Genomic DNA, 61,131 nt, shown 5'->3' on the forward strand with positions numbered 1-61,131 from the left:
CATTTGGCACTGCGCCTGTGGATTCAAATTTTTCCACTAGATGCCCAGTTGTTAGATTTGATTCCATTGACTTCGAATTTCGGTAGTAAATTCATAAGAAAATTTAAGACTATAGTCTCTCTCTCTAATAATGAATTTTATGATACCCCACAGCTCGGTGTATTAAATGAGCGTCWCTATTCATCAGACCAATGTGAGAACATATTCAGTTCAACAACCTAAACACGTCGGGCAGTTATATTATACAGTATGCTGAAATGCAGAAATTCAAATGAGTATAAGCCTAAATCTTCATTTTTCGATACACAGAGTTCGTCAAAGCTTAGTATAATTCAATGACTCAATCCGGTTCACGTATCACTCCGGTTTTGTCTTTACTTTCCTTTCGCATTAATATGACATCAATGCAAACTCAAGCACAGCCTCGTGTGTCTTAACCACAAATACGCCTCTTAAGCGGCAAGAACACATTGTGCTTAGGTGCACCTCTTCAAAAAGCGTTGTATGTTTGTGTGCGTATGTTTTTCTGCCTCATATGTGTGCTTCATAGATAACTTATTCATTGAAGCCAATATCCACTTCCGATTGCAATTTACTTTTAATACTTCCAAATTATTTTGTGGCCGGATTTGTTGCGTTGAACACACGAGCAAAAATGATGCACACACACCTGTAAGCAAAGAATGCCGCACAAAGCATTGCTGGAGGATCTAACCTACTTTCGACATATTGGTATGGTAGAAAAAGTTGGGAAAAAAGCTAACGAGCACTCATTTGATAGGTTTGTGTGTGAAGCATAAGTCCGGTGTATGTGTGTGTGTGTGCGTATGTGCCTGCCTGCTGCACTGCCAATACAATTGCCACAGCAACCGAGCTCAATTTGAGTGCTTGTATTGTGGAAATGGAAACTTGTCGGCAAAAAGAAAACCGCAAAATAAATCAATTATAAATCCCAAACGAGTGAATTGTACAAAGCTTGTAAGATGGCCTAAGCGTGCGGCAGGTGGGCCGACGTCGAGCAGCCAGCCAGGCAGCAGCAGCAAAAGACAATTCTGCTTGTAGAAAAGGAGAAAAAATAAATCACTGCACAATGAGTAAAACAATTCCCAGCCGTAAGTCACACCGCGGCGTTGTGGAGCTGAGAAGGTAACCGTGCAACCACAACGAAAAAAGAGCAACAATAAGCCACCTGCTAATGGCCACACTGATTGCCGTTGAAAGAAATTTCRTATGCAAACCCAAAATTTAAGCCAACATCAAAAGTGTGCAGGAAAAAGCTAGTAAAGTAGAGAATTACTAAGCGAAACTAGCAGAGTGTACAAAGTAGTGTATCATTGCCAAAATCATGGAGACGAAACAAAAAAGCCACTTAAGTGCTTAAGTACAAATATTGGTATCAGTGAGGATTTTAGGCAAGAACAGTAAGAATACACAGCCCACAGCTGCGTTTWGCTGAGTAATGCGTGTAATTACAGCTACAATTGAATGCGCATATTAGGGTGACACTAAAAACCTAAAAAAACCTAAAAATGAATGCTGCCAAAGGGATTGAAAAACAAAGAAGAAACATTTGCCTCGGTTGYTCTGAAGCTATTACATGAACTTRATTTYGATCGGTTAGYTTGTATGGCAGCTATAYGCCATAGTGTTTCGATCAGAAAAAAATTCTTCGGAGATTACACCATTACCTTGGGCAATAGCCCATGCCGAATTTGATGAAGATATCGCTTCAAACGAAAAAAATTGCATACAAGAACCTGATTCCGATTGYTTAGCTTGCAWATGGCAGCTATAGTGAACCAATATCTCAGAAACTGAGGGAAATTTTTGCTCYATTTCTCGTTCGTAGTACAACCCTAATATTCACATATGTATGACAAACTAAAGTGGCTGCAAATACACAAGCTAGGGCAAGCAAAATCTTACAGCTACAAAGAGTTTGAAATTTAAACACACACATACATATATACTTGCWTATACATACTTACAAATATACAACTGCATATGCTCAGAACTACAAGTGCCATGTGCATACGTGATGACAATTCAAACGTTTCCATTACTAAACCGTAACACACACACACACAAACGCAAGTGTGCTTTATAGTCGAGCATAGCGTTATTGCTGCTGCTTGTTTGGCTAAACCTACAGCTTGTTTGTTTTGCCAGCGCTGAGTGATTGATTGAAATATTGATGAATAGTGGCGCATCAGGCTCTAGCAAAGCCAACAAGAGCAGCATAATAACAACATCAACAACAATGGTAATGAAAAGCAAGCAGACATATGTAGGCGAGCATGTATTAATATCAAATGTTTCCAGGGAAAATCATTTCGATTTGATTAGTTGTGGCAGCAGCAAGTGGCGTCTCGCCCCTAACCGTCTGGTCACACACACACACACACACACGCATGTATATAAGCTGTAGCTTTATATATAGTATATAGTAGCATATGAAGTTATAAATATGTGTGGCGCACGGAAATAATATCAGGCAATTTGATTTGTTAAACTCATTGAGGTAAGTGGGTTTTAAGGATTTATTGCCAATGCACTACACTGCGTATGAGTAACCGGCGCATATAAAAGCTTAAATGGGACATAAATTGTGCTAGTTTAAGCGTTTAGTTGCCGATTGAAAAGGTTGATTTTGGAATATTGCCTATTGRAAGAATATGAGGAAGAGCTGGAAGTGTGTTTCCACAAATTCTTCATTTCATTTAATACCAGACAGACTATGGCCTACTACTATGCGCAAAAAATAGTAAGGCTTTGTTCGTAATTTTAAAATTCTTAATCTATTCTACAAAATCCTTAACAGTTCGGCCGGTGCAAAGGAGTTCGAAGTGCAGCACACATCGATAATTGAAGAACTCTAAACGTACCCTTGGTTTATAAAAAAATACTTCAAAATACGCTCATATGTCTGAAAGTATTTTTGAGAGCAACTTAAAATTACTGGAAAAAAGTCTAAAATATTTTGAATATAAATCGATATACTTACATATATATATGACAGMAATCGAGTCATCGAATTTGAAATTCACAGTTGGATGCAAACCCTTAAATCAAAAGAAGGAGCAAATTATTCCATAAGATATATAMGTTTTCGTGAGAACAACAAATGACAAATACACCAAAAACCGTATTACTTTACTTTACCTGAGTGACAGCTCTAGCCGCTCACAGAAAGCTTTTCATGACTACTTCCTGCTTTATTTTTAAATGCAGAAATTCTTTTGCCGCTTACTTACACTCAGCTTCACAGTAGCATTTCTCGAGAGTCGCTMTGCTGATGCTTTCAAGTGATTTTAAGCTATAAGGCGACCGATGCGTCACTGGTGCGCCGCAAATATCCCAAAGCATTTATGTCGGCTGCGCATGCGAGTGTGAGCTCAGCGTTGTCTGCCGTAAGACAAAGGACTAAAGTGGGGTATTTCGCATTTCGCATTTCGAATTCCGTTAATGTGTGTTTGTGTGTGTGCTCGTTTGGCATTGTGCATGCACTTTGTGTTCTTGTGTTGCAAAATAACGTGCAACAACAAGGAAAGCATATTTTTATTGCTGTCARCAGTTGACTGTAACTGTTATGGCTTTGTTCCTTTTTATCGGCTTCATTCGACACATGAGAATACACAGGTAATTGACATCCGAGTCGTCAAAGAGAATCGGAAGTGTTAATATACTTGTTTTGCATGTGTGTTTGTATGGTAAATGTAAAATTATAAGCAGAAGTGTATGCAATGAACGCCAATGTGAACTGAGCATTTGGCTGATGACGGCACATTAAGTCGTTTTCGTTTTCGATTTTTATTGTAAATAATTTTGTTTTCAGACTCAAGTGTTCTGGAAAAAATCTCGAAAAGTTCACTGGATCGCAGTTATACCTCATTTACTGTTTACTGGATTTACTCTTCGGATCTCTCTTTCAACTCCGGCTTCAGATTTCCTGACTATAGCAGCGTCTTCCTAGCTGAGGTTGCAGTCATTACTGCTCCGGAGTGCAGCCTGCTGCATCGAAATAACAGAGCGTCGATGCCAGCCTTGAACACATTTACAGCGGGTTTATGGTTGGTGGAGGAGCGCCTGGCCTCACTATAACTGGCATAGAGTTTTTGATAAGACTGCGCGCCAAAGCGGATTCGCAGGAAATTGTAAAGCTATCTAACATGAAAAGGTACCCCAGAACCGTTATCGGTAGAATGGAGTGGGTCGGTTCTCCCGTATCCTCTTTTGTTATCCAACTAGATATCTGGGCTTCGCGAAAGCTTGGCCAGCGCTGGGCCGTCTTCAGTATTTGCGACTTTTGGCCCAATATTGATCGTAGGAGATCTAGTGATCTCTTTGCTCTCAGAAATGCTAGCCTCTCCCTAGTTGTGGGGCTTCTAATAGACCCTTTTCCTTTAGAGTCCATGCTATAAAGCTGGGAATCTTACCAGACGCCTTTTGCAGTAGCGGTATGGAAAAAGATAAGATTGAATCTCAACACTTCCTTCTTTACTGTCCCACGTTTGGAAGGTCAAGACTTAAACACTTGGGAGTGCATACCTTCAGGCATCCCACCGAACTGACGGGAGTTGAAATTAAGCGCTGTTGCAAAGTTGTATTGGTTACTAAGCKTTKTGCCAATYTGTTAGTCCGAACACAGGAGTTCTTATTTTTTATGGCTTTACAAAGGACTACATATATACATACAGTAATTTATAGAAAGTAGTCAAAAAGCCGAAAGATTAATGCGAATTCCAAGACAGCTATAATATCATTTACAAAAACACAAAAAAAAATATTGTGTGGCAGAACTGAAGTATGAACAATCCTTGGGAGATTGCACTATTGCCTTACTGCCGAAGACCAATTTCATGTAAATACTCGTATCTTGTGAAATGAAAAAGCTTTTACATCAGCTCTTGGTTTGGATCGTTCAGTTTGTATGTCAGGTATTTGTACGATATAGTAGAACAATATCGGCAGCACCGACAAATGAGCAGCAGGGGAGAAAACAACATAAGCGAGCATTTTGGTTCAGCATCTCAGCTTTGCGTGGGCTACTGCTGGTACTGGTGCTCGGGCGGACGACCAAACATTGCAAAATAAATTACATTTGTTAAAGCACAATAAAATCAATATTTCTCTTAACGGAAGTACACAAAAAAATTCTTAATTTTAGTTGCGTTTTATTGCCCAACTTGGGGCATACAAGCGTCTTATTGGTATTAGAACAAGCAAATTATAATGTGGCACTTTGAAAGTATGTTTTAGGAATAAAAAGTGCACACAAATCAMATGGCGACAGAAGCCACATGTGCGCGAAGGCCATTCGCCCGTTGCGCTGAGAAAATTTTCCGCTTTACGGCCAGCAACGCCAAAGCGAATGTCAACTCCGCCATTGACCAGCCCAGGCTCAATGCCGAGGACCGAGCAAAGAACGCCACAGTCCGACCACCAGCACAAAGGAGCGTTTATTTTCATTTACGCCAAACTAATTGGCAGCAGATTATGTTGCCAGGCAGCAAGTGGCAAGTGGCTAGCAAAAAGTCGCMGGCGACAAAAGCAAGTTGCGCAACTGAAGCAATTGCAAGAACACAAGTCAGAAGTCACTGAACCGCAGAGTGTGTGGCGCTGCCAAAATTTGCAGTGCAACCAAGCGCGCAAGAGTGCGGCGACGTGACCAACGGACTGACACGCAGTGAACGTAGCCGCAACGAACGAAGGTGGAAAGCTTGAAGCGTTTGTCCACCAAAAGGCTATGTGTGAGTGTGCGCGCTTGGAAGTGGCAGCACGCAAAAGCACTTAGACCGAGTGCTAAGTAAGTTAAGCCTAAACGAGTACGGAGCGCGCAAATTACAGAGCAGCGTAGCCGAAGGCGCTTACGGCTCAGTGGTAGTGGCAGAACGCCAGTGTGGCACGCAGCGTCCCAGTTGGGGTATTCGGAGTAGTTGCAAGGCAAATACATACATTGTTGTGTTTTAATTTTCGCCTACTTTGTAATCACTACTTTGCATAGTTCGGAAATTTGTTGAGAGGCCCGCGGCCAGCCACCAGGCGCCAGAAGCCAACAGTCAAAGTTGCAACAGCAGCAGCAGCAGAACCAGCTGCAGCTAGACATAAGATGGCAATGGCGAAATAGAGAGCGTAAAAAGTGGATTAGTAAATACAAAGAAGCAAGAAGCTGGTAATAACTTGCAACATTGTCGCACGTGGTTGCATGCTCAGTGTAGAAGTTGTAGCAGTTGCTGTGGCTTCCAGGGGCGGTTTGTGGAAGGAGCGTTGTCTGCGTTGAGTAGGGACATGCCCGCTGCGAGGTCCTTGTGGGCATGTTCGCTGTTGGTGGCAGCGCAAAATGTTGTTCAACCGACGCCACGGTCGGTGGCAGCAACGACAGTTGCCATAGTTCTTGCGGGTGGAAAAATGTTGCCAGCATGAATGAAAAAAATAAAAATAAAAAAATACTAAATAAAGTGTGTACGTCGCTTTGACAACCCTCACGTGATGGTGTGTGTGTGTGTGCGCCGCTTGTCGTCTCGCCTTCCAGGTGTGCTTCGCCAACGTTTCCTCTTTGCTTACTCGTGCCAGTCATGCAACGCGTGGCATGTCTCATAGTTGCATGCCACTTTTGATGTTGGCAACTCAAAGCCAGGCACACGCACACATACACCAGTACATATGCATTTTTATGCGCTTAACGGCTCTCCTGCGTCTCTGGCGTCGCTGCTGTTTCAACTCCTTCGCAATTTCATTTTCATTTCCTTTTATTTTTGCTGAAATTCGTGTGCTTTTATTGCCATTGCTTGCTTGAGAATGCAACAAAAGCGCAACAACAACAACAACACACTTGCTTTGCATAGTTGCAAGTATATTTTGCGTATTTGGCTTTGTGTTGCATAGTTTTGTAATTAATTTGCGAATAATGCAACACATTTRCACACTCTCTCCCCCTCCTGCCCTCACTTTTGTTGTTTGGCACGTTTTTGGTAGCCTCCTAATAATGTTGTGCGTTTTTAGTTATTTTACTTACTGTGATTACTGTCATCACACTTGGCGCTTATGCTGTTATGCTGGCATTCTGCTGATTGCTTTGTGTGGGGAAACTGCTTTTGTACAGAGAATCAAGCAAGCGAGGAGTGAGCGGTAGAACGTKTTTGTTTTCATTGGTACGGTGCTAGAATCTTTCATCATAGGAACATTTGACGCCATGTTTGGATTTTTGCGTAAGTAATTATTGACTAAAAGTGAAGTTGGGTCTTCTAGAAATAAGTATGATTAGATAGAACGTGATATTTTATATAGAAATTTTTCTCTGAAAGTCATTTCAAATGTTTTGAGTATAGGCCCCAGGATGTTATCTGAGCCGAGAATCATCATTCTGGTGACTTGTAGATTTTGGTCTTTGTTTGTCGAGACAAGACTCTACTTCTCAATTGCCTACTCAGTCCAAAGTAGCTTCTTTTGGCAACAGTTAAGCTTTGTTGCATTTCGAGGCTGACGTTGTTGTTGGTGTTGTTGCTGGTTCCAAGATACACGAAATTATCTACGACTTCAAAGTTATGACTCTCCGCAGTGACGTGTGTGTCTAGACACGASGGCGACGACTGTTTCTTTGGTGACAGGAGATATTTCGTCTTGCCTTTGTTAACTACCAGACCCAGCAGCTTCGCTTCCTTATCCAGTCTGGAAAAAGCAGAACTAAACTGTGAGCTTGAATCTGTCACATAATATCTCTATCCCGTATTTGAATAGTTCAATCGGAAAACCATCAGTCCCCGCCGCTTTGTTGTTGTTCAGACGAATATTTGCTATTCGAACTTCTTCATGGTCGGGCAATGGAAAGTATTCTCCCTCGTCATCGCTTGGGGAATTGGGTTCATCATCTCCTGGCGTTATGCTTTGACTGTCATTTAACATTTTTYGTAAACATTTCTAATATTGGCCCTGCTGGCCAGCTTGTCAAGCTTTTCATACTCATGCATTTCGACCTCTCACTTTTTTGTCTACAAATTCGTTTTGTTACCCTCTTAAGCTCTCGGTATCTATCCCATCCCGCACAAGTTGCGGTCGATTACGAGGTAAGCAATCTGTTTTCTCCCCGTTGCGGCACTCCTCTTAGAACTAGCTGTTTTTTGCCTTTTACGTAAAACAAAGGCTTCGTTAGCAGCTGTACGTATACCGAATCGCTGATAAGTGTTTTCAGAAAGCAGAATTGCAATCGAAGGGAAAATCGTTCGGCTGYCTGTTGGGATTGCAGCTTTTCGACGTCGAACCTTCCTTGTGTTTATTRACGKGCATTTTTTGCTAYACRAAGTGCAGAGGMTGCGAATCTTGGCTGCAACAGATAGTGAYCCGAGTCAATGTTAGGACCTCGGAGCATTTGCACGCCTCAACCACTGSAGACSTGTCGTGCGTCTATCACAACATKATCGATCTTTTTGGAGATCTAGAGACAGYCAGGTACCTTGATGTATTTTCTTATGCTGGTTTCTAGTATGACAGATAATCATATTTCGGGCCCCGGCTTAATCTTGGAGGCTGAATTTACCGACTGTTGGGCCAAAGATACCTTCCCTGCCCACCCTGGCGTTTAAGTCGCCAAGTACGATTTAACATAATAGATATTTGAATTTCGAGTACAGAAATAATGTAGAAGACTCCCCAAAAAATAGTGTGAAACAAAAACTTATACTCAAGTAATATTTATTTTTTTGTTAACTTTTCACAATTTTTACGTGACAACTTAAACTTACCTTCATGTATTTCCTATCAAATTTTGTGTATCGCAAGCTGTCAGGTATATCGAATATAAATGCATTTTACTATCGCTATGCAGCAAGTTTTCATATTAAATAACTAAATATTTTCCCTCTCACATCGCACCGGGCCGACCAAAATGCACAGCGCTTTATTGACAACGGCAATGATGCAACAACAATAGACATATCAATAGATTGGTCGGCTGCACAGGCATTGCAGAAACTAAAATAATTGTGAAAGCAATAGAAAACCTAAGACTGCAGTCATTTTTCATGGTCTCAACCGCAAAAATCTCTATTGTTGTGTGCGGTCAAGTCTTTGCCGCTGTGAGTGTGTGTGTGTGCACCGGAAATGACCTGTCACATTGACAATGGCTAAAATAAAATGCTCTGCACAGTTCATATATACCACTCTGTGGGATATAAGCAATCAATTTTGTTTGAGTTTGCCGCTTATGCGTGTGAGTGCTGCTGCTGGTATTGTAGTACACACTGCAATCGAAATTGATGGGGCGTATGAGTAACATTAAATTCCGGCCGTAATGTAGTTCGTTATAAATGTAAGCCAAGAAACGATGTTGTTTTGGCATGCTCTGCTCAACTTATTCATTACTCTAGTGGCATGTCCACACACATACAAACATWCATATGTATTTAGTTGTTGTGGAAAAATATATATTTTCAATACGGACAGGTGTTCTTGCAGCATATTGGACGTTAAGCTGACAGCGTCTGTGTTGCTAGCCAATTAGGTATTGTGAAGGGATATTAGTGCGTATAAATGACTTTTCAGAAATACTCTGGGGTGTTGTATCGCATATATTGTATACTGAATGTAAAGGGAATAAATTAATGTTATATAAAACTTGATTGGCTTGCATRCATTTATTGGAAGGGTGGAGGCAAAGGCCTTTGATGTGAGGAGTTTTTTGTAGAGTATACTGCTTGCCTTAAAATACTCACAACCTTGTTGGAATTTCTCTAAAAATTTACACTTTTAAATTTCTCAAAATGCACAAATAGTTTCGTGCGAATTGGATAATAAGCTAATATGTATGTTACTCCAGATCTGTGGTCTTAGGTGGAAATTTATTAGTTATTTAGCTGATCCCAGTAATAGGTTCGGGTATACCGCCTGGAAATGTTGCGCGGTCGGGATCAGCTATATAGTCACTTGAAGCTTTAAATGCGTTTTACTCGGAACTGTGCTTTCAAAGCCGGTTTGGCAAGATATTTCACGAACTACTTAACCGATTTTACTGGGATTTCGCTTTGATATTCGAGACATCATTTACAAGGCCTTGAACGAACGATAATTTTTGTCCAATTACATCAAAAAATACTGAGAAAAAATGTATACCATTCAAAATGGAATGATACTATTTTAAAGTTCTATTGTAACTGTAACAATTCTATAAAAAACAATTTTTTTCTAACGGTAGTTTTCCTACTATTGAATGTAGTAAGCGAAATGCACTGAAAGCAGTGTTTCCTTGCTAAAAAGTCAGTCCTTCTACAACGAAAATAGGAAATAAACAAAGAGTCCTTTTCTCTTAATAATTTATTGTGTTTCCAGTAATATTAWTAAGTGTAAATATTCGATGTGACATTGAGTTGGTTTAATGAGAAAGTATTTCTGGGGTTAATAAAGCCCATGTATCTAAAATAGTTGTTTTCAGCTCAGAAATGGTATTAAATTGACGATAACCTTCGTAAATCTTTCTTAATATCCATTAATAGATGTTTTCAATAGGACTTTCATCAGAAGAATAAGCTGGCCATTTCAAAGTGTCGATATTTTTACGTTGAAGCCACATTTCGTTGACCTGCTCGTATGGACTCTTGCGTTGTCTTGTTGACAAGAGGAACATTCTTGCGGATGGCTCTGTGTATAGGGTAGGAGATGTGATGCCAATACTTGCTGGTCGTCGGAACTATTAATTCGAMAAGAASRGAATGCCAACGGTACTGTCCCAGAATTTGAAAATGCGCCCCATACCATAAGAGAATATCGCGGTTCTTTTCATAAATCTCTCCAGTATTCCAAGAACCAATAGTAAAGTTTTTTGTAAGCGCATTGTCTCCCTTGCGCAACCTTACAATTAAAATTTTTATTTTTCTTAATCATACATGATGCCAATAATTGCTCATGTGATTTCGTGCAAAACTGAGACGAAGGATGGTATGGTATGGTTTTGGTGTAGTTTCMAGAGAGGCGCTTTCTGTATTTGCGTACATACAATAGTAGAGTTTCGTTTTACCGCACGCCAAATAGTTAAAACAGATGCAGATATTTAGTTTTCACTTTCCAATGACGTCGTTTTATTTGCCTACTCTCGACAAATTTCTCTTTCCTGCCGCGTGTTAATATTTTTTTTAAATTATGAGTTCCAATTCCATGCAAAGGCGAATTATTTAAATAAATTTATCTTTACCTCAATTCATATGGCACCCGATTCCGCTGATTTTGAATGTATTAGGGTGCTTTAAATGTTTTAAATTGCGAGCTCTTTTCATATGTGGCAACAATATTTGTCAAATAAAGCTTCCAATTCCTCATGGTGCAGCGTTTTTGTCAGTCCAGGACTTTCTGCGTCTTCCAAGGTAAATCTCTACTTGTAAATCTTGCTAACAGATAGAGCGYGTTCACCATWAACTTCCACCAAGACATTTACACTGGCAACCATTTGAAATGATAGTGATATGGTATGCCCCCCAATTTATTAGTYCAAATGCTGTTTTGCACTAACAAACACATTTTCTTTAAGTTACTTATAATTTTTATGACTACCTTCGCTTATGGGCGCCGACGTCATTAACATATAAATAAGCACARTATTTAATCAAGTTTCTATATGTTCTATTTCATTGTCAACCAAGTCGATCTATATAAACATATAGTCACTGYAATCACAATTTGTCTTTTGTTGTTGCACCGCCCCACACACACGCAARGAAATAAATGATTTTATGCTACGGCTGTGACGCTTATTTTTCATAACTCGCTGCCATGTGAAAAGCGAAAAAGCAACTGAGAGCAGCAAAAAATCCAAAAAAAATCCAAAAAAACAAAAAAAAAAAACAACTTATGCTTCACATGTAAATACTAGGCACAAGCTGAAGCAAAAAATACACAGACGCTCTCGAAATCGTTGGAGTGTATAAAAGTCAGCGAGTGGAGTGGAAGTAAATGACTGATTACGTAATATAAAATTCAACAAAGCACATAAATCACACATTTTTCTGCTGGCAAGCTGAGCACGTAGAGAAAGTGAGGCGCAGAGAGGGTGCGCATGAAAGTCGCATGGCGAAGTCGAAAACTTCAAGCCACAGAAGTGCAGAAAAAGGACGCAAACTCGCTTGTTKGATATTGACTACAGTCGCCGGCGCAGTTGTTGGCCTGCTTGCCGCATCGCCATAACCCTTTTTGGCGCGTATTTGCTTACACAAAAATATGTAATTGTATTTATTGAAATCGCCCACGCGAACCAAATTCGCTGCCCCTCAACAACACGCTGCTGCCATTAACTCCTTCGCAGGCGAAATTAACACATCTTTTTTGTTGCTTCTTCGCCCAAATTTGCGCCTTTTCACTGCCTTAACTCGACCGCCGTACTAAACGCAAGCAAATAAGCAAGAAAGTTGAAAAGAATAAGCGCGTTTGGTGGCAAAAGTACGCATAAAGAGAAAAAAAAAAAAAATGAAAAGGCGTATGCCACGGCGTATACGTAATCAGGGCAAACTTTTTCCTATAAATTCATGGCGCAGATAATTGACTAAAATTTTCAATTATACCAATGAAAAATGACAGCTACTTGCATTAAAAAGGGTATATGCAAATAATTATGATGCAAGCGCAGGGAAAAAGTGCCAAAGCAAGCAATAACAACAGTAAGTAATTCAAACAAAAGCAAAGTTATAAAGTTCAATTTCAATGTCTGCACTCAAAAAGGCGCAGAAAGTCTAAAAGTGTGTAGCCGAAATTAATATATCGACAACTCAACAAAGGAATCCGTGAAAATTAGYAAACGCGTGTGGCAACTTGTCTCGACTTTGGTTGAGATTTGTGTGTACAATTCGTAACTTTTGTTGTTTGTGGGGGGGGTGTTTATTTTTGTCGGATTTCGAATTCATTTCAGTGTAAAATAAGTAAACAGCAGCATGTTATAAAGACAGTAAAAACAAAACAAACAAACTGGTGTTCGAAAGTGCAGAGAGTCGGTGGTTAGAGTTCAAAAAACAAGTTTCTTTCCAGTGATTGCTGACGTAAACAACGAGTTTACGAAGAGTAAAGAAAAATACTCATTAAACAACGGGATTATAAAAAATAAGGAAATATATCATATACATTTATTATAAATTTTTATCTATATACAGGGTTTTCCAATAAGAGTAATATGATTTCTTAAAAAAATACTAGTTGTTGAGTAAGTTCTAATGTTTTTATTTAATGGGAAGTGCAATCAATACAATTAAGTTCTGAACATAACATCAATCCAATGGACTTCGCTACTTTTTTTGCAGTAACGAGCAGTTTTCGAGTACTTTTTTCATTAAATCAAGTCGCATGTTATGAATGGCAAGTTCAACATTGCTTTTTAGAGTATGATGGATTCTAGTTTATTGCCAAAGAYCGATGACTTCAAATAACCCCTAGAGAAATAGACTAATTGTGTTAAATCACAGCTTCTTGAAGGCCACTTACAGTCAAAATTTCTTTGAAATAATCGAATTCTTACAATTCTAACAATTGCATTGTTGCACGTGTTGTGTGGCGCTAAATGATGTGAAGATCAACTTCTTCAACTGTGGCCACAAAGAGTTGGTTATTAGCGATCCATACAGCTTTCCATTGATCGTAACCATGTCAAAGACAGATTTACGGAGCGACGATTCTACCACACAAAAACCTACACCAAACTCTATTTAGGTGAGTTTGATGTTAGTTAATAAATAATTGGTGGATTTTGTTTGCACCAGAGAGACAGTTCCGTTAATTTACTGCAACAATTCASATGAAAGTTAGCCTGAGCGCAGAAAAATCGTTAAACCAAAACAGAAAATTAACGACGTGTACGGTGATCCGATGGCAACAATATTATATTTTCATTACTTCGAGCATTGTTTTGTCTTCACCTCCCAACCTACCTTTCTGATCTACTCGTTAGTCACTGTAATGTATACACAAATGTGTGGATATGGCCTGTCTTGTGGCACAATTCCTCTTCTATTTAGCAAAACTGGCAGTTTCTGAGTGACTGCTTCYTTCAGACGTTTCAATTGTATATATATAAAATGTTATATTTATATACATACGTATAAATAAAAAAAAAAAAATAAATTGAGCTTATTTAGAAATACGAAAATACTTTTTCGACTACTTTATATTTTTGTTTTATTGGTAACCTCTAACGTTTAGGAAATTTTTAAATTACACTGCTCTCGCTCTCTGAGAGGCAGACCTGGGAACACACTTTCACACACTGAACTTCATTCTATGTAGCTAAATTTTTCGACAATTATTTTCACAATGGCTTGTGTTGATGAAATGCATTTTATTGAAAGAACTTGATTGTTACACAAATCCTCAACTCTCAAAACAAGTGCGAAACCCTATTAGAAAAGAAAAAACTAMGTGAAAAAATTTTTGTGAATAGTTCGTGCCTTTTCTTAGGTCCTTTACATTAAATATGTGTACAAACGAATACGGGCCGAATTTACACAAGTAATAAACAGGATTTTTAATTATCATTTCCGACTCACACCACGGCGCTGTGGTAGGCACATACATGTAAAGTAACTGAAAAAATTGTCAAAAATTAAAGGCGTCGTAATTTTTTCTTACTTCTGCTATCTTTCTTATTTACCAATTTCGCTKTCATTTCTTGTGTCACACAGCCTCGTATKAACACAAGCAAAATGCTGTTCAAATTTTCCCTTGATGGCTATGTGTTTGGAATATTTAATTTTGTAACTTACTTTCTGCCTGAACCAGGAACGAAACGCCCAACATTTTTCGTGTGTACACAAATGCAGGCACGGACAGTCGCTTGCAGGACAACAGCTCAATATAGACGCCTCGGAGAAATAGCGTGGGAGGTAGAGCGACCCGTCGTTAAGAGCGGATGGAACACACCGCAATGCCTAACAGCACGAAAATTGACTTAATTTCCGCTATGGCCACAATACGCGGTCTGTCGATTTTCGTATGCGTAGTTGGCAACGCAAGCGCCCGCTGCCGGCCAACAGCCATCTACGAACTGCGACGCTACAAACACTTAGCGTGTCCACTAAACAAGGGGACGCAGAGCACAGTAGACGGCGAAAAAGTTAAGCGACTTGGTCAACTGGGCGCTAGAATTGAATTGAGTGGCGCGAAGTTTCTAAAAAGGTAGAGTTCAGGAACTGATTTCGAGCAGGAGTCCGCATTCGTAATTGAACTTTAAAGGAAAGGGAAGAAATACAACAGAATGAAAGACTAAAGAATATGGAGGCAAGTCAGAAACAAATGTAAACTTACCAGCGAGGGGCGGACGAGGCGAGTGCAGGCTGCCGAAGTTGTCTACATTCTGTTTACTGTTGGTGAACGACAGCAAACTATTTGAATTTTTTATTGTTTTTGTGCAGCGCGTGCCCTTAGCGGGCACTCTAATGCTGTTCGTAAAGTTTTTATTTCATAAATTATTTTCTATAATTGTTKGACTGTGCACCCAAAATTTTGCAGGAGGGGCTATTTTCATGTGCGCTTGCAATGTTTCCTTTTTTAAGTCCCCTTTTCTATGTCTTTTCACGCTGACTGACTGAAATTAAGTTTTTTCTGTTGGGGCTTTGCTGGCGGAAAATTGGGCGATAAGTGCCTTTAAATACTAAAATAACGCTTGAAAAAGTAAAATAAGAAAATTCACTCAAATTAGGAATTCAAATAAAATAAGATAACTTCCACTACGCCGATGTTATGATATCCTTTGCCGATGCATTCCTTATAGCAACTGTTTGTAGTTCTTATTGTAGCATTGATTGATATAAACAACCTTTAAGTCTGTCGGTTATAATACCCAGAACTGCTAGGTGTGTATCAAAAGACCGTCTCTTGTCAACAAAGTGTTAAAACCTGCCAAAAATTTATTGAAGCGGCCAATCAATTACAGGCGCTTTGAATGGTTCGTAGAAACTCAGTTGGTTCGAACTTAGTCTGAAATTTCACCACCTAATTTTTTTTTGTAGCAAATTTTTACAAGTTGTGACTTCCAAAATCTTTAGCCGATCATCCCGGTGGTGTGAAGCAGGGGTACGCTTGCAGAAAGCCAGACGCTGAACCCAATTTTTGTTGGTTTTCATGCATAAATCGTCACAAGTTCACTCAAATTTCAACAAATCGATKGTGRCATTCGCTGTWTARCTTGTGTCGCCGTCCTTTTTGGAACCACAAGTCTATACCATCCAATTCTTGGCAAAAATATTCAGTTATCAGTGAGCGGTGGCGATTCACATTCATAGTAACGTGCTGGTCTTGATCTTTACTGAAGAAGTACGGTTGATGACTCCGCCGACCTATAAACCGAACCAAACMKGATTTCGGAATGCAATGGTGATTCATAGAGTACGTGTGGATTGCTGCTTGACCAATAACGCATATTTTACTTATTGACGCAGCCATACAACCAGAAATGAGCCTTAATGCTGAAGATGATTTTYCGATGAAAATCCGGATTATTTTCAAGTTGTTGCTCAGCCCAGTTCAGTTTCTTGCGTMAATTTGATCTTGTAAGGATATAGGCCAAAATCTTTCCGTAAAATTCGCTACAACGCCGCCAAAGAGATGTTCAAGGCTTGAGAATGACGTGTATGAGATTAATTTGGGTCTCTCGCAATTGATCCGCTAATATTTTCGACATATGGAGACTTCTTTGTCTCACTGGCACAGCATTGTGCCTGTGAATTGAAGTTTTTCCTCTAGAAGCTCAATTGTTGATCTGATAGGACGATTATGACGACCATAAATTCGATGTAGCGCTCTTAAAGTGGAGTCCACTGACACCGAATTTTGGTWGTGAATTTTMACATTTTTGCCTCGTTTTYKGATYGTATATCTTACCATGATGAAATAGCAAATCTTACTCAAGATTTATGTTAAAAGGGTGGGTAAAAATATAGTGTCGTTTACTCTTCTTTCTTCGTCTTTGTCGGAAAAAACCCGCCAGCTAGTGCTTTGGTATCGGAGGTTTCGACAAATTAACAGCTACTTGGGAAAAAGGGTCTCAAATTTGAAATCGATAACTCAAATCTAAGCGACTAATTTGCGTGTATACAGACAGGCAGATGCAAATGATTAAATGGACTCACTTTGCCAAGCTGATCGGGAAAGAAATTTGTATAACCTCGCAAATAAATCTAAATTATTCTGCTACTGTTATCTTTTTTGTAACTTGGAGAAGATCTAATGTAGTTCACTGCCCTAAATATAGTCGCGAAACTGCAAAAGCTAGAACTAAAAACACTGAGAAATTTCGTTTTTTTGTCGCTCCAGTAGAGCTTTTATATACAGTTTTTGTTCTTTTTTTGCTATTACAATAAATATTAAATATTAAAACTATGCAAAGCAATGTTACAGAGTGAGAAAATTAACATATATAGTATACACAAAGATATAAAATAATCTGTATACATAAATCCTATTTACATCAATTAATTAAAAGAAAAACCCAAATCCCTGTGAATAAATTAAATAAATAAAATAAATGAAATATATACATATATTACAAAATTCGTGACTAAGGAGCCACGCCGTCTTTCAGTTCTTGCTCCTGCTTAATTCAATTCACTCAGTGGCTTTCGGCGGCTGACTGAGACGTCTCAATTTCTTTGTGCTATCCGCACATTTAGTGGTGATGATGGTGCGAACATTCTTCTCAGACAAATTTGTGTTCTTTCTAACACAATATATGATATCTGAAACCTTGTCCGGATCTAATTGTCCCTTAAGAGGACGTTGACGGTCCTTAAATGCTGGTGAGGGCTTGCCGCTGAGTGTATTTTTGGCCAGAACCTTTTCCGAGAAGACCAAACAAAGCAGGCTGCGCGTGGCCGTGGACGGAACCTTAAATGATATGTCTTTGAACTGTTTGCTGGATACTGTTGTGCCATTCGGACCAAGCACTGTGTAATTGCAGTCGTCAGTAGGGGGCAAATTTTGTGCTTGCATAGGCGTTGAACTTGCAGCGGGTCGTGGGAGGTTAAATATTGGTGTACTAGTGCTGGTAACGCGATCATTCTCTGCGRAATTCAAAACCCGGATACTATTGTGCACGATCGGCATTTGCATAGTGGTAGAACTTATCTCGGGTTGAGACAAGGCAAGCGCTGCTGTATTGCTGCTGGCAGTGCGATTCATGGCATTAGAAATGCCGATGCCGCTTCCAGTACATGTAGCAACAGTTTCATATGCAGCTACTGATCCTATGGTTTCAATGGTATTAGTCGATTGCACCGCGTGTTCATTGTTTATTGAATGCCTGATGTTATTACTGTCAACAATATTGTATGTGTTGTTTTCAGAGGACATTGAATTTGTCATGACTTGTGTTGACGTGCTGGTGCTGGAAGGGCGATTATACTCCACGCTGTTCCTACTGTGTATATTATTGGTCAAGATTGGTATTTGCATGGTTGTTGAACTTGTCACGAGAGATGTTCCGGAACTTGTAGCAACAGTTTCATATGCAGCAATAGATTGTATGCCATCCATGCCGCTGTTCGGTTGGGCTTCCACGTCGTTAATTACTACATTTTTTATGGTGCYGTTGTTAGTGCTGTAACTGCCATTATAAATGATGCGAGGCGCCGTGTGCTGCCCTCCGTTTGAACCAACAGGGATTGCAATGACACTGGATCTACTTCTAATTGGTGCAGCATGCCGCGCATAAGGGTTGCTCGCAGAGACAGTTAATTGACGCTGTTCTAATAACACTTTTCGTACTGACATATTTCTTTGGTGCTCCATGATTCGTCTACATATTCTTGCAAGTTTAATCATTTTGTCCGTATATGTAAATCTAATTTTAATAATTTCTTGCGCTTCCTGGTCAAGTACGTTTCCAGGCTTTAATGCCGGTAGATACATTTCCAACCATCTGTTTAGCAACTTGTCTACTTCGTCCGGATCTGTAGCCCTATCAAACAAATCGACTTCGGCTTCGAACTCCTCCTCAGAAATAGCCGGTAGCTGTTGGAACTCCATACTTTTTATTACTATTTTGTTCAATTTTTTTGTAGTTTCTCCGTTTAGTTTGCTGTCAAGCTCGAGTGACTGTGACCATAGTTGGCCGTGTCACCAGCCTTTATAGGCCGGCTGGTTCACAGGTAGAATGTTGCACCTGAGGTCGTGCTGTTCAGGTAGTCGCGTATTCAGCTCAAATAATCTTAAATTTGAAAGTTGCTACACTGAAATGTCTTTTGTATATCCCTTATCTTTTATCCTGTGACACACCCATGGTATTTAACACATAACTCCATTTTCTATACAGAAAAAAAAAAATAAATACGACACTTAATTAGTTATTCTACACACCTATTTTGTTAACATATCCAAATATTTTTAGCATAATAATATTATTGCATTATTTAAATGCGTTCAAGGTAAGGAATTATAGCAACTGAATAACCCTAGCAATTCGTCGAAAGAAACAACTAAGGTCCTTTTGAGAGCGACCTAGAGCGATACATTCTTTGTATATTGCAAACCCTAGTTGTATCAAAGTATGACTTTAAATTTCTATAAACAGCTATTAAAAAGAAATCGAATAGTGTAGATGACTTTATTAATTCATATCTCGGGTTGTATAAGTGTGATATGGTAACACGATATGGCATTAAAAAGATGTGATTTCCTGCTAAAAATACATCTCTAACAGTTCTATGATTGCTTGACTGGAAACTTTTGCTATGCGTTTGGTAAGATCGGTAGGAAATCATCTACTAAGAGTTGCTTCTCTACTAATTCAGTAGTGTCAACATCTGAATCGTCTGAATGCAGAATTGTGCTCCATCAGAACAACAAAAGACTGCACACATCAATAGTGGCGTGCCAGAGGCTCCGAAAGTTTTATTGAGAGGTTCTTAAGCATCCACCTTATAGTCCGTACCTCGAACCATGTGGTCAATACTTGTTCTGTGTCTGGCAAAGGATTTTGCTGAGAAATTGAGAAAAGCTTGTGAAAATAGACAGTGAATAGTTTTTGTAAATATGGACGGAATTTTATATGAGAGTTGCGTTAAGAAATTGACTTCAAAATGTAATCAAATAAAACAATGCTTGTCTGACTAAAAAAAAAATTAAAAAAGTTAAAAAAAAAAAGTTTTTTTTTTTATTTCTGTAACTAAATTACATATTAAAGTCAAACAATAATTACAAATTATAATACTTAACTGTRGAACAAGTAAACTAAACATTAATATATAAATTATCTACAATAACATGGTATGATTAGATAATATTTCCTTAAAATATGAGCTCATAACTTATTTGTCTTAAAAGTATTTCCTTTGTGTTTCATCTCAACTTGTCCTTACACCCACAAGTTTTTTTAAACGTATTAAAATTATTAATTATACAAGTATATAATAAAAATGTATAGAAAAACTTATAAATTACGTAAAATACTTACAAATACAGCAATAAACATAAATCATACAAGGCAGGACTATGGAACATAAACGTGCTTGCAACTAATCCGCCCTGAAAGTGAGTATCCTTCTCTCCCCGTTATTCTTATTCGTTTTCCTTACTCCTTGTCATTGTTGCAATAGATTAAATTATGAAATCACTAATTATAAACAATATAATTATTGAAAAAGAAAATTTTAAATAAATATAATATATAATTTACCATATATGAAATATCTTATCCATAGACAAATCAAAGATCACTTGTCGCAACTTATCAATCAACTAATTATATATACATATATGTTTGTACATAAACCATCTTTAGATAACATAAAATAAAATATAAAACCAAATTGAACATATAATTTGTGGCTKCCGAGTCACCGTGGCTTCTATTCTTGCTTCTKTTTCAGTTTCTTTAACTTCTTTGTGCTATCCGAACATTTTGTGGTGATTATGGTGCGAACATTCCTTTCAGTGAAATCTGTGCGCGAKGTAATACAATGTATGATATCCGAAACTTTGTCCAGATTTAGTTGTCCCTTAAGAGGACGTTCACGACCCTTAAATGCTGGTGAGGGTTTACCGCTGAGTGTATTTCTCGCCAAGACCTCTTCCGTGAAAACCAAACAAAGCAAACTGCGCGTGGCCACGGCCGGCGCCTTAAAGGATATATCTTGGAAATCTCTGGTGCATACTGTTGTGCCATTSGGACCAATCACTGTGTACTTACAGTCGTCAGTAGGGGACAAATTTGGTATTCGCATAGGCAATGAACTTGCCGCAGGTGATGGGGGGGTAAATGTTGGTGTACCTGTGCTGTGTACTGAGGGTGCTGYAACGCTAAAACTACTTGTACTTGATCCAGCATGCGTCGTGTATGCGTCGCTTGCAGAGACATTTAATTGATTGGTAGAGCTTTTTTGGTGTTTCATAAAACTTCTATATATTCTTGAAAGCTTAGTTATTTTCTCCGTATGTGTAACTCTGCATTTAATAATATCTAGGGCATTCTGCGTGAGTTCACCAGGCTTCAATATGGGTAGATATAGTCTCAACCATCTCTTTATCACATTGTCTACTTCATCCGGATCTCTGGCCTTATCAAACAATTCGACTTCAGCTCTGTATTCCTCYTCAGACAGAATCGGTAGCAGGTGGTCCATACTATGTAATAATAATTTATTCAATACTTTGTGAAAATACAGTTTCTCTGTAACTTAGGAGTTTAGAAAAATTAGTTCTGTAGTCCACAGGTAGATTGTTATACCTGTGATGCCGTGCTATTCAGTATCAGGTATCCATCTCAAGCGCTGCAAATATAAAGAAAATAGTAAATTTGTTTTTGTAGCTCCGACAAACTTAAATTCGAAAGTTGCTACATCAGATGTCTTTTGCATATCTTTTACCATTTACATTGTGACACACCTATGATATTTAACACAGGTTTGTAATAACTCTTTTTTGCAATTACTCTCCGCCTTTCTTTTTGAGTAGTTGTGAAATTACCCAATCTTTCTATTGAGAAAGAATAACAAAAAAGAAGGACGGCACTTAGAYAGTTATCCCTTGAGCGAARTAGAATGTTACGGAAACAAYTACTTTGACYTGTCCAAATATTATTAGYATAATAATATTATTGCATTTTTCGAATGCGTTCAAGGTGAGGAATTTAGCAACTGCATAACCCTAGCATTACGTCGAATAAAACAGTTGAGGCGTTTTTTGAGGAGTTTGTTGTTTAATGACCYTGCTGACAAGAGGTGGTGCTTAAGTTCATAGAAATTGCATTYATTCCGCAGTATTGTGTATATTTATGTAAACCTTTTGTTGCAGCACATAYGAGAAAGGATTACGGCATAACCAATGCTTAAAAGAACTATATCTGTTTAGTTAAGAATGCCATTTCAGATGGGGTGGGTTCTAATATACTGAAATAGGGAGAATCGCACAGAATATATTCAAGTGTTTTGTAATAATAGCAATTCCTAGTACTAACTATCCCACAMTAAACTGCTGATGGATTACCCAATGCACTTCCATTTTATTAGTCGGCTGACCGTCACTATGCTTTGCTAAAATGAGACACCTACGACTCAAAATCTTACTATAGATTTGCATATGTAAATATGAAATAGCTGGATGCTTTAGTACTGGCATTACTGACAGTYATATGAACAGTACAATTACTGTCAATGTATACAGTTTTTCTAACAGTCACCAAAAAAAGATAGCACACATATCCATAGGAGTTTGGAGAAGTTGTCAAATACCTTTGTAGTTTTATATCTTGTCATAAACCAAAAGTTTTGCATGACTCTATGAAAGAACGAATTGAGATTTGAGCTACAAATATACTCGTATTATATATTTTTATGAAAGAGAGCATTTTTCAACTAAAATATACGTAAGTTATAAAATTTTCAAATAAAAATACATGGTTTGTAAATTTTCGTTGTTATTTAAGCATTTTTGAATTATGAAATGTCCACGAATCCAAAAAAGTGGCAGGCAGCGATCGAGAAAGTTTTTTCGTAATTGATTTAATTAAAACTTATAAATTTATTAAAAAATAAAACTTTGGTTATCTACTGCGCAAAATAATTTTTCWGTCGTGATAAATTTATAGTCGTAACTGAGATGCTTGATAGCTTTTCAGTCATTACGWATAAATTTCAGAATTAATGTAGTTATGGTTAGCAGTGACTAATTAAAAAGCAGTAAGCAACATAGTTATATAGTGAACCAAGTCCGAATGCCCTCAACACATGGGAGATGTAAAGTCATACACATAAGCTCGTTTACATCAGTGTTTGCATAAGGCGCTTACTGTTAGGTGGGTTTGAAAATTAAAAAAAAAAAAAAAATTGATTTATTGTTTATGTCTTATTAAATAGTATAATGTGTGTAAAATATGCTCRCAAAATATTAAGTAAAATTCTAAGAGAGTTTAGCGCACCAACTTTAATTGCATTTTTTGTTTTTCAAAACTCTATTTTTATATTCGGTGGACACGATTTCTCGAAAAATTATGGACCGATCTAGATCGAATTGTGTACACATCTTCAAAATGACGAAGGATTCCTTTCATTTCAACTTATTTTTTAAGCCATTAAATGGGGAAAAATTTACTAAAAAATGAGATTTTTTGTTCAATGTTTGAGGAAATATGAACATTTTAATTTGTTTTTGTTTTTTTTTTCATTCCAAAATGAGATTTCTATATGTACTAACGGCATATTTTTGGTTTTTATTTAAGATGAACCAAGAATAAGTTATGCTGTCCACGGCGAGAGCACTTTTTTTGTGAGAAACTCAGGGAGATGAGGTCACAACGGCTGGATTTTCAACGTTTTTATATAAACATTTCAGGAAACATTGTTCAAATTTGTACCTTTCATATGGCATATTATATTTTTGAAATATATGTACGACTCTTTATATTAGAAAAAATTTTAAAAATACCATTTTTTTGTAACTCTGAAACCTACATACCTAAACCCTTAACAAAATTATAGAAAGTTTGTTCCGCGCGCTAGCAAATTTTTTTCAGTTGTGACTGTCAAATCGCTGACCAGATTACATACACCGTCTTGTAGGGGATTAACGACTGTTAAAAAAATMTAATATTTTTGTGGTATGTGGCTTTATTAAGTTGTTGTTAAGTCTGGTTATGTAAGTGCAATATCGTTACACTATATGGTGTTTATTACTTAAAAAATTTATGAATCTTTGCATAATTTCCTTGAGGTATCATTTCAAATAAAAAAGCTTACACGTTCTCGGGCTTAGTGTAACAGTAAGAAGGCAAATATATTTACTTTTTTCCTCCGGCAGAGCATTTTTTTATTTCTCTTTATTGAATCAAATATTAAGGACAATCAATAATTACACATAACATGAATATGGAGAAAGAAAATTAAACATAAATTTATAAATTATGTGAAATACTACCTTTATACAGTATACTTAGATCATATTTGATTCATATCTAATAATATAAATCGAGCTCATAACAAATTTTCCTTAACATTTTTTATTTTTTTCTTAACTTTTTTTCGTACTCACAATTTTGTTTCACTAAAGTACGTATTAAAATCATTAATAATAAAATTTATAAATATATAGACACATAAATAGAAGAAATCATAAATTACATAAAATACTCTTACCAATACAATAATAAACATAAATCATATATAATTCACATATAAGAATGTGGAATGTAATCGAGCTCGCTGCGGTATCCTCCTCTGTATGTTATTCTTCTTCGTTTTCCTCTCTCCTTTCCATTTTTGTATTAAAGTAAATTGTAAAATCTCTAATTATAAATAATATTATTATCGAGTAAGAAAATTTTACATAAATATAGAAATTATCATATATATTATAAAATATCATATCGTATACAAATCTTATATAACTCACAAGTCATAATGTATAAGTCAAGTGCACAACTAATATTCCTTAAGAGTATACTCTTCATCATGGCTTTCCTCATTTCGTTTAATGAATTACTTCATTAATTATACATAATATAATTATAGCTTAAACCTTTACTTGAGTAATAAATCTTCCTCATCTAATAAATAAAAATAATAAAACAGCAATCAATTTCACAACTAAAGTAGGTAGTTTCCTGCTTCTTCTTCATTTCTCCGAATTTTGCGATTCAGGAATTTTACTGAGTCGTCTAAACTTCTTTGCGCTGTCTGCGCATTTTGTGGTGATTGTGCAGCGAACGTCGTGTTCGGTGAAATTTGTGCGCGATGTAATACACTGTATGACATCCGCAACCTTGTGCGGATTCAATAGACCTTTAGGAGGACGTCCACGTTTCCTAATTGCTGACGAGGGCTTGCCGTTGAGTGTATTTTTCGCCAGATCCTCTTCCGAGAATACCAAACAGAGCAAGTTGCGTGTGGCCATGGTCGGCGAACTGAATGATATGGTATTGAATTCTTTAGTTAGTACTATTGTACCATTCGGGCCAATCACAGTATAGCCATTATTGTTGGCAGCATGGGGCAAGGCTGGAACTCGCATGGGTGTTGAAGTTGCTGCCTGTAGTGAGCAGGTGAAATCTGGTAAACGCGCATGGGGAGTACGATGACTATTCGTTATTACACCACTTCTGGTAGCAACGCTATCATTAATAAGGCGACGCGACACCATTTTTTTGCTATTTGACCAACGTGTGGGTGTTGCTGGGTAAGCTGGATTACTTGCAATTGGCCTAATTGGACTGGTTGATCCAGCACTGCTTGCCATGCGCAACGGTGTTGTGGAAGCGAGACTGCTTGGAGAAGCGGAGTAACCGCTGTCGGTTGTTGAAGATACATCATCATTATCAAAATTTATTTCCGGGTTCAAGAGCTCATACTGATTTAAAACAGCAGCCAGTTTCTCCACTATCTCATATTTTGCTATAACAGCCGTCTGAACTTCTGCACTGAGTTTTCCAAGTTCTAACTTGGGATAATCCTCCATCCATTTGCTTATCAATCCCCTCATTTGTCTGGGATCGCTGACATGTCTCATCATCTCGTTTTCAGCTGCTATTGTAGCCTTAGAAATAATCGGGAGCATGACTTTATATTAGTATTTTCTTGGTATCTATTGAGTTCTCTCTATRGTGTATTTGCTGTCAATCTCTCGTGAATATGAAACTTTTTTAAGTCGTACTAAAGATGAGTCAATTGATGTTGTGCCGTTCGCCTCAAGCGCTGTAATTCCAAAGAAAATTGTGCATTAATTGTGTGAGCTTGAAACCAATGTATTCGAATCGGTTTGTTGTATACAGAAATGTCTTTAGTTGTCAAATACATACTTCGTTAAATTTAGTATTTATAAAGCTGCCCCATTCRGGAGTTGTTGAAATTGATCGAACAATGGCAAAAGCAATAGTAAATTTTTGTTTCTGTTATTTAAACMACTACTTAGCTTAGTTGTCGAAAAAAAAATATTCGATTGAAAGGWATGTTTGATTGTTGTTATTGTTTAATCTCCAATTATAGAATGACGAGCTTACAGTGATTTTTGGCTATGACATCTACCTAGGCAATTGCTTACTTCTCTTTCGTGTGTTGTTGTACAACTATTACGACATTTCGAAATCTAAAATTTTTTCCAATTTGAGCTGACCTACCATAATAAGAATAAAAACTCCCTATATCTTTATCTTTATCTTTATCTTTATCTTTATCTTTAACTTTATCTTTATCTTTATCTTTATCTTTATCTTTATCTTTATCTTTAACTTCATCTTTATCTTTATCTTTATCTTTATACATTTATCTTTATTTTTGTTTTTTCTTTATCTTTATCTTTGACAAACGAAATCCATACATTTTTTGTCGGGTTAACAATGATGTCTTTTGCATAATTTATTTAAGGATTTAAGGAAATTTACATTTTCTAGAAAGCAGAGCACGAAACTCGCTTTTGTTTAAAATACATAGTATATTTATAATAATAGAGTAAAAGAGTTTATATATAATACATTTTCTTTATAARTAATGTTACAACTTAAAAATTAGAAAAAGTTTGTCATATGCCATTCTTCATTCTTCGTTTCGATCATTAGGTCGTGGAGCCTTATTGAGGTGCCTATACTTCTTTGAGACATCCGAACATTTAGTGGTGATTACGTTGCGTACTACATATTTGGACGAATGTATGCGGGACAAAACACAATATTCGATGTCCGCAACTTTTTCCGGATTCAATGGATCCTTAGGAGGCCGTTCACGGCCCACAAATGCTGGTGATGGCTTGCCACTAAGTGTACTTTTCSCCAGGATCTCATCCGGGAAAACCAAACTTAGCAACTTACGTGTGGTAATACCTGCTGCTGTAAAAGATAGGGCTTTAAATTTTTTGGTGGGTACTCTTGTGCCATTCGGACCGATTACTGTGTAGATATCGCCGTTGGCAATAGTCGGCAAGTCGGCYTTTCTTCGTATAGGCATTGATATGCCCCGTTGTCCTGTGTTAGTTTCTCCACTCACTTCTATTAGCACACGCTTTTGTGGATTCCCAACACGAGGTGACGTGCACCTTCTGCTTGACCGACGAAGAGGTGTTGTTGAGTAGCTGGAACTGGTTTTACTTGGCTCAACATGCGTTGTGTGTGAGTCATTCGTAGAAGCGGAGACACTTGGGTTCCGTGAAGAGAAGTTTGCTTTATTTGCCTTATTGTTTTCATAAAATATTTCCTCCAGTAAATTATTTCGTTTTTCCACGTTGCTGATAACACTGAAGGCTTTCTCCACAAATACCTTAAGCTCTCGTCTCTCTTCATTTTGTTTAACATTAGAATTTATACTATGTCGCGTATTTGGCCGCTCTGGTGTTTCGGGGAAGTCGGCAAGATTTSTATTCAGTTTAGGATTTGGCAGTCCTTGTTTTCGCCTGATGGCACGTTCCTTTAATGTTTCATGCATTTTTCTAGCTAAAATATATTTAGATCTAAGCGCCTCTTGAGTTGCCGGGTTGAATTTGGCAAGTTCTGATTTCGTCAGATTCTGATACTCTACCAACCATCTGTTTATTAGTGGTTTGAGTTCTTCGGGTTCTTCCGCATTCATAATCATCTCATTTTCGTATTTAATTTGCGCTTTAGAAAGTATCGGGTGCGTATCTATACCTGGTAAACTTCGCTCAGGGTTTGTTCTAGTTATCCAGTTCAAAAGGTCTTCCATTTAAATAAGTTCAGAGGGTGTTCCCCTGATAGAGTGTTTGTTAAGAGGTCACGTATTCACCTCAGTCGCTGTAATTTCAAAGAAAACAGTTCATCAATAGCTTTAATCCAAAGGCTTGATAATCGAGGGTGTATTAAGTTTCCCACAAAACTTTCTTATGAAATTTGTATGTAAATGGACAATGTAACGATTTTAGTCGATTAGGCATCTGCGTCTATCTGTCCGTTAGTCTGACTGTGTATCCTGTGTCCTTTTCTTCCCAAGAAGCTGGTTATTTGGCGGATTYGCTTATATGGCACTAAATGTGGCCGTACACACTGATCGTTGAGAAAAAAGTCGTTGTAAGAAAACTTTTTTAGTTTACAGGATAGCTTCACAAAATTTGATATAGGTTATTATACAAGGCAACGCTTTAATCTCCGAACTAACACTTTTTCTCCACTGATATCACTTTTATATTAATTTAAGGGAACTTTCGAGTTTCATAGCAGTTTTTTGCTGTATGATAAGAATTCCAGTAAAATTTGATTTCCTGAAATTTTCTTCAAGCCACCGTTCTGGAAATGAGAAAAATGCACGAAGCTCTGGTCGATCTATAGTTGAAAAAGTCTATGAAATTATGGAAAATATTGACCAGGACCGTCACATAAGCAGCCATGACTTCGCTAAGGAACTTAGCATTCATTATCAAACGAATTTGAACCATTTAAAAAAAGCTGGCTAAGCTGTCGCTGAGAGCGTGTAGTTCTAGTGTTATTCGTCGCATCGGGTCATGCTATACTTTTTTGGAAAGCTCATTTCACGCGCTAACACGTGTTTGATTGAKTGTCGTTTCTTTHAAGTCGTTCGCGAGTAAAATAAAGAGAAAATACKGCATATTTTACAGTACTACTACRATAAAGGCAAAAATGCATCTCAAGCCGCCAATAAAATTTGTGCAGTTTATGGAGTCGAAACAGTTTCCATTTCCACCGCACAACGATGGTTTCTACGTTTTCGTTCTGGCGTAGAGGTGGTCGAAGATGCGCCACACTCTAGAAGGCCTGTCATCGAAAATTGCGATAAAATCGCTGAATTGGTCGAGAGAGACCGGCATAGTAGCAGCCGTAGCATCAGTATGTTGGGCTGGGCATGAGTCATCAAAAAAAAAAAAAAAAAAAATGTTATGAACAATTGAAAATTCAATACCGCAAAAATACCACAAGACTTTTTTGAAAACCTATTATTTGCTTCATTAAAGGTAAGRTAATGACTTAAAAATTCGAATATTCTTAAAAATTACAAACAACACACTTCTGTGCTTAATACCATGGTTATATGCTATTAAATGTCATTAACACAAACAAATAATATAAAACATTGGCGTATTCCCTTAGCTTTGAGCAACTGTACAGACCCCATTCCGTTAGGAGGAGCTGCCGTCACACAAGCACTTAAGCATTTAACGTTATGCCATTAGAAACACACACCGCCATTACAAGACCGTTTATAGCGKACTGCGTGCATATGTTTAGCTATCTACATTGGAAGCCAGTTGTCAGTTTGTATGTAAGCTGGAGCTTTTTATGCTATTTTGCAAATAAAAACCCAACACAGTCCATTAAAATTTCCTTCAACTGTCTCTGCCACTGTGGAAGCTTCTACTTGCCTGCATTGCTGACGACGCACGACGCGGCGGCGAGGGCGGCAGCGCTTTTATTTGATTTCATATAAAAGCATAAACGGATGGCATAAAAGAAACAAATATGTGTTAGTATGTATGCAGAAATACYGCCGCGATTGCATTGCCAGCGCTCTTTGTAAGTCAGAATATATATAAATATCAGAAACGCGATGAGATAACCTTACAAACACACTAATTTAAAAATATTGCGAATACTGGTCCACTTTCGCATTGACAATATCTTCTATATACTTATATATTTACATTCAGGTATATATATACAGTTACAGTAAGTAGCAACACACACATGCATTCGTAAATCCATCATGCCTATGCATTTTGCAATTTATTTGTGTTGTTGATATTATTGCAATTGCTGGCTTCCACTCCAGCTCAATCCAAACTAAGCCCAACATAATGTTGGTTGCTGCGCTGCCTTTCAGCTTGACATTTATGAATGCGCGTCTCTGTTGTTCGTCGCTGAGTTCTCGCAGTCGAGCAGGCGCACAGACAAATGTTCGTGCAGGTGTATGCGAGATTTGTTTTCAATGCCTGCGCATATGTAGTTCCTTCTAAACGCAATAAAAGCTTCAAAGCTATTTGTGTCTACAGACGCACTGGGAGACTTTAAGCTTCTGCTTGAAAGTTTACTGCGAATTCTTTTATAAGAAAAATGTGCTGTTATTTTTCATGTAATAAAAAGTTCATTAAGTCTTATTCGAACGTGTATRCAGAAACTTTAAGTCACGTTCTTATGAAAAGTACCCTTTTAGAAGCCACTTAAGTCTTGTAATGTCATCTGATCTGTTTAAAAGCTCAAATTTACAGTCGATTGTTTAAAGTTGACAAAAAAAGTTTATTTTATCTTTAATTAAGAATTAYCTATTTTATTTTGTGTAGTTTCTCGTTGAAGATTTAGCTCTAGATAAGATTKTACTACAGTCGTAAATAGCAAATTTTATTCCTTTTAAGCAAGCATTTAAGGCATTTATTGYAGAAATCTTCAACTATAGGATTTAGATTTAGTGCCACATCTTTTCATTCTTCTTCATAGAAAACTCCTGCAATCCTATAAAAGCTTACAATAAGTCGTTCATGTTTAGAGCTTTACTGAGAGCTGTATTCATCGCTGATTCGCCGATTCAATGAAAATCTTACTGAGCAGTCAATATTATATAATATTATTAGGGATATCAAGATAATCAAGAGTGGGAGAGATACTTGACCTATTTATCATTGCATGGAAAGTTGCTTGAAATAATCACAAAAGTATGTACATATGTCAAAGGCTTTGGACAATTAAGCGATGCCCATGTTGCCTGAAAACATGCCCCATAGAAAAAATTATAACCATCATGAGCCCACATTTTTGTTGGCTATTGGACTCTTTACTACTATATTAGATTCACAAATTGCCCTCAAACTTTTACCGAAGAGGAAGCCATACACATGTCTCAACCATATTATTCTCCAGACTCGAGATAATTTTCMCTATATCTTGGATTATACCTTCTGCGCGTTTGTTGTTATTTGTCGATTGAATTTCTAGAATTTTAAGTTCATAATATAAAGTAAATCCAATACATTTTCTACTTAGTGTTGCGACCATAGTGTATGAAACACTTATTCTCTGCTWCCAACTACTATTTATGAGTATCATTGAAAACTGGCGCTGATCTAATGCCGGGGTAGCTTCTCATTTAAGTCGTGAGGTGATTCCTGTATTCAGTAATATAATTGTAGATTTTATCTCTGGAATGGATAATGACATACCTATTCAGATACTAGGGCTGCCCAAACTGACTGACTTGCTGGTGGGAAATCCAGTAATTGAAGGTGTGACAAGTTCAAAATCTAGGACACACTTTATTGTAAATCGGAAAGTTATTTCCGTTGATATTCTTCGAGTTCTCTATAAATTAGTAGATATTGATACAAATTTTTTAGGCGTACTCTATAACATTCAGACAAAATGAAARGATTTGAGGAAATTCACATCGATGAATGTGAACGAGTATGTCCGGGTTTGACATTTATTGTTTTCAAAATCTTCACTTGACATCTGAATGATTTAGCAAAAACTGCTTACCAAGATATTTTGATTCTACCCACCATAGTACAAACTTTTTGTGGGGTTATTTGAAAAACAAAGTCTACAACCGGGATTGTTGGATTACTGTTGAACACAAGGCAAATTTGCATGGTGAAATCGGTCCGTTATTTCACTAGTATTCGAAAATTGTCAAAAGATWAGGTCTAATAAAAAGAAATCTTCCTTTTTTCTAATGATGGCTTTAGTTAATTGTAAACTGCTCTGAATGATTGCGATAGGGTTGTTACGCTTCATGGCGTTAGAAAGATCAGATCAGCTACCAATCAGAAGGTTTTGTGATTTTTTGAATCAGTAGTGTAATTTTGCGGAAAGTATTGATTAAATAATGGAAAGCATATTATAAATGTATACAAATTKTTGGTCAAGTTTATTGCACTTGGGTATACATAAAAGTAAGTAACGATATATTTTATTGAAAGTAAAGCTGCGAATTCAAAAAATTTAAATTTTGGCTGTGATTTCAAAGAAGAGATCGCTCGAAATTTCTTAATCAATGCATTACATACAAACTTAGCTAACTAAACGCCATCACCAAAATTTTGCAGAATAGTACAGTCAACTATTAACAACAATTAGCACATTAAGAAAAGACTGTTCGAAGTTACAAAAAACAAAAAAAAAAAAAAAAAAAATAGTCTTTAGAATTCTGACAAGAAAGGGAGAAGAGAAAATATATTTTATTGTTATTTGAATTTAATTTTGTAGAAGGCAGACTACAATTTTCTAACAGTATTGAATATATGAACACACACAAAATGAAAACTTTAAACCTTAGCTGGCTATATTACAACATCTATGAGTCTTTCATAGTTAAAATCTAACATTTTTACTTTTTTTCTTTTAAATACTACTATTTTCATTTTTTTTTTTGGTTTTGTGCTTTTAATCAGAATTTCGTTTCGCCTTTCTCGAATACACATACAAATACTATACTTATATATTTATATGAATTATCCAAGCCTGAAAAGTTGCATTTGGAATGCTCTAAGTTTTCCATGGAAAGTATTTATCTGTGAATTTTTGTTTCACTTGTTTGAACAACAACTATTGCAAATTTTTAATTTTCTTTATTATTTTGGTATTCCAGGCTATTGGCGTTTACTGTTATAGTTTATCTATGTCATTGGTTTTATTATATAATTGTAATTGATAATTTCGGAATTAGACATTTATGTAGGTCAAGCATTTTCGCCAAATAAAATTTTTACTAATTCTTCAAATGAGTTAAGCTTTAAAATATACTGAGAGGTTGCCTTATTTATGTACGTATCATTATAACTGCAAATTCGGCATATTAGAAAAATACTGTGACGGGTACAGTTGTAGCAGTTAAATAAAAAATACCGGTGCTTAATGTACTGAATAGCGGACTGCAAAATTTTCAATTACAAGAAAAGTTATGTTAGTGGTTTTTAGCATAATTTTATAATATCTGCATAAGACCTTAAAAAATGTTTACCGGATTATAAATTCGCGCTCACAGCATTTAATGTCATTTTCATACTCAAATACAAATAATCTCTCAACACACTTTTGTGAAAGAAAGGCGAAAGTATTTTCAGATATTGCTATTGTTTTAGATGATTGTTAGCCAAATAATCTCTGTATGTACAGAGCTGTTACTTCCCATGCTATTTGATATGACTAACTCATATTCAAATTTTAGCTAATAAATTCTATCATAACCCTACAGACATTACAAACAAAGGAAAATAAAACTAAAATTATTGATTTGTTGTTTTGGCAAACTATATAACTGCACAAGCGGTGTCTACGCGAATCAAGAAGAAGAATTTTTAGCAAGCTTATGGTTTAGTTACTATTTTGGTGACGCACTTACCTTAATAAGCTCCTTTTTAAATTATTTTTATTGATTTTTTTTATTTTTTTTAATAATTAGTTTTTAATATTTTTATAATAAATTTAATTAATATTGTTTTTCATTAAAAACACATAAACAACAGTGAAATTAAAAGTCGTAAAGTTTTTGACGAAAATTTTCACAAATACATAATTAAACGTGGACAGATGGTGGGTGTGGTAATGTTAACCGATCACGAGAGACTGCACATGACAAAGCTAAAGTTTAGCGCAGGAAAACATGGGAAGAGGAAAAAATGAAGTGCAAGAATTGTAAAAGTGCATAAAAAACGGTTGCTCCTAAACAACAAAAACAATGCGAACATATAAATTGAACAAATGCTGATAGAACAGTGTTGGCAGACGAAATATGTATTACATGAAGTGAAAATTTTTGTTGCCTTCGATGAAAAAACTGTAACAAAATAATGAATTTATTTGTCGTTCATTTTATCTACAAATTAGTTGACTATTAAAAGTTTAAATTTTTTGTAAAAGAAAAAATAAAAGAAAAAATAATTCATAATTGGGGTTACAAAGCTTTTAAGATTTTTTTTTGATAGTTATACTAAATATAGTGGGAAGTTTTCTATAACTGAAAGACTACTTAAAAAAATTAAAAAAAAAAGAAAATACTGGTACTTCTAAATTAAATCTATCTATGTATGTGTAAATCTATAAATTTCAGTCATTATAGAATGCCATTTAATTTTGAAGTTCACAACAACTAACACTTTTCCTTTTCGCTTAAAGTTTGAAAAAATTTTCGTTACTCCAAAGAGATACTTTTTTAACTTTCATACACTCAAATAGATGCATGTGGCAATCATACTAACGGAAATTTCGTTAACTGCTTAGGCTGAGCATATAGCGAAACTGAGAGCTTTCGTTAAAACTAACGATGCGAACGTACATAAATAATAAATTAATGATTAAGGCATAGTAAACATTTAGCAATTTGTGAATATTACTTCGCTCTTAGCTTAGCAGGCATTGAAGAGAGTAGTATGGTGTAAATATGTTTTGTTTGACTATATGTGTAAAATTAAAAAAGCTAGACAAATAAAAACATCCTTCTTTATTAATTTTTTCTCATATAAAAATATTTTAAACTTGCGAAAAATACGTGTTTTACTTAAAAAAATATATATATAATACTCTTCATGGATGAGGTATCGGAATTTGAACGATCGAGCATGTCAAAGAGACCATTTCATGGTATTCAACTTTATTGGAATAAGTCGAGCAAGAACGCGTTTCATACCCAAAATATCCACCGAAATTATTCAAAAGGACTCGCGAGCGATGTCGAAATCATGTGCCATCTCTTTAGCACTTACCTTACGATTTTCAAATACSATATTCCTCACTTTTTTATTATTTTTATCAGTTGAAGAGGTCGAAAGTCATACAAAACGGATTTCTTACGGTTAACTTTTGTCACACTGTATATACTTCAAGGGTCTCTGGTGTGTTCTTCTGGAGTTTAAAAACTTAATTTAAATTCCCAGAAATCTTAGCTATATAAAATACAAAGAGTATTTTTTGGCAGATATTTTCTTATTCCATATTAAATTACATTTACATTATTAAAAAAAAATTGTTTCTACCTCACCTTCTAACATTTACGTATAAATTTTACATGAAATTAAACGTTTTTTTATATAAAATACTATATATGATATTTCCCACAATATTATGATATTTCGAAGGGATTGTATCCTTTTSCCTTGGCCAATTTCAAAAGTCTCCTTGCGACAATGTATGTAAAAGCTTCACTGCTCATCTTTGTCTTTTGCGTAACGTAGTCCTTAATGTCGTAAACTTTGTCATCGTCCAAATGTGGTCTAATTTTGCAATCATAGTCCAGTTCCGGTAGCGTAAATTTGCGGCTAAGTCCATGGGTCTCAAGTACGTGCATTGGAAATACAAGCGAAAGCAAATCGTGTGTCGCTTCMATGGCATTTGTCCAATCAATTTTCTTGAATTCATTCAATGGAACAAGTGTACCTTCCGGTCCAAGTTCGATATAAACATCATCGTCTGGCTCTGTTTGTTTTGACGTAATCTTATGCGCTATTTTATAGAGCTCGATCTGCTTCTCTTGGGCACATGTTGTTCTGAATGCTTCGCGCACGGCGCCACCGAAGCTAATGCTGTCGCTGTTGGAAGCACTATCAGAGACGATTTTAAACGTTTTYTCAACTGCGATGGCTGTCAGTGTCGGTCGTGGTGCTGAAGGTTTATCTACTTTGCTGCTGAAGTTTATGGGTACCACAGATGCTTTGTTGRTGCGCAAGTATTTCGAATTGACGACGGAATATTTCGTGTAGTTTGTTAAGCAAATTGGCTCTTCCTGAATCGCGTTATTGTCCAATGATAACTTGCGTTTATTTGGTTTAGTTGGTGCTGCTTCCATCTCCACATCGTTGTCATATGTAACCTCACAATGCAAAGCAGGGTAAAGTGAATTTTCATTGGGAACATCAACAGCATGGCTTGACAAATCGATCGGCTCACTCTCACTCCTTGCAGGCATATTGAGGTGGTGTTGTTTTATTGCCAAATTTATAGGTTCGTCCGGGTTGTTTGGTATGATAAACTGTGAACTACGTGTCTCCCATTCTGAAGCTTTTCGCTTTGGCGCTAGCACATGGGTCGGTACAGCAGCTATATGTGGTGGTATTAAACCTTTCATTTTTAGATCCTGGTCATAACTTCTGGATTGTTCTATCAATATTGGATGCGGCAAAGACGTATTAATCGGAAGTTGGTTTCTAGTATTTGGTAAATTTACTTTAAAGCTTTCGCCCGGCAGGCGAAGTTGTCTGGCGCCCATATTCTTTCCTCGAATCCGGCGTTAATTTAAATAAAATATTGGTAGCTAACACCGAATTTGATATAAGTTTTACTTGCGTATAATGGCGTTTAAGTTTTTATAAACGAATATGGTGGAGGATCATGAAATTATAACACTGACATGACGCGCTGTCATTTCAGTTGTCTTTAGCGCGTAAATCCGAAACAGAAAATCAAAAGCAAAGGTAAACAAAATAAAAAATACTTCAGAAAAAGAAAAGTAAATATGATGCGTAAATGAAGGTAAAGGAAGGGCACTTGTACGGCAAGTCGTAAATGTAAGCCAAGGCCAAAGTACATTGTTGGTACATTTCTAACTACTTGAAATACTCTTTTCGGCTTTGTTATCATCTCTCTCATCTCATTACTCTTTATTACTCCCAAAACTTGATCACTGATTATCAACTCAAGTAGTCTGCAATACTTTTTACCCATTATTGTTTTTTGTGAGGATTGTAATAACGGAGCACAAAACAATATAGTAAATATTTTTATTTTCTATCTATGTTTAATAAGCATACCTAGAGCTGATCATTTGTTGTTGTTACATTGCTTATTATTTAAAAGGGTTAGAGCCATGCGATCCCTCAATCTTTAGTACAAACTTTTTGTTTTGTTTAGGATTTTTTGTTTTCTTCTACCTGTCTGAATCCTTGTGGTTTTTTTTTAATTTCATTGTAATCATTGTCATCTGTAAGATTAACATATTTAAAGGTCAATGTTTTCTTTTAAAATCTTTTAAAATGCTTTTAATGTAAAATTCCTTATAACCGGACACCCAGTCGCAGTGTTTTTGTCTGGCTATAGGAGCTGTCCTCATAACAGGGCGTTGAAGTTTGTCCATGGTCGCTCCTCCCATATAGGAGGTGTCCGTTTGAAAGTAGTTTATAAAAGTGTCTTTAACTGTACAATGTAAATTTTTGATAAAAAACTGAGAGTTTTTTGTCGCTAGAAATTTAATTTCCATCCAAAAACATATTCAGTTATATCAAAACAAATTTTTCCCCTCACCTTCAAGACTAAAATGAACTATACTTCTAAGCGTCGGCTAATGTTAGTTGTTTTGGTTTTAGCTAATTTTTGGAGCGCCATTCGCATTAATCATATTCATGAACTTACTCCTCCTCATAAGTTATGATGATTATGGGGTCTTCAGCTACGTTTTCAAGCATCTCTTTGGCGATCTATACTCGAGTTCGCTTTTGTAAAAGCCAAACTTCTTGCCTAAAACATTAACCAAAAACATCGTGTGTCCATCAGAGAAATAACGTACTTCTTATGACTAAGATCGTTTGCTATTTATGTGATTGACACACAATGATTTTGGTTAATGTTTTGGGTAAGAAGTGTTAAGATTTTTTGATATATCAGATGGCAACGTGATGATTTTCAAGCACTGTTCCATTAACATTTTTGATGTTATTGTTATTAACAGAGGTGGATGTACGACTCGCACGATGTCATGTTTTCCTGTTTTCCATAAATTCACGAAAGTGAATTGTTGCGTTCTCCAAAACATCCAATAGTTTCATCGATTCTCTAAACACTATTTCATTGGCAGCATTAAAATTCAGTCAAATTAATTACTAAATTTATTTAATGGTACAAAATCGCCAGGCAAATTGTTCACGTTTTAAACAAACTTTTAAACAAACAGCTGCCAAACACGTTCTAATTGACATATGGAGATTAAACTTCACACGAATATAAAAAAAGATTCTACCAATCTAGGTAAAAGATAATCCGCAGTGATTCGGTTTGTGTGCGCTGTTTATATAGGTTGGTCCGGGTCAAATTTGATCACATGGTATTTATTGTTCAATTCAAGTCTTAAATATTTGAAATACGAGAAAAACACTTTTGGTAGCATTTTAGGATTCTGGAATTATAAAATTATTTTGAAAGCTGTCAAACAATATCCGGTAGAATTGAAGGAAGCGACTATAAGGCTTTTAATGAGAAAGAATCACTTGCTTTCTCAAGTAAAACTTTTGACAAGATGGCAATTTATAAATAATATCGTTATAAATGAGTGGGTACAATGTGCAGGCCTACAATTGAACTCACTGATCTGAGTGAAGTAAAGGCAATTACTTTCTCGGCCTTTATATATTCTCAACACGGATTCATTGGTGTAGCGGTTTTAGGATACCGTAAGCGTAAGAAATGTTTGTTTCAACAGCATCTACTATTAGTTTTCATGTAAGGAAATAGGGTAGTATTTTAGAAGGGCTCCTGAAACCTTTTATATCTTTAATTAGTTTTTCAGACACTGTAATTGGACTATAATTGAAAGTTAGTTGTATTGACGTCACATGGCATTGTGCGTGATGAGAAAATAATATTTTTTTTTGTTGGGTTGGTAATTTAAGGAATCATATGTATCAAGTAAAGTATAAAAGAGAGGATACTATGCATTCACGACTCTCTTTTGGAGAATTGTGCATTCAATTAAATTTTTATTTGAATATTTTAGAATGTTTCAAAGTTTTTTGCCTTTCTGCTGGTTTTCAAAAAACATTTCCTTTGTTTTTTAATCCAGATTACATCTGTCATACCTTATTGACCAAAAAATGTTATACACCATTAAAATATGAAGAAAAAGTGGGTTATGTCCTAAATTTTTAATTGATCAGAAAACACTTGCTATAATTGATATTATTATTTGAAATAAGCTCAATTTCGAACTAACCATAGAAAGCAAATATTTCGTAAACCGAGGAAATAACATTTTTCTTTCCCACTCAGTCTTCAAACCAAACTGAAGAGATTAAGATAAAGTCACTTATTTGCTTTCAAAGTTTGGACATCCATTTCGAAGAAATCACTATATACTACTCAGTCAGACTCCGAACTAAATTTGAGAGATTAAGATAAAGTAATTTCGAACACATTTGGAAATTCCGGAAAAATCAGTTTTTTACTATTCACAGTATCCCTGGTTTAGGATTAGTTTGGCTCAATACCCACCCAAGTGTTGTACGACGAATTGATTTCAATAGCCTCGAACTTTGATAATTATGCTAAAAAACTTAAGAACTACAAAATGTCAAAGAGAGACTGACTTTTTTGTACGCTAAAGTCCCCCTTTCGCCTACACTAACCAGGGAATAAAAGTTATATTAAAAATAATTTAGAAAGTTAACGAAAAAATTAAAATTAAAGGAAAAAAGTAAAAGAGCTTAGGTGTACGTGCTAACATGCTGATACACGCCCGACCAGCGTCCGATTGCAAGCGGGTTCTCTAATGCCCTTTCTCACATCCTGCCACCAGTTCGAGCAGCCAGTCACTGCGCCCTCTTGCTTGCCTTTCACAAAAATTTATAGCGTAATTGTCTTAAGAAGCAAATTAAGCGACGAACGCTTGATGCCCACTCAGCGTTTTCATTTAAGAGGATTACAAATTTGTGTGTTTGCCACGCGGGCCCAGCCACCAACGTGATGAGCGTCGTGGGCACTACAACCACGTCTTTGTGTGACTTTATTTAATTTATTTGTCTTTGCTGCAAGCAGTGCGCGGGAAATCTTAATGAAAATGAAACGGTAATTTGAAATGCTTAAAGTCGGTGACTAGAAAAATTACCATGAAAATGTAAATGAAAATTGTGGAGCTGTGGAAAAGCGGGAGCTGTGAATGAAGGGGTGTGAAACAGAAATTAGCAAATGCCAAGAAGTAACTTTTCGCAAAGGAAATTTGAAAGTGAAATTTTCGGTACTTTTGTGGCATGTTGCATATGCCAACTCAATGCCACATGTTGCACACACACACACACACACACATTTTCCAAATGCGGCAATGAATGAACTGGCGAAAGCCTGCAATTGAAAATTCTTATCACGTCGTTGTATCAAATGTCACTCCCACACACATGCATACAGACGCCACCCACACAAGCGAGGATAGAAAAAARCGCCGTCGCATAATCAAGTTTGCACTGCGCGTAAGTAACTCGAAGCGCCTGTTGGCCGCGTGACTGCTGCGGCTAGCCGCCTGTCGTACCGTTACACTACTCTGTCTGCGTGTGTGTTTGCGCATGTGTGTAAATATGCATGACGAAGTGCCGCCGCTATTTGGCGGATGCCATCAACACGCATCAGCGGTGAAACTGGCGCATCAGCAACGCAATGAAGCTGAGTGAATTAGGCGCATTGGCTGTGCTCGCGTGTGTGTGTGTTGCATGAGCCGTGCAGCTGCCACACGGCGAATGCCAGCTAGCAGACCAATATTACGCCAAGCATCTTTGTTGTTGTAGTTGCCTTTTCCGCGYATAAAGGCTTTGGAAAAACAAACGCATTAGCGCGCCACACAACCTTTGCTGTTGTTGTTGYTGTTGCTGTTGTGCTGATGTGAACGCATCAACACATTTGCAAGCGATTTTCATGCAGCTCGAATTATAGTGCTCGCTTGTTGGGCGCCTAATGTAAAAGTGGCGTAAATGCGAAAAAAGTGGGCGGCCAAAGTGAAATGGAAAGGTTGCAAGTGTGTCTGTACATGCAACATTTATGCAGCATCATCAAAGCCAAGGTTTTGGTTCAGTTCACCTTTACATTGCATTACTGCCCTGAGGCGACAATGAGTGACTGTGCATGTGTGTGTTTATTACGATACCTTTTTCTGTGTTTCTCGTTTTGTTTTTTGTTTTTCTAGGAAAAAGTGCAACGGAATATCGGGCAATGTTAGAGGAACAGCGGTAAAGTGCTTACAATGGCAAATGTCCTTTGTTCCTTTCTCTTTATGCATTTTATTGAAGTTTGTTAACAGTGCGTCGCATTAAGCGTTTGGAAAATGTTGTTGTTTTGTTATATGAATTAGTTGCTTTATTTCATTTAATCTAACACCACTTTGCTGCAAATAAAGATGGCGTCAGCAATTTGTGTACAAGAACGGATCATACCTTTACTGTCTTCTTTTACTTCAGTTTGTAAGCTTGTAATACTTTATTTGACCTTTAGTGGATCTACACCTGCTATTCGTCCAGGTTTTATATTGCAGCTGAGACGTGCAACAAGTTTTAAGCCGGTTTTGAAAGCATGATTGTTTTTGTGAGTACCGTAATCAACTTAAATATGCCAATCGGAGGTATCTCCAATGACAGAAGATGTATCGCCTCTTCGGAAGAGCACATCAAATTGTACTAAATCCCCTAAGAAAGTTAATTCCTTATACAAATATATTAGTGTAGAGTATTAATTGATAGGTTTGATGAAAGTARGGTCCAAACTGTCAACCTATTGTCAATTGTCTCTTTTGCGACATCTATTCCACTTCGTTTATGCAGAAGTTGCAGGTCTTTTGGTTTTTCGAGCCCTATTTTTCAGCTTTTTCAATGTTCAGACGTTTCGTGTGAGGCAAGCTTTCGATGACTTTTCGGTCATGACTGAATGCTTGGATCCACTCAAGTACTTGTATTTCTGATAAAATAGACTCTCCAAAACAAGTCTGCAACATTTTCAACAGTTTTGTATGCGTGATTCCATTGGAAACTAAAATTTCAAGCAAACTCGTTGCTCAGTTTTTCATGATAAAAGTCGCTTGATAAAATGTTTCTAATGTAAACATACACTAATTGACAAATGGAGATCAAACTCGACACGAACTTAAGAAAAGACCTCCGAACAAGAAACACTGTGCTTGGATTCAGTTGCGTGCAGTTTAAAAATAAGTTTATATTTTTGGCAAAAATTACATTACTCAACATCGACGACCTCGCACCGAAAACAACGATTTTTGAGTGTTTTCAATAAAATATTTATACTACAATTTGTCGTTTCTTGTTTCACAATAGGCTTCAGTCTCGGCAAGTTTTTCTGAAATCTGGAAAAAAGTCACTGAATGGCAGATTCAGAGCATAAATTGGAAATGAAATCAATCAGAACACCAATTTATGACCTTATTCTCAGTGATAATAAAATATTTTTGTCCCAAATTCGATTATATGGACTTGCACAATAAGTGGGTCCAACAAGATGTCGCCACAAGCTACACAGCAAATGTCATAATCGTCTTATTGAAGATCAAGTTTGATGAACGTGGTAATCTCACGAAATGGCCGATTCAATTTGCCGCTTCGGTCCTGCAATTTGACGTCGTTAGACTATTTCCTGTGCAGCTACGTCAAGTCTATGCAGCAGTACCGGCCGATTTATGCTTTTAAAACCAGGAAAAATTGGCGTCAGCGTTTGGACTTCTTCAAGCGTGCCGTTGGTGGACATCCAAACATGCAAAAAAAAAAAAAAAAAAAAAAAAAAAAAAAAATAAAAAAAAAAAAAAAAAAAAAAAAAAAAAAAAAAAAAAAAAAAGGCCTGAGTCGCTTAGCTATGCTGAACTATGTGGCATATGGCCACGCATAGATATAAAGTAGTTTGGCAGCACCTGGGATTGGAATGCAAAAAACCTCAGTGTGAGAAGCTGTGAAAACTGTAGGATTTACAAATTCAAGAATGGGGAGGAATTAAGCTCATCCAAGCATGACACTTTAACTTAACAGCAATCTGGTATTAAATAAGATTTTGTAAGGAGAAGAAGAGAGACGAGAGATTATAAACCAAAAGTCATAGCGCGGATACCCATTTGAAGCCCCCTGAGTTTACTGTATTCGGTATACATATTGCCTATGCGAAATTTAGTAAATCTCTTACAAATAGTGGTTTTGACTAATGTGGAGCCCTACCAAAGTTGTTTAAGACATTTATTTTTAACTTGCTTTCAATTCTTTATCATTATTATTTGAGTAACTACATACAGTAAATGTTATAGAGGTAACAAAAATTCTATGAAAATATTTTTTAAAAGTTTATTTTGCATTTACTCAAAGTTGTTGTAAACTGGCGCATACTTACAACCTCTCAAATGTGTGTGGCATGATGACAACGACAACATAACGCCGAGGGCTAAATATGACAGTTGCTTGTCAATATGCAGTTACACTTTGATTATACAAGCACACTTGGATCACCCTTATTTGGCATATCGGCCACCGTGAATCAGTTTCCAAGTCAAGGAGGTCCGTTGCAGCTGGACAGCTGGTCAATGCATGAATATATTGAACGTGACGATTGGATTGATGAGTGCATATGTTTGTGTTTAAGTTAGCGTATGTATATATGTTCCTGTGATGGTGTGTGTGTGCGCAGTATTTGCTTACATTCTGTCGTTATTTCTTCACATTGCCACTGGCGCTGACGTTGACAATGACAACAGCTGCGATGAGTACGATGACGACGCTRGTGCCACGCTCACAAACACACTTGCACACATATGGTACAGACGTGATCGGATGTGCGCATATTTTCACATCACAGCTGGCCAATCATATATGCAAAATGTTACATCGATCTCCACTAGCCGTTTCACTCCGAGACTGCTGTTGCTGCTGCCACTCATTGCCTGTGTCGCTTTGCTGCTGCTTGTGTTACTGCTGCTGACATTTCATCGCAGCAAGTCAACAATAACAGGGCAGGCCGACTGCTTCGTTGACTGACCGACAGACTGTCAGGCCGGCTGGCACTTTTTGTTGCTCTTCTCGGTTGTCAGCGCCCGCAAAGTTCAGTTGTACGTTGTTGTCCCGTTAATTGCTAGACTGACCCAATTGAAATTTCAAAACATTGTCCTTACACCCGCCCGCGCCGTTGCTGTCGGTTTGCCATTTTTGTTGCTTGCACTTTTGGTTTATTTGCTTGTGTTGTTGTCGCTCTTATCGTTCAATTGTTGCAGTTTTGTCGCAAATGGTATTTGTCTCATACACTGTTGCTGTTGTTGTTGTTGTTGTTATTATTGTTATTTTGGTGGCTTTGGCATTTGCCAGGCATTCTCTGCCATTCAGCCAGCCAGCTGTGCAACCATGGCAATAGTCAGCCACTTAGTCGACCAGTCAGCCTGTGGSCAGCCATTAAGCTAAGCCGCATAAGCACCCGCATACGCCGTGTTGCCCATTAAATATTGCCGCTGTTGTTTTGCTGCGAAATTACATTATTTGCACTTATTTGTGTGGCGTACTTTTCTGCCTTTTTTCACGCCATATATTTTTTTGGCTCTGCATGCTAATTGCAATAATTTTTTTTCTGTGGCGTGCGTTAAGCCAGTTAGGCATTTAACGCTGGGCGCTGGACGCAAGCGGTGCAAACCGCCAGCAACGGCTGATTTACGACGTTGGCGGTGGTTTTCCGGTTGGAATGTCTGCGTTTAAGCTCGGACTCAAAATATATGGCGGCGACGGTAGTATGTTTTCGTAAACCTCATGATGTAATGGCTTTGGTGGTTTTTATGGAAAGATAACGGTTTAAAAAGTATGTATAGTTACAATTGATAACTCAATTGATAGTTTTTTTGTATAATAATATTATTATTTTTTAACATCGCCTGACTTTCTCCACTAGCTCTACTACCAAAGAATTTTATGAAAAATTTTATTCGGTTGCACTTTATAGTTGTAAAAACCGTATATAAAACACCGTAAATATAACTTTTATTTCTGTTCAATTGTGAGCAATCAGCCAGCTGTTCTAAATCATTCTTGTTTCCCTTTGTTCAATTAAAGCGATCTGTTCTTAAGTGTCTAAGTTGTCTCGAAATCGCACTGAGAGTGAAGTCTAGTCAGAACACTTACAACTGGTGCGACATTGACTTTGCTAAGAGCAAGTAGTTAAGAGAACTTCCTATARTTCACTCTGGACCATAAAGAACTTGCAATCGCATAAGTTCCGGTTGTACAACAGTGCTTACCGAGCTCATGGTAGGTCCATAGATTCAACACTAGAACTCAAGAGAAAAATGTAGGACCAGATCGCCTCCAGTCGAAGTAAATTGGAGTAAAGGTCAATGATATCTATGACCGGATACCCAAACCAATCTCAAGTGGAAGAAACTTGATGCTATTGTCTATAAAGTCATGCACTTCTTGACTATTCTTGACTAGTTGTTAGTCAACAAGCTGAAATCCGGTATAGCCGCTCTTATGCCGGAGCGAATGCACACCTCTCTGAGGGAAGCGCTTTGTCGGAATGTAGCTTGAAAAGCGCTACAGTGATCACATTCGTGAAAAAAGCTGATTGAATCCCTCCGTCAATGTCTTCGTTCCTTCCACAAATTTCTCACTGGAGTATAAACAGAGAAGCATCGCAAAGAAAAAGGTTCCATGATGTAGTTATCTGGATTTTGAGGAATGCATTGTAAGTAGTGTAAAATTTCAGTATTYCCCTACTCGGGATCCTGCAGATATACGGTTTCAACAAGTATAATAGAAGCCTTCGSCTTAAAGCAGCTGCCAGCTATATCTATAGGCAAAACGTGTAGAATATGGCATTGAGTTTCATTATAGGTGTTATCCTTAGTACACTATTGATGTCAATGAACARGAGGGTTATGTCCGCGGTATTGACCGCAATCATATAGGTTCTTACGGGGCACTGTTCAATAGGCATTCATGCGGTGAGACCAAAAATCTTGTCGGATGCGAATTGYCAAATTATTGTGAAGGAGGGAGTGGAGGAAGCATCCAGGCACTTTTTTCTCTGTTGTTGTAATTGTACTTTGTAAGGCAAGGAAAGAAACATCTCGGTAGGCTTAMCTTCGGCAAACCAGAAKKCATAGCTGAAGTTGCCATTCTGTCTCTATAAATTTGTGAGTGACTCGAAGCGTTTTGTCAATTTTTTAGCGTCTTATGAGGTCTATGCTGTATAAGAGTTCTAGGTACCAAACGGGATCGGCGTTCTAAACAGTCCAAGTGACTTGCGTCATAAGATCGATCTCTATAYTTAATCTAACCTAACGCAGCTTTTAAGTAGACGAGAAAACGCTTTTATTTTTATGAAATCGTCTATTATTTTAGTTTATTTTTAGATAAAGCGGGAACTAATTTAAAAATATTTTTTTTCCAACAACATTCAGTATCCTCAAACACACACAATGCCACTAGCAGACAAAAGTATAATTAGTATTCTAATTTGTGGGTTTGATTACACAAGAGTGCTTCCTCCAACTAGCCTCTGCGGAGTACTGGGGTCCAGGCTTTTCTGGCATAAATATCGCGGCTGACAATAGAGAGTTCCAAATGGGGGCATCAGAATCACGCTTTCGAATGAATTGCAAGAATTTGTAGTGCTAAATAATTCTAACTACGCATCCGCATACCAAATGACAGCTGAATAGGTCTGAAGACACGCACAAACGGACGCTGAGGTATTCAAAGTTGATAATCTAATAAGGCTGCCGTGTTGAGGGTGGAATGCGCGGCCACATTGTACATTTTGCAAAACAAAGCATGAATTATGTAAAAAGAGGAAGACATCAGTGACACAAACAACAACTAAGCAACTTTAGGCACAACATCCGTGACMGTTATGTGTTGACGTGGTGTGAGGCAAACTTTTCAGTTGTCACTTAACGAATTGTATGTGAGTGCCATTTAAAGCAATTGCTTGGCTGGAGAGTTGAAAAGTTGAAGAACTCGATGGGAGTGTGATTGAAAGCTTGGCGACAAAACGCCGAAAGAACACGAAGCACAACAAAAAGACGCAATGCAAAAGAGCGATAAGGGCAAAGACTTGGCAACTTTGCATGACAATCTCACAGACAGCAACACACATCTATACATGCAGTGGTTTGYGTGGCTGTGTGTTATTTTAACAAATGTGCCGTGCCTTCGCCGGGACTGAGGCTGAGGAAACCAACGGAATACGTGCGAGAATTCGCCAAAATGTTGGCAGCTGTTTAGTAGTTGTTATGGCTGGGGGCGGATGTGATGGGAGCAGCAAACTTTAAGATGAATGCCTGATATGCTTGTTAGGCTTTCCACGCATATTAGCGCACACACACATAGCCACACACATTTATCTAAGAATAGTATGCGGCTTGCGTCGTAGTCTACTTGAGTTTGGTGTGAGGAGTTAAAGAAATATGGCTGAAAGCTAAAAAGCGCACAATCGAAATTTATTTGGCTGCTCGCACATACAAACATACACTGGTGCGCCGAAATATTTTTAATGCCAAAGCAGAAGCCTAAAGATGGCTGACCTTGTAGTGTGTGCGTGAATCACGAATTGTAATGTTTACAACAAGTGCGTTGAAGTGGGGAAGTGGTGAAGCTAAATAGACATCATAAGTAGTAGAAAGTAGACTTTGAATATATGGAGTGAAAGTGTGTGCGAGAAATGCGGATAAGAATTAATGAGCTGCGATAAATGTTAGTATAACAGGCAATTTTTTTTTTAATTTTTGAAATTAAAGTTTAATTATTATTTAATTTAATTAATGCTTTCATTAAGAAAAACAAATTAAGCAGATGAAATAGAAGTTTCATAAGCAAAATTATTAAAAGAAGTATAATTGAAGAAAATGATTAAAAACAAGAGGAAACATTAATTTTGGCTGCAAAGAAGCTTTGGTTAGGTGACTTTGTTGAATCAGTTTGTATGAAAGCTATAAGTTATAGTGGACCGATCTCAAAAATTTCTTTGAAGTTTGTAGCAAAGTCTGAAATAGTAATCTCTGCTTCAGTTGGTGACAATATCTCATSAAATGWAMAACTTTTCCATACAAGGACTTGAGCTTSATCGTTCAGTYTGCATGACAGCTATATCTTATGGTAGTCCGATCTCAAAATGCTTTTGGAAGGTTGTAGTAATATCTTGAATCCCAATCTGTGCCACATTTGATGACAATATCTCACCAAATAGAAAAGTTTCCCATACAAGGTTTTGATTTTGGTTGTTCAGATTGTATGGCAGCTATATGTTATGGCAGTCCGATCTCAAAATGTTTTTTTTAGAGGTTTTAGCAAAATCTGGAGTATTAATCTATGCCACATTTAGTGATGACATCTCGGCAAATAAAAAAGTTCTCCATAAAAGGATTTTAGTCTACACAACTTGTCATATCTCTCATCTCCGACGGTTTCTTCTTAGTTCTACAAATAAAATGAAATTAATTCGAGTATTGGTCTTGCAATTACTYGAAAATCTGAATAGGAAAAAACCCAAAAAGTGGGAGCCGCGATAGCTTAGGGAAACACTGGAACCAAATTAAGGTATGCGCTACGCTCTATGGTCTATTGTATACTACTTTTTCGCAAAGTTTGATTTAGATCCACAAATTTAATAAATAATAATAATAAAATCAATCCTGATATCAGAGAGGCAATGTTCACCTTGTTCTGATTTTTGAGTCTGCAGCTTCAGGAATCTAGCATTTCAAAAGTAAGTGCTTCACTCTCGCAAAATTGATAATTTTTTTAAGAGAATTTGATTGTATTATAAAAAATCCACAATATTACTTGGATCTGAACCTCAGTGAAATCACTTCTGTTCTCAGTCCTCACGAAAAAAAAAAAAAAAATTTGGAAAGAAATCGATTGCTACATAACTAAAATGAATAAAAAGTCAAAGTTTTCCACAGAAATTTGCTTCTGTTTACTAATAAAAGATCGGCTTAGCGTATTCCTAACTATCCACGAAATTTTAATAACCGCAAAATTAATATAAATATTTTAAGTATATTATTTTTAGTCAACTAAAAGGTACACACAAACATATGTTCATACCTCCGAAGTGTGTGTGGCGGTTTACTTTATAAACATCAGACTGATTGTGTCAATAGGAAATTCTAATAGATGATTTAAGAGCCAAAGGCATAGAAAAACTACAAATAAGCGCTGTAAAATCAAAAGAGGAAGAGCTAAGGACCGCTTGTAARCCAGACAATGTCATAGACAGTTAAATCGGCTGGCGGGGCTGAAAGGCTGTCAGGCAGGCAGCACAGCGATTAAGGCGAAAACGAGTATGGCGACAGCTGTTTTTCAACTACACTTACACACACACACACAGTTGACAGTTAGCATACATACATATTTGAGYATTTGTGTAGGTGTGAGAGTGCGTGCTGGGCTTTGGCTTTGGCTTTGTGTGCGCGGATAAATGGAGCAAGTGACAGACACGCACCAGCGCATCCAAACAAATGTGCGGCCATACAGTTACATATTTGCCACATCACACTTCATTGTGGTTGCTGATCCATCCGCRCACACACAACTTTTCCTTCCTTTGTGTGTGTGTTCGGCARTGTTTGCACTTTCATGTTTCGGTGTGTGTGTCTGTGTATATATATATGGCGGCTGTATGTGGTGGCGGTTGTTTGAGTATGATTCTTTGTTATTGACATCGCATGCCGTACGTGCTGTGTGTGTGTGCGTGTGCGTGTTTGCGACAGGCGCCACATTGCCAGACAGACAGACACATTTGATGTCAAAGCTAGCTTTCGTGCGGCGGCAACAATAACAATGCCTACAAACGCCAAGTGAATACTTACATGAGTGCACTTAAATTCGCACACATAACGACGTCTGCCTGTCTATTGACATTTGTCTGAAAGCGAAAACTAAACTATGCCTTTTAATTTGACACCAAGTAAATGGTGGGATAGAGAAAGTCACGTTATCCCTAGGATAGGCAGCGTTGAAAATAACTTTGGTGGCCGAGTTCTTTGTTGTTTTCTTTTTGTTTTTTGAATATGTTGTTCCACATTCTTGTTACAAAGTTCCACATTCTTTTTACCGGAAATGATTTCGTGACCGCATTCATAATATTTAAGAGAGTTCAAGCTGTTTTCTAGCGTTAGTTTAGGGGTGTTTGTTTTTCCTAGAGCTGGCCTCTAATCACCTGCAGGTAATTCTAGAGTCAACAGCTACGTAGACATCCAAGCAACAACCAAAGCAGTAACCTCTTATCGCATATCCGCCAGTAGTATCTTTTGAAGCAGGGTAGCAGAGCAAAGCGTTGCCAGAATCAAGCAAGCATCACTTCTACTGGGTGCCAGTCTACAAAGGCATCAAGGGTTATGAGGTAATGGATAAGATTACTAAGAATGATGTACGATAACACCCAAAAACGTGACCAAGATTGGGACCGTATGCATGATTTATACGACGATCTCGACAGAAGCATGGTRAAGAAAATCAAATCCCGACGGACCTGTGTGCAAAGCTGCAAAAGTCACGTGTAAAACATGATAGGAATACGGTCGGTCACTGTACGGTGGGGACAAACACCTGCAATGAAACTGATAGATCTACAAGAGTGTAGGTAATGTCTACAGCAGGGCACCAGGGAAGAAATGGAGCATCTCATCTGGGATCCCCACAGTATGATACAWTGGAAGAGGTATCAATAGTAAGGCCACTGAGTCTGTAAAAAGTCGTGTCCTATAAGGCGACTACTCCTCATGGACCTAATAATTGAACTTCACCTAGTAACGCAAAGCACCAAAACTGGGCTATGCGTGACCTACTGGCCTACCAGATTAACCTAAGTTACCTAACCTATATGTTTGGGATATACTCGTATAGTCTTCGAGTGATCTCAACCTCTAGTKTGCTTTGAATTCCTACCTATTTTTCTTGATTTCTGTTGCCTGAAACTATTCAGAGAGCAAACGATGGCGTTCCGGGAACGAATACAAAATCTATGTAAAAAAGTCCTGGATAACAAAAAATAAATTACGTTTCCACTTACTTTAACAAACGTCTTTACTATAGGAGTTAGAATAGGCTTATTAAATATTAGAAGCATCTTTCCGATAATTTCCTAAACACTTGTTGTAAACCTCGGCTGGGATGGCCGTCTGTGCCTTTGGCAAATTTTTTTTTGGTTTTGGGTTCGGCTCATTTATGCAGCTTGTTAGACAGTTTCGATGGCATATTAATGAACCTATGTATCGTCATCAGTAATAACGTATTTTATGATGGTAGGGTGCTTAGCTTAGTTGTCAAACATGTCTAAGTCGTTTTCTATTCAACGTTTGTTTTGCAAACGATTAGATTTTTTGCCAAGAGTCTAGTATTGGTATGCTTCATACCYAAAACTTTAATGAAAATGTTTTGAATCGATCCATACTCGCATGAGGTATGTTCTAGATGACTTCACTACCTTCAGCAATGTTCAAACGCCCGGATTTGTGGAAGAACAAAAATTAGCTTTTGCTCCATGATAACGTCCCTGTTCATGCATCGTTGCTCGTGCTCCAATATTTGACAAAAGGAACACATAATGGTGCCGCAAATACTGTATTCCCCAGACTTGGCTCTCTGTAACTTTTTTGTTCCCAAAACTGAAGGTCTCATGAAAAGACGACGCTACGCTACGATTGATGAAAGAAAAACTGCATCGAAGGAGTGGCTCAACAAGATCACAAAAATATGACTTTTTAAGTGATTTAAATACTAAGGAAGTGCAATCTATCGGGGGGCGATTACTTTGAAAAGGTCAATGAAAATAGATATTCGAGAATAAAAAAAAAAACTACACTCTTTGAACAAATCTTTTAATAGATACAAATGTTGAGATAAAGACTTTTAGGAGCGTTATCAAATTCAAAATAATGTGTGTTTTTAAATACAGTTATGCTACTTTTGAGTTTGGAATAGCTTTGGTGCCAATTCTTACTGTTTTTACGGACAATAATTCAAGAAAAACTGCATGACTAAACTTTATGTTTTGAGAGCGAAAATTAGAACTTCTTTCAAACACCAGTGCTTTGTTTRAACTGACTAAGCAACTATTTATTAGCTTTAGGCCCATATGTTGTTGAGCTTCTACTTATTTTCTTACACAAGGCTATTAATTAAGGTCTTCTCTATCTACAGTCTGATGTATGTTAAGAGCACATTTCCTCAAATCTCTCTTTTGCCTTGTCGTTGCCATTCGTTTCCCTTATTACTATGATCCATAAGCCATTCTTTGTTTTATTTCTAACACTCTTCCGACTCCGGCTCTTCAATACTACAAACAGCTGTTTATCGCCTGGAAATTGCAAATTTTACATGTAACAGAAGAGAGAGTGAGGGTTTTGGGTGCATGTGCCTGGTAGTCCACATAACCCAACTTTTGATTTGTGAGCCTCAGCACTTTTACACACTTGCCTTGCCGCCTTTTTTCAGTTGCCTTTTGGCTTGTGACACAGACAAAAAAAAAAATAAAAAAAAAAAAAAAAAAAAAAAAAAAAAAAAAAAAAAAAAAAAACAAGAATTGAAAGCGAGGACGAACAATAAAATACATCACCTTATTGGCATTAGTTGTGTCCTGTTAAGCCGTTGGCAAATCCTTTCACCATATGGTAGCCACAGCGGCTTTGTTTAGGAATTATAACAAATATATGTCTATCCTGGAATGCCCAAACACACGGCTACGCCAACTTGCGTATGTGTGTGTGTTAGTTTTACAACAAAGTTTCCTAGAAAGTGCGGTTCGCAGGCGGCGTGAAAGTCAATGGTTGTTTACTGGTGTAAGCTGCTGCTTACAAGCCTTTTTGTGATTCGCACCATTTGGCTGGTGTGCAGGTGTTTAGGTTCGTATGACTAAGCTGTTTAAAGCTTTCGCTTTATTGTTTTCACTGTTATTTCCCCTATATGCCGGCTCATTTGTTACTACAATCTTACATATATACACAAATGTACTGCAATGACCTGCTAAAACTTGGCAAAGGCTGAATTTTCTGCAGAGCCGCATATGCTTTTTTGCAGGCACGCATATTTGTATGCGTGCGGCATGAGCCAGCACTCATTAATATTACCGTTACATGYAAGCGTTTGCCTTAGTATACCCATAAGTACTCAGCAAAGCACCCAACTACTAAATTTTTACTAGACTTCCTACCTTTCAGCTAGTTACCTAGACTTTCAGCGTCACCCAGCCACACTCTCCCCACATTAAACTCTTTCTCTATCTCTTTGCCTCTTTTCGTCTGCGCACTTCTGTGTTCATTGACTTTTCTGAGTTAATTATGAATGTAATGAAATGAAAATGGATTAGTAAGTAATACTCGATAGGCTCTCTGCAGTCTATTAAGTGCCCTAGACACTTATGTATATATAATATGTATTATGAAGAAAGGCGGGGTGTAGGTGGCAAGTGACTGTTGCCACTTTTAACTGTGAAAGAGTTTAAATATTGTACTTAAGTATGTGTGTTGCCTGCTTTGAATATGCCGTAAGTAATGGCGTCATTGTTGTAATATTTGTTGTTGTTGTTGCTGTTAGTTAGCTGCTTGACTGCTCGATTGCTTTGCTGTCAGCCAACTTTGCTTTTGCTTTGCTCTGTTTAGTTGATTGCCTTTTTGTTTTCATTCTTAAAAGTCGAGTTTTCATAAGTATGGCAACTGTTGAACCATTGAACGGTTAATTTGTTTCCCTCTTGACTTTATAATGGGCTGATTGACTATGTAGTTCGTCGAATATCATATGGCCTCTGATTTTGTTTACTGTTTATTGATTTGGAAACCCGTCACTGGATATTGTTTGCACAAATCAATAAATTTTATTCGGTTCTGAATTGATTGAGGACTATCGCTCACGTATTACAACTATATTTACAGACGTTGAAGCTTTTTTAGATATTGACAGGTTGTAATCATTACTCGATTCAATACTTTTGGAGTGATTTTGAAATATAATATAATACTAATGATCAGTGTGTCGATTTCGTCATGTCCGTCTCTCAGTCCGTTTATATTGTATATATACGAATTGGTTCCTAAGTTTTTGTGATATCGCTCTAAATTTTTGCATCCTTTATTTTCTGAATTTTTCTCTGCTTATATRTCGATATGGGACTACAATAGCATGTGGCTGTCATACAAATTGAAGGATCGGAATTAGTTGCTTGAATTAAAACTTTTTTCATTTGATGAAATATCTTCAAGAAATTGGGCAAGTTTTATTGCTTATATCAATGAAGTGATCCTCTATGAAATGATTCAGATAGGATCACTACAGCTTTTTCATACAAACTGTTCTGTTCTGGTAAGAAATCTTTGTTCTTGGTGCAAACGAACGTAACGTATTTTCTTGTTCTACAATTGATAGGCGTTCGAATGCATCACGACCTTAGGTCTACTGCGCCCTTCTTGTTTTTTAGTTTCACAAGTTCTTCTGAAAATTTTTTGACAATTTCACCTTTTTGGTAGCCTTAGTGTTGTCAGGCGCCATCTGACTTCTTTCAGCGTTTGATGTGATTTTGTTACGACTTCCAGTAGCTTGAAATCGAACTTTGCTCCTCGTCGTGTAAATTTCTTAAAATTTAATCAATTAACAAAGAACATTACTTTTTTAAGGCATATGAAAGCAAGCAAGGAAGGGCTACATTCGTGTGCAACCGAACAATTTATACTCTTGCAGCTTGCAGAATCAGGAAAACAATTTGAGATGTGAAACCAATCATATAGAATAAATTTGGCGGGTGTTCGAAATCCTGAAATTAGTTATATAGGAGCTAGGTCAATGAAATTGAAATGTATATTTTGGCACAAAAATATACTGTTATGAGTAAAACACGCTCTCCTATGCTCATTGGGGTAACTCACACATTGTCCGATATATGAGGTACAAAGCCACCCGGAAGCTCGAAATCTTTATATTAAGTMTATGGGGGCTAAAGAAGCATTGTTCCGATTCAACCCGTTTTTGACATACAGACAATWCTATTATGAACGATGGATCATTCCTTAATTTCAGTTATATATATCACACCATGACCGACATTTTAGAACAAAAGTCAGCTATAGGTACCGGGGTCTAAATTATCGATACCTAAAGGCTTGAACAGTTTTTAATGAAATTGAACAATTTTCAGTCATAAGATGGCACACACCACACTTATTCGTGCAAAGTTTAATTCTGTTTTATTAATTTCTTCTTGATTTGTGTACTGGAAACTTAGCGAAGAAAATGGAATTTAAAATTGTGTTATATGATAAATAGGCGTGGTTATTGCCCGATATTTCTTCCGATTTCATCCATTTTCACACTGGCGATGTTCTTAGACGATTTRTACCCAGCAAATTTGGTTGTTGTAGCTTACGTGGTTTTGGAGATATGTAAGCTAAATTTATTAGAGAGCGGGGTCACACCCACTTTTTCACAGGTGCCCACAGGTGCCCCTTACTACTGCGATCCTCTTTAGCAACCTAYAGCTTTATATCTTAATTAASGCTTAGTTATGGCACTTTCAATGTTTTCGGTTAATGGCGACTTGTGGGMGTAGCAGTGGCCCGATTAAGATCTTAAATATCTAGCAAGTGGTTGCAAGAGTATAAAGACAATGTGCGGGCGATCTAAAGAGGTAAAGAGAAAAAAAATAATAAAATTTTGATTAGATTTTTGAGGCCTAAAACAAGTCATCTCGATTTCTAGCAAAACTACTGGTCTTATGGAAAAATAATTTTGTAGGTAATAAAGAAAGTCTGAAACTTTTGCGTTAACAGTTTTTTCACTTATCCTTAAAATTTGTGTGAAAAATCAAATAAYCAAGTTATTGATTTATTTCTTGTTATATAAAAAATACTTTTTTTTAACAAAATTAAGTTTAAACTAACCTTTTCATGTCTCAAATACACCGCYATTCTTTTGATTTTGAGTATTTAGTTTTTTACTTTATTTTGACGTAATATCGACAAGGACCCTAATCACCAATCCAAAATCCTCACGTCTATCAATTTTTTGTCACTTTTTATCACTTCCAATTGCTTCAGCACTGGACTAATAGCAACACTAGTGAAAGCATTTTATTTTTAAATAAAACACATAACTTGCCCAATATTCGGCTCATGCATTCGAAATTCCTCAAAATCGTTTCCTCGCGTTGGAGCGGAATGTCCATCAAAGTAAATTTTTGAAGTCTTACCGAGTAAACAGTTTATAAATATATCAAAAACATACATAAAATATTCTGTCTTGGGGCGGACTTCTCATGCGCGAAATAACTATATACGAATTACAGTTAGGAGAGTCTTTGAACTCGAAGTGTAAAAAATATTACTTCATTGAATATTAAATTGAAAACAATTTTTATATTAAATATATCGACGTCTGTAAGTGTCAATGAAATTTAACTGCTTTTACTTTGAGCTATTTTTTTTTTCTTTTAGAAATAACTGCATTAAATTCTATATAAAATAATATATATTTAAGGTATCTTTACGTCATTTGTTCGTGAAAACATATGAAATTAAAAAAGGAATGCTTAAAAGTAAAACTTAATGCTTAAATACATATCAACTAAGTACGGAGGGTACATATGTACATAAGTAACTGTAAACATACACATACAAACATAGCRAATATACATACCTCTATCCATTTAGGTAAGCTTACTCAGCAAATATAAGCACAGTGAGCCTTACAAGTTGAGTGGAAATCTCTTATCAACTCAAGTGGAAGGTATTAAAGTGCAAAGACACACACATACATACGTATATAGCCACACATATTAAAACACACTAATATAGTGAAAGTGTATAACTGTAAAAAAAAGCTAAGACTTSAGATTTTTTTTGTGTCGGGTGGCAAGCAAGCGAGCAAACATAACTGTTCGTGAGAAAATTTCGAAAATTGTCGGTGTGTGCGAGCAGCTAGCTATATACATACACGTACTAGTGTTTGTGTTTGTATTTGTGTGTATGATTGACAAACAAGAAAGAGTACAAACAAAAAATCAGGTATTCAAATGCATGCACGTGACGAATGCTACAAGTAAGTCAAGCGAATGCAGAAGAGGTAGATGTTGCAGATAAGAGCAAAGAAGACAAAGAAGAAAATAAAATATGCAAGTAAGGTAGGGTAGAGTGCAGGTTATGTTGAATAGGAGATACACTCACTTTTAAATTTGTTGATATAATGCCAGGTCCTTTTATTTGAGATTGGAACTCTAGTTCAGAGTTAATCAGAATTTTTAGAGAAATATTTTTAAGCTTGTTTGGCTATAAACAAAAATATTAATTTCTGTTTTCTTATAAATTGATCAAAAAATTAAAAAAAAGGCAACCCTTTTTGAAGTTACATATTTTCGGTCGTAAGCTCGCAATGCAATCAAGCTCTGATGCTATGCTATCATTTTGAACAATTATGAATTTTTAACAGGTGGCAATACCGTTCATTAATGTTCATACTAGAGCTTGAAGTGTTTCATTTGTTCATATAATTTAATAAGATCATATAATTCAAGGTAAAATTAGCGCTTTTAAGATTTTTTCTAAGCAAACTAATGAGATCAATGTTTGTTAGGAACACATGAGTCACTTAGCTCAAGATTTCTCTCATCAACTTGATAATTCTCATATATAATATTTGACCATAAATACCAATTACTTYTAAGTGCCAAAAACACCCGTTAGATGAACAAAACCTGTATACCCTGTGCGTTAATTTGCAAGAGTAAAAATTCATTACGAAAGGCTATGCTTTAAGATTGCATATTTTTCGCTTTGTTTTTGCACAATTAAAGGCTGCACATTTATGACACACTTTAAAGCCAACCATGTACTTGTAAGTGTGCATGTGTCTGTGGGYATGGCGCTTAGCGCCCAGCTGYGCACATCGCTCTCTYGAAGCAGCTGAGCCTGTCGTCTACTTTTCTACCGCCTGTGCCACCCAGCGCGTCCGACCGACCGACYTGCAGTCTGGGTGTCAGTCTTGATCGGTGCGCTTTCGCACAGTCACGTTGCATGTAAGTGAGCAAAGCACCATGCAGCTGGTGTTGCCACACTTGTCTGCCAGCCGGTTTCTTCGTTTGTTCGTACATGCATACTTCTAGGCGCCTGCATGCGTAGTAATTTGAGTAGGTGTGAGCATTTAATGCCTTTGCCAGACAACTGCTTGCCTCTTCTTCATAATCTTCTTCTTCTTGTGCATTCTTCATTGTCAGCAATGAGTGATTAAATCGCTTTAATTAAGCAGGTAAATAACACTTGAAGTGTATGTAAGACGCTTACTTGATGAGTTTGTTATTATTTTTTCCCGGCTTGCGTATTTGTAAATATCTTGGAAAATGTTTAATGTGTTGTAGAGRGTTTCATTGGAAACTCTATACTTCTTATGTACAATGCAGATGAGTGATGGCGTGATTATGTTCACTTGGTGCTAAGTGTATATCTATTGATTACGAACTTAAGGATATACTTATTAGGTGCTTTTCATTTTTGAAGTGGTCAGCAAGACGGAAATGTTGTATGACATATGTATATTTAATTAGTGAAAACACTGTGAAGTCCCAAAAATCGGGACACGGAAAATTTTCGGTATCGTTTTGAAGGGCTTCGGGGTGTAAGTGATGTGCACTGATTTCGGGATCCTGATGTATGTTATTYGGGTTTCATATCTTTTCTATCTTAATACCTTATATTTTGGTGTATTCAGTGGGACACTGACTTTGGAATTTTGAACTATATTATTCGGGATTCATGTTTTATTAATTGAAATGCTGTATGCGATTTCGGGATCTCGATGCAATTATCATTATTTTTGTTATCCTAATGTCTTATGTGTTGATTGTTGATGCATTGGGATACATATTTTTTATCTTAATGGGTTATAGGTTGCTGCATTCAATGTGTCGCAGATTTCGGGATACTGATATATTTAAGTATTAGTTTTTATACATTACGAATTTATATTTTCATGTATTTAATGCGGCACAGATTTCGGAATCCTGATGTTTTTATTTCTTTTCTTTTTCTTAAGACTTTATATATTTATTTAATGTGCTACTAATTTCGGGATCCCTAATTATATTATTCGGGATTTATGTTTTACAAATTTTAATGCTTTATAGTTTTAACGCCATCAAACTTTATGGGGAATATAGAAGCAGTGTTACCGATAAATCATGATAAATGCTCCATTGCTGAGGTTTTTGAGGTTTTGGTTCAGTTCCCGAAAATATCCAGTCCTTACAAATATAGAAGTATTTACTATACATAAAATCAGCTGTTAGTGATCTTAAACACTAAGCTATCTATATTAAATGAGTATAAAGAAGACTCATTAATCGTGACCAAATCAGGTCTTATTGCAGTATGCTAAAGAAAACCAAATAATTGCAAAACATGAAACATCCATGACTGTTCACTTCACTTCTAAATTCATTTTTGCCGAATAGCTGTACTTCTTGTTTTCTCTTTCTCCTACATTTTTTACGAACTTGCTGGCATCCTTCGGCGCTGCGGCATTTAATTTGTTAGCTTTCTCTGCACTACCTGCTGTTAATGGACGCAAATTACTGCTAATAAAGCAATTAACTTCGCCGRGAGTGCTTCAAGAAACAGCAGCAACAACAATTGCCATAAATACAGTTAACGAAGCTAGCTCACTCTATAAGACTAAGGCTAAGTTCACTCATGCGACATGGAAAGGACAATCACTTCCAATACTGCTTTTCGAAGATATCAGAGATTGATGCTGTACTATAGCGTTTCACGTGAATAATTTATTAGCTTTTCGACCATAATACTGCCGTGTTGAAACTGTCATATAGCTCGGGTTACCATTTCCATACCTATTATTTCTGCGACTATATTCTCAGCACCATTTTGCTTTAAATTTTCTACATCAATCTTCACCAACGACTTTTCAACTCCACAATGCAAAAACAAAATAAATACTCATAARCTTTCAACGTCTAGTCTTAACTCTCTCTCTCCTTGATTGCCACATCTTCATTATCGCTGTGATTGAATTATCAAATTTAAGTTTCCGTAATCAAGGAAAAAATAATATTGAAATCGCACAAATGCCGCTTTACCTCGCCAGCCAATCATTGCCCACAATTTGTTTTGGTAATTCCACGGAAACGGAAGTCAAAGATTCTTTGACCATTCTTGGCCTGGTGAAATTCAAATTATTAMAGCTCATACATATTGACAGCATGAATTGTATAGCCGTTCGAAAGTTGAAAAGTTCGTCGCGTCGCATTGCCCTACTAGCTGAGGCAYTTATCGTTTGCCTAGGCGTATACGTAATTAAAATTGCGCCCATTAAGTTTTCGCTTCAAACTTCCTTACAATAAATATATATTTTTAACTTATTGCCGCTTATTTTTAGTTACAATTTTCAGCAGTTCCCTTCAGTTCGATTTTTATGTAGTTATTAAAGTGTCTTCAAATGTAGTTTAAAGTGGACAATTGTTGTTGTTTTGATTGAGTTGGAATTATTTAAATAATGAAAAATGCTTTAATTAACATGTCACTGCATTTAAAGTGACATTGCCGACAAGCGAAAGGGTTTGGAGAATGAGTGAATACAAAATTGGCAAACACAAACCTACAAAGCCATAGAGAGCCATCTTCCTTTCATGTTCGAATACTTACAGTACTTAGACAAATTGAGTTGAGAAAAATGAAGAATGAATATGAAGAGGTAGAGGTCTAAAATTAATTTTTAAAATTATTTTTTTGTTTCATGATGCATCGTAAATTGGTTGTTATRCCAGTGAAAATTTGCAAATTGTTGGAAAAAATTGTATGTAAATTGAAAATCAACTTTATTTCTGCTCTTTGAGATATTTATTTCAAAGTTAAGTGACAACTCTATTGCAATTATTTTTGTAGTTTTTGGTTTGTTGAAACTGCCAGTTTTAAGGAATATATAAATATATGGATTTTAAAAATTTTATCATACGAAGGCTATACCCAAAGGAGAAATTATTAACCTAAATAAAAAATGAATTAGATGCAGTTAAAAATTTAATATCACTCAAAAAATAACCAC

At 36.8% G+C, this 61,131-nt stretch overlaps 2 protein-coding genes across 6 annotated transcripts; both read right to left on the minus strand.

Moving 5' to 3' along the window:
- Positions 1-17,556: 17,556 nt before the first annotated feature.
- Positions 17,557-19,250, minus strand: LOC108975877 (chitinase-like protein PB1E7.04c). Its single transcript, XM_018944678.1, has one exon. It carries the CDS (start codon positions 18,979-18,981, stop codon positions 17,563-17,565), a length of 1,419 nt encoding a protein of 472 aa, XP_018800223.1. The 5' UTR covers positions 18,982-19,250; the 3' UTR covers positions 17,557-17,562.
- Positions 19,251-20,122: 872 nt separating this feature from the next.
- Positions 20,123-33,775, minus strand: LOC108975884 (early boundary activity protein 2-like). Of its 5 annotated transcripts, none has more exons than XR_001993904.1 (3): positions 21,680-21,722; positions 20,630-21,576; positions 20,123-20,566 (listed from the first exon to the last, which is right to left on the minus strand). XR_001993904.1 is itself a non-coding variant. In XM_018944699.1 (3 exons), exons 2-3 carry the CDS (start codon positions 28,110-28,112, stop codon positions 26,973-26,975), a joined length of 1,083 nt encoding a protein of 360 aa, XP_018800244.1. In that variant the 5' UTR covers positions 28,113-28,180; positions 33,729-33,769; the 3' UTR covers positions 26,784-26,972. The 5 variants fall into 5 exon arrangements, 3 of the variants coding, with proteins under 3 accessions (XP_018800253.1, XP_018800244.1, XP_018800236.1); XR_001993901.1 differs by adding an exon at positions 33,729-33,770 and having other exon boundaries at positions 20,124-20,566; positions 20,630-21,722; XM_018944699.1 differs by lacking the exons at positions 20,123-20,566; positions 20,630-21,576; positions 21,680-21,722 and adding exons at positions 26,784-27,259; positions 27,317-28,180; positions 33,729-33,769.
- Positions 33,776-61,131: the final 27,356 nt, after the last annotated feature.

This window comes from Bactrocera latifrons, unplaced genomic scaffold, assembly GCF_001853355.1.
Source record: "Bactrocera latifrons isolate USDA-ARS-PBARC rearing strain unplaced genomic scaffold, ASM185335v1 scaffold_114, whole genome shotgun sequence".
Lineage (NCBI taxonomy): Eukaryota > Metazoa > Arthropoda > Insecta > Diptera > Tephritidae > Bactrocera > Bactrocera latifrons.